The sequence below is a fragment of the Phyllobates terribilis genome, unplaced genomic scaffold (assembly GCF_046119375.1).
Source record: "Phyllobates terribilis strain yellow unplaced genomic scaffold, ASM4611937v1 Scaffold_44__1_contigs__length_10104851, whole genome shotgun sequence".
In the NCBI taxonomy this organism is placed as follows: Eukaryota; Metazoa; Chordata; class Amphibia; order Anura; family Dendrobatidae; genus Phyllobates; species Phyllobates terribilis.
In genome coordinates this window covers 7,227,120-7,299,208 of record NW_027362804.1, presented here as the reverse complement: position 1 = coordinate 7,299,208, position 72,089 = coordinate 7,227,120, and the positions used below count along the sequence as shown (strand labels likewise).

General features: G+C 46.7%; 2 long non-coding RNA genes across 2 annotated transcripts; one reads left to right on the top strand and one right to left on the bottom strand.

Annotated features, from left to right (window-relative positions):
* Window positions 1–32,242: 32,242 nt before the first annotated feature.
* Window positions 32,243–66,971, top strand: LOC141191450 (uncharacterized). Its single transcript, XR_012265426.1, has 3 exons — window positions 32,243–32,310; window positions 64,756–64,802; window positions 66,385–66,971. It is a non-coding gene; the product is annotated as an uncharacterized lncRNA (long non-coding RNA).
* LOC141191449 (uncharacterized) lies at window positions 45,309–57,852 on the bottom strand. Its single transcript, XR_012265425.1, has 3 exons — window positions 57,676–57,852; window positions 55,906–56,067; window positions 45,309–46,145 (listed from the first exon to the last, which is right to left on the bottom strand). It is a non-coding gene; the product is annotated as an uncharacterized lncRNA (long non-coding RNA).
* Window positions 66,972–72,089: the final 5,118 nt, after the last annotated feature.

Here is a 72,089-nt window from a genome sequence, read left to right as displayed (position 1 = left end):
CACACGGCGGAGTCCTTAACCTCCCCAGACCAAGTGGAGGATAATGACCCTACAACACAGGAGGGGGATTGGTGTCAACAGCTCCACGTTGGGACAGACACCACTCCTGCCCACCAGAAACAGGGAGTACACCGGGTGGTTCAGGAATATGAGCAGGTATTCAGCAAACACCCGCTTGACTTTGGGAGGATTAAGGGGGTACAACATCACATCCCCACAGGCAACCATCCCCCCATCAAGGAACGGTACAGGCCTATACCTCCAGCACACTACCAGAAAGCCAAGGAGATGTTGCATGACATGAAGAAGGCAGGGGTAGTAAGGGATAGTTGTAGTCCCTGGGCAGCTCCCCTAGTTCTAGTCAGGAAGAAAGATGGAAGCATGAGAATGTGCGTAGATTACCGTCAAGTAAATCGCATTACACATAAAGATGCATACCCTTTACCATGTATTGAGGAATCCCTGGCTGCCTTGAAGTCTGCAAATTACTTTTCCACCCTTGACCTCACTAGTGGGTACTGGCAAGTAGTTGTGGCTGAGGAGGATCGGGAGAAGACAGCCTTCACCACCCCGATGGGACTCTGCGAGTTCAACAGTATGCCGTTTGGACTCTGCAATGCCCCCGGAACGTTCCAGAGATTGATGGAGTGCTGCCTGGGACACTGCAACTTCGAGACTGTGTTATTATACCTGGATGACGTGATTGTGTACTCCAAGACGTATGAGGACCACTTGAAGCACCTGGCGGAGGTATTTGAGTCACTGTCCCAGTATGGGATGAAGTTGAAGCCCTCCAAGTGCCACCTGCTCAAGAAGAAGGTACAGTACCTGGGACACATTGTCAGTCCAGAAGGGGTAGCACCAGACCCGGAGAAGGTCACTGCCATCCAGAAATGGCCGGCGCCGAAGAACCTCAAGGAGGTGCGTCAGTTCCTGGGACTGATAGGATACTACCGGAGGTTTGTAAAAGATTACACCAAGAGAACAGCACCTCTGCAAGACCTCCTGGTAGGACAGTCCCCCAAGGGCAGAAATCCCCCGTTCCACTGGGGTAAAGAACAGGCTGAATCATTTCAAGAAATGAAGAAGATCCTGACAGATGATGAGATCCTAGCCTACCCTGACTACAGCCAACCGTTCCTGCTGTATACTGATGCCAGCAATGAAGGATTGGGAGCTGTCCTAAGTCAGAAGCAGAATGGCCAGGAGAAAGTCATCGCGTATGCAAGCAGAAAGCTCCGCCCGACCGAGAGGAACCCAGAGAACTATAGCAGCTTCAAGTTGGAGTTTCTGGCCTTGGTCTGGGCCATTACAGAAAGGTTCAAGCACTACCTAGCCTCCAGCAAGTTCACTGCCTACACTGACAATAACCCCTTAACTCATCTTGAAACAGCCAAGCTGGGAGCCATGGAACAACGATGGATGGCTCGGCTGTCAAACTACCAATTCACCATAAAGTACCGGGCGGGCCGCAAGAACGCCAACGCCGATGCCCTGTCCAGGATGCCTCACCAGTCAGACACAGAAGAAGAAGTGGATGACCTGGAAGAGGTTGAACTACCTGACTTCCACCGGAATGGGATAACCCACGAGCTACGAGCCTCCAGGAGGCAACGCGGTAAGACGTTAAACCCCTTGCCTCACCACAGCTGGAAAGAGACCCAGGACAGCGACCCGGTTGTCAGCCGTATCAAGGAACTGATAACCCAAGAAGGTTCCTCCCTGGAGAAGGATGCGTCTCTCCAAGCAAAGCAGCTGTGGAATGAGAGAAGCCGGCTGTTTATCTACCGTGAGAAGTTGTGCCGGAGGTACGTCAATCCCAAAACCCACAAGATGGTGTGGCAGATAGTGGTCCCCAAGACGGACATCCAGATGGTGTTGGAGGCCTACTACGATCAAGCGGAGCACTTTGGCTGGAAAAAGCTAGAGACCCTGTTGAAGTGCCGATTCTACTGGGTGGGGATGCGCAGCTCCATTGAGAGGTGGTGCAGAGACTGTGGACCCTGTGACCTCAGAAGAAGAGACTACAGCAGCCAGAAGGCACCTCTGCAACCCATCAAGATGACTCGCCCTTTGGAGATCGTGGCCCTGGACCATGTCTGTTGTCACCTAGTCGGTCAGGATACTCCTATGCCCTGACCATGGTGGATCACTACTCCAGGTTCCTGGTGGTCGCCCCTGTCAAAGACCTGACAGCAGAGACAGCAGCGAAGACGTTTCAAGCATACTTCTGCAGACCCCATGGATACCCTGAGCAGGTACTGACTGACCAAGGCCCGGCCTTTGAGGCTGAATTGTTCAAAGAGTTCTGCCATCTGTACGAGTGTAAAAAGATCAGGACTACACCGTACCACCCCCAAACTAACGGTCTCTGTGAAAAGATGAACAACATCATCATCGATCTACTGAAGACCATACCACTAGAAGAGAGAAACCAGTGGCCAGACCTACTACCTGACTTAGTGGATCTGTATAATCACATACCAGTAAGCTCCACCAATTGCACTCCGGCATATCTAATGCGGGCAAGACCTGGGAAGTTGCCCATGGACCTGGAGCTTGGTGTGGTAGAACCTGAAGCTGATGCGACCACTGAGGACTAGGACACAGCCAGACAGGAGCAGTACAGAAGAGTACAAGCCTGTGTCGAAGACAGTCTCACTCGGGTGAGGGATAAACAAGAGGCGCAATACAACAGAAGTGCACCAGCAGAACCCTTCACACCAGGAGAAGTGGTATTGAAAAGGAAGCGGAGGAACCACAAGCTTGATGACCAGTGGGAGAGAGAACCCTACACTGTGTTGAATTCAAGGTTTGACAACAGGAAGACGTGTTTGATCAGCAAAGATCGAGGGAGAACCACTGCAACAGTATCTCGGGACCATCTAAAGTTGTGTCCGGATCTGCTAAAACCCCAAGAAGAAGTGCCCCTCATCATCCAGGAGGAACCTGAAGAAGCAGTAATCCATACTGACTTAGGTGACTTCCCGGCAGATTGGCCTCAAATAGGAGGAGCGGTGATCGTCCCAGTACTCCACTTCTTCCAGCAACCAGAAAACTCTTTACAGCAAGTTGGACCTGTAAGTGCTGCTGAAGAGCCAGCTCAAGAAGTATCTCCGGCTGGAGCAGAGCAAGAAGGCCCAGCCAATGGTACACTTGCAAGTCCCATAGAGAGGTTATGGCAATTTTACAACTTACCCACACGAAGGGCAGACAGGGTAACTGATGATACAGACATTGATACCCCACAGACCACTGCATTACGCAGATCAGTACGCAGCACGAGAGGTAAACCCCCTGCTAGGTACATTGAATAAAATAGTACAATTTCTGAGAATGTAGATAGTTACCCCTGAGGTATTATGTATTATACTACGTATTGTATTAATGTGTGTAACTTATATTTCTTCCCTTTGAATGGACAATTCAAGTGATATGGACACTTTAACCCTAACCTGTTTATTCCTTATATATGAACTCTGAGGCTGAGGACTTTGTGCAGCCCAAAGATTTTCTTTGTAAATATTTGCACTCCCTGGAGTGCCCCTTTGAGCAACCTCTCCGGAAGAGACTTGGACTTTCTGGTTGCTCACTGCCTACTGCTTTTGCAATGTATATATATATTTTTATTCATGTTTTGTTATGCAACGTTCAAGTGTTCTAACCTCCCATAAAGGGAAGCTTGTTATTTCTATTGTTTACAAAATGTGCTTCAGCCCGGGAGTGCTGACTTTAACTAGGGGGGAATGTGACGCCCTGCTGTGCATGGAGTCACAGACCAAAGGGGGGTGCATTTCAGGTTTTCTCCACAAGAGGCCCTCAGAGCATACACACACCACCACCCTACCTCAGAACCACCAGAGGGAGCCCTTTAGGGAATATATAAAGGAGGGTGGGGTGGAGGCAGGAAGAGAGTTCAGTCAGTTGTCTAAGGAGTGAGTCCAGTCAGGAGTCTCTGCTGAGAAACAGAAGGTTAGTGACTCAGCAGGTTTCTGCTGAGAGGAGTTGTTTGGAGTCTGCTGCAAGCAGCTCAGAGAGAGACAGCTAGGAGCGTTGCCGACGCTCTAAAGAGCGGCAGAAGGGGCAGCCAGCTTACTGCCAGTGTGTATAGCCTAGTGAGGGCCCAGAGTAGGCCAAAGGCTAGTGGAACAGTAGCATCGGGGACCGAGGAGCTTCATAAGCTCACCCCAGAAATATACCGGACACCGGCTCCGAGTCTGCAGAGCAGTATACCCTCTGTGGAAAACAACCGGATCTTTCCTGGAAGACTTCAGGTCTCAGGATAGCCCAGGAGCTGACACGTAACAGGACCAGGAGGCACGGAGGCTCCGCCATACCAGGAGCGTGCTCTTCAGCAAAAGGCCCTAACACCAGGTCAGCCAGCGCAACACAAGGACTAAGTTAGGCCTAGTTTCAGACAGGCCATAAACTACACAAACGGCAAGGATACAGGAGGCCCTATACCTGCTCACTGGGGAGAGACCTGCAGTGCACCCCTCATCTTACAGTGCTCCGGGTGGTAACGCAACTCCACCAGTAAAAAGGTACTGAAGCCAAACGTGAGTGTGTCTCCCATTTTTCCTTGGAACCGGCTGGGTCACCGCCATATAGTGCACCTTACCGAACACCGCTGCCCTGAGGCCTAGCTCCACCTGTGGGGAGCTACCCCATCATAGCTGCCGTAACACCGGCCTCAGTGGACTGCCGCAGCGCTGGTGGTCCTCACCAGACACCACAGGTGGCGACACGAACTATCATTTTCCATTTAACCCCTTTTTTTTAAGAGAGACCCCAGGGTACGGGCCCGGGAGCCGACCACCGCGACATCCCCCAAGTCCAAGCATTAAGGCCCGGGCGCCAAGTAGTCCCCATCCCCTGGGTGCCACATCTGTGTTATTCACTATGTAATATGTTGTTTTTTATTGTATACTAATGTATAGTGACTAGTGATGATCGAGCGTGTTCTATGAACCCATTCAGCGAGCACGCTGTCTAACAGCCGTGGCACTTGCAGGCACGGCGACCTTAAAAGAAATGCCAAGCATGCCAAAATACTCGGCGAGCACCCGAGCATGCTCGCCGAAGGGGTTGATAGAACACGCTCGATCATCACTAATAGTGACCAGATGCCTCTAAGGAATCTTTTTTGGCCTCTGTTTTACTGGTGCTTGAAGTGCAAATTTTTGTAGCTCTAATGATTAAGTAATATGCAACTATGAGAACTGTAATTGCCAATTAACAATTTAAGGGAATCCATCAGATATACCTCTCCCTCCAATTCCCATTCATGACCATGCAGGATTTGGAAAGCTAAATCCATAAACACCTCTATATCTTTTATCTGTTGCTGCATTTCTGAGTGCTCTGGGTGTAACGGAGCACTAACCAAGCCTCAGCCTTCCAAGGTTGCTTCCCTGCCCAGAACCAGCCTCTTTATCTTGATTGATAGCTCACTGTCAGTTTTTTGGGACATCAGGCACCAAGCAAGGAAAATCAGTGAGCTAGACACTAGCACTGGGAACTTTTCCTCCGTACACGCAAAACATAAACCAAGAAAAAAGCAATTTGGCACGTTACTTAATTTATGTAGATTTATAGAATGAAATGTTGGATTTCGTACGAGCTCGATCCATGTTTTTCACAGAACTCATATCTATTATAGTCTAGATCTGTTCACATATTTCTGCGGACCGCGTATTTTTCACTGAAACACGTTGACCTGTTGGATTTTGATCCAAATCAAAGTTTAGAACTTCTCGGATGCAAAACAAAGCTGATGAAAGTCTGAATGAGGCCTTACTCTATAATTTATTTTTTAAGCAGCGTTCATTCCAGGCTGCTGTACACATGAAGAGGGTTTACACACCTAAAATACATATATAAAACACAGAAACAAGCTACCATTGACAGACTAGTATGGAGGGAGACACTGCCACTACGAGCTAACAGTGTGGATTCTGGTGTCTCGCTCCTTCCCTCAGGGTGTATTCCAAAAGCCTCCTCCAATAAGCAAGTTCTGGACAAGCTGCAGGTGGAGAGGGAGCGCGGGATTACGGTGAAGGCCCAGACTGCGTCTCTGTTTTACACTTAGGAGGGAAAGAAGTATCTCCTGAACCTGATCAACACTCCGGTGAGTGTGACGTTTCTTCTTGATTTGTTTCTCTGTGGTCTTGTTGCGGATGTTCAACAGGTCACGGTGGTCGCGTGACCTGTCACATGACTAAATGACGTCATGGAAGGTCCTTTCACACCACCGCGAGCCGTACAAGAGACCAGACGCAGTGGAGAAAAGACCGGGGGCCATCAGAAGGTAAGTATAATGTTATTTTCTCCAATCCCCTCCATGACAGCACACCTGGAGGTAGCCTCCCCATCCTAATTTGGGACAGGAAAACAAGAGGTTAAATAGCCCCTTCCCGCAACAATCCCCAGTGTTTTCCTGTCCCTATGGGATGAAGAGGTAAACTGGGGTGCCTGCGGCCAGCAAGCAGGGCCCTATTAAATTTACCTGCTGGGCTGCAGGGAGCGATCGCCTCCGACCTTCCTTCCTTTGCAGCTCCCGTGTCTCTTTGAGAGCGGGACCCCCCACACACACACTCGCCTGCGTGTAAAGCCGAGTAGGGTTTTGGGGGCTGGGGGCCTCCTGTAGCTCCCCGGCCGGAGTCTCCTCTGTCTTCCATGGCGGCGTGCCGGCAGTCAGGCTTTTGGCCTGCGGGACGTCACTTCTGGTGCGTTCCACCGTGGAACGCATGGGGCCGCGGCAAGAAATTCAAAAGGAGAAGCCGCGGTTTGCCCTGAAAATGAGGATCCTTCACCGGATAGGTGAAAATTTGGCACTGGATCTCGGTCTCCCCTATAAAAGACCCAGATGAGAAGACTCCATTAAGGTAGGACAGAATATTCTGCTACTATGGAGGGTGCTGTTCCACAGCCTGCGTCTGCAGAGCCCAGCGCTAACCCGGACCCAGTAAGTACTAGGTCCTAGGTTATTCCCCACTCTCTTTTGAGCAGGATCCTAAATATATTTTAAATCTCCCCTTTTTTTATTTTTAATTTAGGGAGACAAGGATCCTGCACCGACAGTGGGAGAAAGCTCTACAGTTCGCAAATGTGCCATCTGTATAAAAAAGCTGGCTTCAGGGCATAAGAAACCCCTATGCTGGAAATGCACTGACAACATTGTGAAGGAAGAACAGCCTTCCCTTATGGAAGAAGTCAGGGGAATGGTTCGGCAGGAAATACAATCTTCCCTAGCCTCCTTCTCACAAGCCAGAGCTGAAGGTCCATCTCCCCCCAAAAGGAGAAAATATACGGTTAGAGAGACCTCTGATTCAGAATTAGGGTCTATGGAGGAACCGGAAGAAGGGGTCCTAAGTGAAGATCATGAGGAAGATAGGAAATATTACTTTTCATCTGAGAATATGGAGGAATTGTTGTCGCAGGTGAGAGACACGATGCAGGTGGAAGAGGAGAAGGAAACTCGTACAGTTCAGGATGAAATGTTTGGCGGTCTGAAATCCAAGAAGGTAGTGTTCCCTGTGCATGACAACATTCGGAGTCTTATTTTGGATGAATGGGAGTCACCTGAGAAAAGGCTTAGTATGGCAGGAGAAATGAAGGATAGATTTCCTCTAGATGAAAAGGTGGCTAAGCTATGGATGGAAGTCCCGAAGGTTGATGTACAGGTGGCAAGGGTTGCGAAGAAAACAACCCTTCCCTTTGAAGACTCGTCACAGCTCAAAGATCCTATGGATAGGAAGATGGACAGCCTTCTAAGGAAGGCATGGGAAACATCGGTGGCTTCACTGAAGACTAATATCGCTTCAACTTGTGTAGCTCGTTCCATGTTTCTCTAGCTACAACATCTAGAGGAATATCTCTGGAAAGGTACCACTCAAGAGGACCTCCTATCATCTCTTCCTTTTCTGCAGAAGGCCACTGGATTCCTAGCGGATGCCTTGGCGGAGTCGGTCAAGATTGCGGCAAGATCGGCAGCATTATCAAATTCTACGAGAAGAGCTCTGTGGTTGAAGATGTGGAGTGGGGACAACGCATCAAAATCTAAGCTTTGTTCCATTCCATTTAAAGGAGAGTATATGTTTGGGGCGGTCCTAGACGAGTTGTTGGAGAAAGCATCCGACAAGAAGAAGTCTCTGCCAGAGCCAAAGAATCCAAAAAGTTTCAGAAAGAGACCATTTCTTCCCCCTCAACAACAACAGCAGCAAGCATTTCAGTACAGAGGCAAGGGTAAAACTGGTCGCTGGAGTTACACAAAAGGGGGAAGAGGTAGGAATATCTTTCAAGGTTCTAGGCAGGACAGACAATGACGCCAAGAGGGTAGGAGGCAGAATTGCGAGCTTCCTTCCTCAATGGCAGCTTATATCTTCAGACAGGAAGATACTGGACATGGTGACGGTTGGAGCAGAAACAGACTTTACCATCTACCCTCCAAGAGGGATAGAAGTAATATCTTTACCATCAACAAGATTACACAGGCTCCTAATGTTAGGTCTTCAGAAGCTTCAAAACGCAGGAGTCATTTCACCAGTGCCTCGCATGGAACAAGGAGAAGGACACTATTCTCGGGTGTTTCTGCTAAGGAAGGTCTCAGGTTCTTACATGATAATCCTCAATCTGAAACATCTCAACCAATATGTGAAATACAGAAGGTTTAAGATGGAGTCAATAAAGTCCACGATTCCGTTGATTGGAGAAGGATTTGTCGTGGCAACAGTAGACCAGCCAGAGGCTTACCACCACGTGCCAATTCATCCGGATTACAGAAAATTTCTCAGATTTGCTGTAACTCAGAACCGAGAGTACTTCATTTTCAATTCAATGTACTCCCCTTCGGCATTTCTTCAGCACCCCGCCTGTTTACAAAGTTCATGGCAGAGGTAGTAGGTTTATCTAAGGAAACTGAATATCTGCATCGTCCCATATTTAGACAATTTTTTGGTGATGGTTCCCTCGGTTTCAAGTTTGGAAAGAGACCTCCAGATGACCCTCCAGATCCTGGAATCCTTGGGATGGTTGATAAACTACCAAAAGTCAGATCTGATTCCCTCCACCAGGAAGACCTTCTTGGGAATTCTCCTGGATTCTCAGCAACAAGCCTCTTTTCTGCCAAAAGAGAAGCAGATTCAGTTGAGGTCGAAAGTTTATGCACTAAAGAACCAGAGCGGAGTGTCATTAAGATTCGCCATGTCCGTCCTCGGGTCCATGACCTCATCTATTCAGGCGGTACCTTGGGCTCAAGTGCATTCAAGGATCCTTCAAAACTACATCCTTTCCTGTTGGGACAGATTTCCAAGTTCCCTCTCCAACAGAATTCATCTGCCAGAGAAGGTGAAAGCATCTTTAAATTGGTGGCTTTGTCCAGGAAATCTGGAGAAAGGTTCAGCATGGATTCAACTTCCCTTGTTATCCGTCAAAACAAACGCAAGCAAAAGGGGATGGGGAGCAGTAGTCTCCCACGTGGCCTTCCAAGGGGTCTGGTCGCAAGAAATAGCAGAGCAGTACTCAAACTTAAGAGAAATGAAAGTGGTGGAAGAAACCCTATGGGCAGCCAATACTGTGCTTCAGAGGCCACATGTCAGAGTCTACTCAGACAATATGACAACTGTAGCCCACTTGAGACATCAGGGAAGTACAAGAAACAGGAGGTTACAGATGATCTCCGAAAGGATCTTCCACTGGGCGGAGCATCATCTACTATCCTTATCGGCTCTGCATCTGAGGGGCTCCGACAGCTATCATGCAGATCTTCTGAGCAGAAAAGACATTCATCCAGGGGAGTGGAGCATGAACTCGAAGATATTTCAGATGATTGTTCAAAAGTGGGAATACCCAGATGTGGACCTGTTTCCGAACCAGGAAAACGCAAAAGTAAGAGCTTTTTTCTCTTTGAACCCCGAGGATTCAGCAACAGGGATAGATGCATTCGCTCACCCTTGGAAAGTTGGGCTCGCTAATGCTTTTCCCCTGATTCTGTTAATACCAAGGACTTTACAAAAAATCAGGTCGGAAGGGGTCAAGACTATCCTAATAGCTCCAATGTGGCCAAAAAGAGCATGGTTCGGAACATTGAGCAGTCTAAGAATGGAGGATCCATTGATTCTTCCTCGAATCCACGATCTGCTGCATTAGGGCCAGATTTTGCATCCGGCCCCTCAGAATTTGGCTCTAGCAGCTTGGCTTCTGAGACCGCCTTCTGAAAAGTCAGAGGCTTCTCAGTACAGGTGATCCAAATGTGGCGCCCTGCTGTGCATTGGTGCCACAGAACCCAGAAGGGTGCATGGATGGATTTCTCCGCAAGAGGCCCTCACTACATACAAACACCTCTACCTTCCACCTCATACCAGCAGAGGGAGCCCGGATAGGGATATATATAGGGAAGGTGGAGCCAGGCAGCTCAGTGGATTAGTGAGTGCTCAGAGTCAGAGCAGAGCAGGTAGGCTGAGAGAGAGCCTGAGAGCGTACCGACGCTCAGATAGCGGTGAAGACGCAGCACGTCAGCTGCCTAGTAGTGAGGGCCCCGAGTGTGACTGACGGCGAGGAGAAAAAGGGGGGTGAAACCAAGGGGGCAGAGGAGCACAGTAAGCTCACCCCATTATATCTACCGGACACTGGGTCCGCGCCTACAGGGACCCTTTACACCCAGTGGAGATAACCGGAATCCCAGGAGGACTACAAGTCCCTGGCAAACCTGAAGGCTAGACACACACAGGATCAGGAACCACGAAGGCCCCGACGTCCAGGGAAAGTGGTTACCAACCAGAGGTCCTATTTCTGAGCATCAGGTGAAGTAAAAGCAGGACACATAAGCTAGGCCCAGTTGCAGGCTGACCAGGAGCATAGATAGGGACAGACACGGAGCAGGAGGCCCTATACCCGCTCCCTGGGGAGAAGTCCAAAAGTGCGCCCTTCATCTGGAGTACCCTGGACCGTACCTAACAGCTGTACCAGTAAAGGTAATGAAGCAAATCCCCTGTCTCTGTCCGTTACTCCTGCTGTGCCATCGCTTTCCCTGCACCACAATGCTCAGCGCAACCTGCATCATTTATACTGCCCTGAGGCCTGCTCCACCTGTGGGGAGCCGTTCCATCTCAAGCTGTCCTGACATCTGCCTCAGAGGACTGTTGCAGCGCTGGTGATCCTCACCAGACACCACAGGTGGCGTCACGACAAATTCCCTACAAATAATTCCTTTTGGCACTGACCGCCCTGGGCCAGCCACCGCGATAATCCCCGCAGGCAGTCTTAGGCCCAGCTGCCGGGTGCCCCACGACACCCCTGGGGGTGAGTCACATACACTGCAGAAAAGCAGAAAACCAGTCACAAATTCCATCTATGGAAAAATCTAGAAAGCTTTCAAGCTGTGGTATGAGCCTCGTCCATTAGATCCCTTTCGGCCTGACGTGGCCAGAATCTTGGATTTCCTACAGAACGGTCTGTCTAAAGGATTAAGACCAAGCACGCTGAAGGTCCAAGTCTCGCCTTTAAGTTCCTATTTTGATGCTGATTTGGCCCAAAACAGATGGATTAAGAGGTTCATGATAGCTGCTTCTCGGATTAATCCAACAAGAGCTAAAATAGTTCCACCTTGGGATCTCAACGTAGTTCTTAGAGGCCTAACTATGCATCCTTTTGAGCCAATAGCGGAGGCACACATAGACAAATTGTCTTGGAAAGCGGCATTGCTTATAGCTCTGACTACAGCCAGAAGAGTGAGTGAAATCCAAGCCCTGTCTATCAGAGAGACTTATTGTCGTATTTTGGAGGACAGGATCATCCTCCAGTTGGATCCTTCTTTTCTACCTAAAGTGTCGTCTAATTTTCATATGTCTCAGCCCATAATTCTTCCGTCATTCTGTCTAAATCCGTCAAATAGCAAGGAAGAAGAATTCCACGCGTTGGATGTAAGGAGGACTATAATCCGCTATTTGAGGCAGACTGAAACCTGGAGGAAGGATCAGAACCTATTTGTCCAATATGGAGGCCCCAATAAAAGAAAGAAAATTGCAAAAATACGCTAGCAAATTGGATTAAGAAAGCAATTTGTGAAACATACATAGTTCAAGATTTGCCTCCTCTGGAATCCTTGAAAGCTCATTCTACTAGAGCTATGTCGGTCTCCTGGGCGGAAAAAGCTAGTGCATCCATTGAGCAGATTTGCAAGGCAGCTACATGGTCGTCTGTCCATACCTTTGCTAAACATTATAGACTAGATGTAATATCTAATAGAGACTTAGCATTTGGAAGGAAAGTCCTTCAGGCTGTTGTCGCTCCCTAAAATTCATTCTTTGGTATTACTCCAGGTGTGCTGTCATGGAGGGGATTGGAGAAAATAGAATTAGACTTACCGGTAATTCGGTTTCTAAGACCCTCCACAACCTCACGGGTAGTTCCCTCCATTTCTTTATTGATTGGAAAAATCCTTAGTGTTAATAAATATTTAGAGCATTCATACTGTGTGGTCCTTTGAAAACACTGGGGATTGTAGCAGGGAGGGGCTATTTAACCTCTTGTTTTCCTGTCCCTAATTAGGATGGGGAGGCTACCTCCAGGTGTGCTGTCATGGAGGGTCTTAGAAACAGAATTACCGGTAAGTCTAATTCTATTTTTTTTTTTTACCATTTTTATTCTTTTTTTCAACTATTAACTTGGTCACACTATATAAATCCATGCCGGTTGCATGGATTTATATAGTGTGACCAAGTTGTCAAGCACTTTCCAAGTGATGCTAAAATTGCTTGGAAAGCGGTTGGCAACCCGCATGCGGACATGCATGTGAAAAACGCTTCACTTACGCTTGTGCCTGGCAGGAAAAATGCATGGAAAATCTGCATGGGTTTTTTCTGCCAGGGAGATGCAGAAACACTCAAGATTAATCCGGAGCATTTCTGCATCGTGGGCATGTGGCATCCCTGAGGGATCAGTCGCCACAGAGGTACTGCACCTCATCCAGAGATGTGGTGTCTCCCTTCACTCAGGTAAGATGGGAGTGCTGCAGAGAACCCCCTAAAACACCTGCATCCAACATTACACTGCTCCAGGCCGGCTGGAAGGGCAACATGCAGAGCGCAGCTGCTGAGCCCTGTCCCTGGCTGGAGTGGGGGAAACCCAAAGGTAAGGGGAACCAGTAGTGGGTGTGGGTGGAGGAAGCAGTTAGAAGGAGCACACAGTAGGTATATAATGGGAAGCAATCTTAGGGTGGCAGTTCAGAACAGAATGGTCAGTCAGTACAGTACAGACGGTCAGTGAGGACTGTCTGAGAGCAGAGGCTCAGCAGGAGCTCTGCTCCACAAGTAGGGTCCAGGATGGAGGCCCCGGAGGGGAGCAGGGAGTAGGCTCCATTCTAAGAATGGATCCCAGGGGTACGGCGCGTGCAGGACAGCACCCGTACGCCCCGCATCGGCCAGAAGACAGAGGGATCGGTTGCCGCATTCTAATCTAATCTCCAGGGGGTCAGGTTGGTCCCGGATCCGACGTACAGGAAGGACTTCAGCATACCCGAGCGGGATTGAGAGTGGGCAGCACAGGGCAGCAGGGAGAAGAACCTACTGTGAAGACGGTCAAAGTAGGAACACGAGAAAGTGGGGTTCTGCCAAGCATTCCTAAACTTCCTGAGGAAGGATTGAACCCCTGCCAGGGAGAACACGGCGCGACGTGGGAGGCCTTCACCTGTAACGTGCACTTGTGCGTTGCCTGCAGAACTGTGAATAAAATCTTGGACGACTGCACTGAGTTGCCTCCGTCTATTCCTTCACTGGTGCCATTTCCCTCCTTGCACTACAACGCCCAGCGCACCCTCCATCTATTTACACTGCCCTGAGGCCCGCTCCACCTGTGGGGAGCCGTTCCATCTCTAGCTGCCCTAACATCTGCCTCAGAGGACTGTTGCAGCGCTGGTGATACTCACCAGACACCACAGGTGGCGTCACGACAAATCCTATAAATAATCCTTTTTGCACTGACCGCCCCGGGCCAGCCACCGTGATATTCCCCAAAAGCCGCCATAAGACCCGGCTGCGGTGTGCCCCACGGCCCTGTGGGGCGAGTCAGGCAATTAGCCGTAGACTGGCAGACTCGGGAGGTGGTAAAATGGAGCGAGTATTGTCAAGAACACTGCTTGGTCACTCGGATAGCTATGGTGGATCTGATTTCAGGAATGTGTTTTCTGAACAGGGGTGTCAAGAGCTTCCTCCCCATCATCCTTATGATTGCGTCATTAATATTATTCCTGGGGCCAAGCTGCCAAAAAAGCAGGTTATATAATATCTCTGGTTCAGAGAGGCAGGCCATGAAAAACTAGATCACTGAAAGTCTACCATTGGGCCATATAAGACGTTCTTCATCTCCCGTTGCAGTGGGGTTTTTATTTGTCAAAAAAAAAGACTGGGGGTTGCGCCCCCGCCTTGATTTTCGCGAGTTTAATCGGATCACGGTCTGGGATGCATATCCTCTCCCTCTCATCCCGGACCTCTTTAGAAAACCATTTGGCTCCTACGATTTGATTAAACTAGACCTCAGGGGGGCTTATAATCTCATTCACATTGAGGAGATGAGTGGAAGATGGCCTTCAATACTCCTGAGGGGCACTATGAAAAGCTTCTGATGGCATTTGGGTTGACTAATGCTCCCGCTTTCTTTCAACACTGTTAGTGACATTTTTAGTCATCTAGCAGGTAGATCACAACAAACCAATCTTGATGACATATTAATTTATTTACCTCTAGTCACATCAGGTACATGTCAGGCAGGTCTTACAGATACTCAAAGATAATAAAATATTTGTCAAACCAGAGAAATGTATGTTCTCCATTCAGGGTTATTTCTTATCATACACCGTTTTTGCATGGATCTGGCCAAAGTCCGGACGGTACTGGATTGGTATTATATTCAGGACTTAAAGGCATTACAAAGCTTTTGGGTTTCGCCAGCTACTACTGTAAGTTCATCAAAAACTTTTCGGTAGTGGCCAAACCTCTGATGGACATTTTTGCCAAATAGAAAAAAAAAATTAAGATTTTATTATTTTACTTTCCATTCTTGTAGCTAAACACAATCCAGCTAAGCTTAAAATTGAAATGAAGCCCCTGTACCCCCCTCTCTAGGTGCTTCTGTACCAACTCCTCCCTGGTCCAGGACGGTCTCTATATCACGGCCTCCAGCAATAACCTATTGACACATGATTGTGGCAGCCCTCACGTGCTAATATATCACACTGCCAATAGAAGTGGGAAGCGGCACAGAAATCACAAAATAAAGGCAGTGTTTGTGGTAATGCAAGAATCCAACAAGCAGAGTAATCCACACGTCGTACAACAGCCCAACATGGATGATGAAAAGCTGAGTCTTCAGGCGTCTGTGTAAGAACATCACATTTTTGTTTTCCTCCCAGAATAAGCACCAAATGGAATAGCTGAATGCCAGGATACAGAGACCGGCGGGGTGGCAGGGAAGCGCTGTCCGCTGGATTTTGTGCTGATTTCACAAGCGGTCACCCTGCAGTTTTCTCTGGATAATGCTGTGGATACTTTTCACAACACATCTAATAATTGTGAACCTTCCGCTCACATGTTTATTATCTTGTCTGCTGGTCAGACTGGGGGGGATGAAAGCTGGACAAGGGATGAAGAATGATCCTTATTACATATAATGGGTGCACTGAGCGATTGTGAAAAGTCGCAGAGGACTGAGAGCAGAAGAGCAGAGGGTTTCCTCTTCCTCACAGGGACCAGCACAGAAGCTGGAGCAGAAGGGCAGAGGGTTTCCTCTTCCTCACAAGGACCAGCACAGAAGCCGGAGCAGAAGGGGAGACAAGGGCTGAGCCACTTACACAGACAGAAAGCTGAGGAGAGGAGGACATGCTATTGCTCCAGGATCCGCTCCATTCATTCCCTATGTGGCATTCAAGCGCTGAGCTCGGCTTTTCCGGAGCCCCATAGAAAATGAATGGAGCTGCAGTTGATCCCTGACTTTCCACTCCTTCCCGATCAGACGATGGCTCGCAGCGGTCAGACCCCACGATTAGTAAGTGATCACCGAGCCTGTGGATAAGTGATAACTTGTTTTCTTCAGACATCCCCTTTAAGTAATGGAGCATGCCAGCAGAGAAGGTGGGAGGAGGCGCTGGTTACAGGGGAGACTTTACCTCTGGAGGCCGCATATAGGGCATGTGAGGGGCGGACACTTCCCATATTCATCATTACTGAGCCCCCGCTCTGTGCAGCTCTTATCTGAGCTGCAGGAGACACAGCAGTTACTAATCAGCCGCTCTCTGTTCACTTGCAGCCGTCCGAGCTCTGCTGTGCCTGTTAGGGGTGAAGTTCGGGTCCTTGGAGGCATCTACTATGCAGCCTGCACAGCAGATCACAGCCCGAGCACAGCGTCTCCGGGTAAATCTCCACCTTGTAAGTTGCTTCTTGTGCAGCAGCCCTATGCAAGTTGCTCCGCTCTCCTCGGCCAGCTCCTGCTGAATACTGAGCTCCTCTGCCCAATCTAGGAGCTCAATAGCCCTGATCACGTCAGTGGTAGCCCAGCGCTGCTGGATCAGATTTACAAATGGCAAACTAATCAGCCCTAGGTATTTCTAATATGTGCAGAGCAGGCGACATAAGTCTGACCGGTGTCCTCATAGACCTTTCCTCAGCCGGGGTCTAATAGGAGCAGTAAGATGGCCGTCATGGGATCCATTGTTAGATCTCAGCTGCCATAGAAACTCATTGGCACCATGATCATGCCTCCCTCTCCTGTCTAAAGTGCCTAAATGCTGTGGAAGCCCCCTACTGTGTCATACAATGGATTAAGCTGCCAGGATCAGGGTTGGCTCCACTGTGGGCCGCTGAGGCCGGAACAGGACTGTGTTATACAGCCACACTTCTGCTGCTGATCTTGTAAGAGCCCTGACAGGTCCTGCCTGATGATAATGTGTCCTATAGAGCAGGTCTTGGTACCGGACTGCCCTGTACATATTTACCACTAGCTGGGAACCAGTTATTTACAAGGTCTAGTTTCGGATGTGTTTGCAGGATCTGTAGTTATCAGCATTTTATCCTTAAGGCCGAGTTATAATATCACTGTAACACTCTCGCCCTGTGCCTGTATACCTGCCCTGTGTGCTGCACAAAAGTATATAACAAAATGTGTGTACACAGATATCTATCTCCTGAATGGTATTACTGCTAGATCTCCTGTACATAGAAATATGAGGTTCTTAGCGCACATTTTGAGCAAATTGTGCGAGCCCATCTGCCAACGTCAAGGCGACCTCTTCAGATGGGTCCCTACACTAACATTACACTAACTTACTAACTGGGACTAGTTTTTTGTATTATTATTATTACCACCATTTTTACTATTTATTATTATTGCATTAATGCAATTAATTGTAACTGCTATAAAACTAATTAAAAAAATGTAATTCTATTTTTTTTTTATTATTCTTGTGATTCTAATAATGGTATTACTAAAATCCCTATGCCTAAAGCTGTTGATCCAGAAGAAGGCAAAAACCCCAGGACACCTTCAGCCAATTTGTGTCACAGGGGAAAAATTCCTTCTTGACCCCCGGAAAAGGCGATCAGTCCTAGGACCCTGGATCAAACCTAATAATGTTATTACAAGTTATATAATATTACACTAATTATTGTACTACTGGAGTTATTTTAATTTGTTTTTATAAATCTATTTGATATGGTTATTATTACATTGTGCTATCTTATTACAGTATTATTCTTCTTTTCTCTCACTACTAATACTGCCCTATACCTACAGTGTTGATCCAGAAGAAGGCAAAAACCCCAGGACACCTTCAGCCAATTTTTGTCACAGGGGAAAAATTCCTTCTTGACCCCGGGAAAAGGCGATCAGTCCTAGGACCCTGGATCAAACCTAATAATGTTATTACAAGTTATATAATATTACACTAATTATTGTACTACTGGAGTTATTTTAATTTGTTTTTATAAATCTATTTGATATGTTTATTATTACATTGTGCTATCTTATTACAGTATTCTTCTTCTTTCCTATCACTACTAATACTGCCCTATACCTACAGTGTTGATCCAGAAGAAGGCAAAAACCCCAGGACACCTTCAGCCAATTTGTGTCACAGGGGAAAAATTCCTTCTTGACCCCGAGAAAAGGCGATCAGTCCTAGGACCCTGGATCACACTGCTATTCTACCTACTACTATTACTACTGTTATTTTATTACATTCTTACTATTATCACTAGTATTATTACTCATATTACACTAATATGGATATACTACACTATATTACTACCATCCCTTTCCCCCTAGGGATCTTAAGATGCAGTTCGGTCCTCCTCCTCCTATTCTGTCCTCCTCCTCTTCCATCCTCCTCCACTTCTGTCCTCCTCCTCTTCCGTCCTCTTCCTCTTCCATCCTCCTCCTCTTCCGTCCTCCTCCTCTTCCGTCCTCCTCCTCTTCCATCCTCCTTCTCTTCCATCCTCCTCCTCTTCCGTCCTACGCCTCTTCCGTCCTCCGCCTCTTCCATCCTCCGCCTTTTCTGTACTCCGCCTCTTCCGTCCTCCTCCTCTTCCGTCCTCTTCCTCTTACATCCTCCTCCTCTTCCGTCCTCCTCCTCTTCCGTCCTTCTCCTCTTCCGTCCTCCTTCTCTTCCGTCCTCCGCCTCTTCCGTCCTCTGCCTCTTCTGTCCTCCGCCTCTTCCATCCTCCGCCTCCTCCGTCCTCCGCCTCTTCCGTCCTCCTCCTTTTCCGTCCTCCTCCTCTTCTGTCCTCCTTCTCTTCCGTCCTCCGCCTCTTCCGTCCTCCGTCTCTTCCGTCCTCCGCCTCTTCCGTCCTCTTCCTCTTCCGTCCTCCTCCTGAGACGTAATAAATAGCATTAAAGCTGCAGTAATTGTTTATAATATATATATACACTGCTCAAAAAAATAAAGGGAACACTTAAATAACACATCCTAGATCTGAATGAATGAAATATTATCATTGAATACTTTGTTCTGTACAAAGTTGAATGTGTTGACAACAAAATCACACAAAAATCATCAATGGAAATCAAATTTATTAACCAATGGAGGCCTGGATTCGGAGTCACCCCCAAAATTAAAGTGGAAAAACACACTACAGGCTGTTCCAACTTTGATGTAATGTCCTTAAAACAAGTCAAAATGAGTCTCAGTATTGTGTGTGGCCTCCACGTGCCTGTATGACCTCCCTACAACGCCTGGACATGCTCCTGATGAGGTTGCGGATGTTCTCCTGTGGGATCTCCTCCCAGACCTGGACTAAAGCATCAGCCAACTCCTGGACAGTCTGTGGTGCAACGTGACGTTGGTGGATGGAGTGAGACATGATGTCCCAGATGTGCTCAATGGGATTCAGGTCTGGGGAATGGGCGGGCCAATCCATAGCTTCAATGCCTTCATCTTGCAGGAACTGCTGACACACTCCAGCCACATGAGGTCTGGCATTGGGCACAACCCCCAACTGTGGACATCTGGCCCTCATCCCACTCTCATGGAGTCGGTTTCTAACCGTTTGTGCAGACACATGCACATTTGTGGCTCTACTGGAGGTCATTTTGCATGGCTCTGGAACTGCTCCTCCTGTTCCTCCTTGCACAAAGGCGGAGGTAGCGGTCCTGCTGCTGGGTTGTTGCCCTCCTATGGCCCCCTCCACGTCTCCTGGTGTACTGGCATGTCTCCTGGTAGCGCCTCCAGCCTCTGTACACTACACTGACAGACACAGCAAACCTTCTTGCCACAGCCCGCATTTATGTGCCATCCTGGATGAGCTGCACTAAATGAGCAACTTCTGTGGGTTGTTGAGTCCGTCTCATGCTACCACGAGTGTGAAAGCACAACCAACATTCAAAAGTGACCAAAACATCAGCCAGAAAGCATTGGTACTGAGATGTGGTCTGTGGTCCCCACCTGCAGAACCACTCCTTTATTGAGGGTGTCTTGATAATTGCCAATAATTTCCATCTATTGTCTATTCCATTTGCACAACAGCATGTGAAATTGATTGTCAATCAGTGTTGCTTCCTAAGTGGACAGTTTGATTTCACAGAAGTTTGATTTACTTGGAGTTATATTCTGTTGTTTAAGTGTTCCCTTTATTTTTTTGAGCAGTGTATATTTTCTCATGTCCATGTATTTACTACTAAAAGTAATTTTTTACATTTAGGTTTCATTAAGTGTTTTTCACCGGCTATTACAGACTTATTGTTTCCCTGCACATTCAAGTTTTGTGTTTTCTTTGGGCATAGATCAGCTAAAAGGCACTCAGGAAAAAAAAACAGATGAAAGATCTACAAACTCTCCCTTAAGACTAAGGAGCTCACTGATAGATTCTCAGTTAGCTAATTTTGCAGCCAGCAATAGACAGTGCAGCACAGATGCTACAGAAGGCAACATTTTTAATGAAACTCAATTACAGAAATCAATTATCGCCCCAAATACTTGCATTAAAGTAAAAAAAAATGGCCCCAAAGCTGGTCAACCGCTTTAACTCCTTACCAACATCTGCCGTACATGTATGGTATAAGTCAGTAGTGGGTGTACGGAGTAGGGTCAGCTCACCCCTTACATGGCAGATAATGGCTGTGACAAACAACCAGGACCTGCCTCTAACAGCTGCGAGTGGAGCGAAGATCTGCCCACCACTGTTAACCTGTTCAGTGCTGCTGTCAATCTCTAACAGCAGCATTAACAGCGCGCCAGCATTGGGACGCGTCGTTCCATGCTCCCACCGGCGCTCCTGTGACGCGATCATAGGGCGCCGATGGACTGCTATGACATCCGGGGGTCTGCTGAAGCCTCCGTGCCTGTCATCATAAAGCTTCATTTGGGCTGTAAAGAAGACCGTGGTTTTGCTATATGGAGCATTACTGTGGTATCGCTGTATATAGCATAAGCAATCAGATGATGTATACAAATACAGTGAAAAAAAAAATATATATGTATATTTATTAAACCCCACACGTTCAACTCACCTCCCACTAAAAATAAGATAATAAAAATATACACATTTTGTGGTATGGTCTCTTTCAGAGAAATACAATCTATCAAAATATAAAAAAAAAAAAACGATCAGTGAACACAGAAAAAAATTCAAAAAGACAAAATTGCACTTTTTCGTTCGCCTCAATACTGCAGAAAATCCTGTAAGAAGCGATGACCATGACATATGTGTCCCAAAATGTTATCAATAAAGTCCTCTTGCCCTTCAAAAAATAAGCCCCCACACAGCTCCATCAACCAGAAAAATGAAAATGTTACGGGTCTCAGAAAAAACGGTGACAGCATCAAAAAAAAGTTTTTTTCTTTTGCCAAAACTATTGGAGAAGTTTGGTCTTGCTGTAATCACACTGAGGAGCAGGATCCTATTACCAGGTCATTTTTACCACACAATGTACGCCGTTAAAACCGTTCCCAGAAAAACAATGTCAGGCTTTTTTTTCGCACTTTTACTGCACTTGAAATGTTTTTCCCGTTTTCTAGTACTATGTGGTAAATGAATGGTGTCATTTATAAGTACCGCTCATCCTACAAAATAACAAGACCTCACACTATGTGGGCAGATATCAAAAAGTTATAGCCCTTGGAAAAAGCCGAGGAAAAAACAGAAAAAAATATAAATTGGTTATGTGGGGAAGGGGTAAAGCTGAAGAAACGCATGTAACAGCAGAATATGGAGGAAGGTCAGATATCACAGACTGGTGGATACTACCTGCTCCATCGCTGGCAGAATACTCCACCCCCATGGTGTCCGCTGATATCTTCTCTTGTAGCAACGTATCCAAAATCTATAAAACATCGGGAACAGTCAGCAGAGGGTTTGATGATTGGCTCATATTGGCGATATACTCAGGGGCATTACTGGGGCCAGGGAAGATTGGGAATGAGTAGCGTATTGACTGTTAGAGATGTGATCTCTTCCATTAAAGGGGATGTCTAGTTGGAACAAGTTATCACTGATCTCTGGATAGGTGATGACCTGTCCCAGTGGGAGCACCCCTTTATTATGTGGTATATATGGAGGATGTGATATCATGCAGAGTTCTAGCAGTATTACACTTCGGTCCGTTCTGCGTGCATCTGGGCCATTCCCTATGGAGGAGCGGAGCTGGGGGGAAATATCAGGATCTCGTCGCTGGATCCATCCAGATGGGAGATGTAACGAGTGCGACGCCCCCCACTGGTGTCTCAGCGTATCATGTGTTGGGGAATAATAACTTATTGTCTGGTAAATGTGCTGACTCCTGTCAGTTGTGGTTGCTGAGTGCATGTGATGGGATGTGGCTCCGTCCGTTATATTATATCACGTCTTATACCTATAATCTCTCGCTGATCGCAGGTGTCTGTCTTCACACTCAGATGAGATGGAACAAAATGACCATATAGGACTTTTTTTTTTTTTCCAAATTCAAACCGAGCAATCCTATTGGCTGAGTATGAATGCAGTTACCATGGTGACAGAAGTAGCAGCAGATTTAAAGGGACAAAACACTAATATTGTACCAAAGTGTATTTTATTATATATTTCACATAACTGACTGGGTACACCTTGGTGCGGGTGGGATTGCTTTTTTTAAATCAAAAACCATGTTTACTAAGTACCCTATATTATATATATTCACTATTGCTTTTTACTTACTTATAGCAGGGTATATGCTCATATTGTTTCTATCCTAAGTTTGTCTATTTTCTAATAGAGACATGACCAGTCCTCTTTAGAACTTTATAGTGACCCCATTGAGGTCATGGACTGATATTGGGGATTGCAGAGTTGGGGCAAGGTGACAGGTGACAGTAAGTGACATCAAATGAAGGCTATGGTGCATACACAGTAAATCAGTCGTGTTATTCCACAGAAATGCTGTTCTATAAAACACAAAATATCTTCATATGGTGAGGAGTTGTGTTGTGTTTTCATCATTTACATTCTAGCGTGGTGATCACATAAAATGTAAAAGTCCTATTAAATAATTACTGAATGACAGTAGCCTGTATCCCTGGAGGACAAGTCATTTACCGCTTCACCAGGTTTGATCTTCTAATGCATTTTGATGTTTCAGTATTTGTATATATGTATATATATTTTTTCCCCCCTTAAGGGTATTCAAGCGCAGACGGTGACAAACTTCTTCCTCGCCTTTGAAGCACAGCTTTCAATTATTCCTGTCGTAAACAAGGTAAAAAGCTTAGAGTCGAACACTATCAGACTCCTTCAGTCCCGCAGCAGGTAAATCTGTGAACATCGCCGGCACTCCTGCTGTTCCTAGTACCGATCCCTCTATGAGCGGCTATGCAGTAATGAAGGCAGGATTCACCCCAAACTTGCTCGTCTTTTTTTTCGATTTCCAGTTCTGGTAATTAGTTATACACATGTGTATATCCAGTGGTCAACTCAAAACCTGTGTATGGAAAATCAATTGTTTGCTGTATGTGACGCGCCCCTGGGCCTTCTGTGTCGTGCGGCATCGCGCGCACGGGGGCTTACCCGGAGCCGGATCAGATGGGAGTAGTAGTCTCGTGGCGGTGACCCGGTCCGTGCCCAGGGAGTCAAGCTGAGCGGCAGTGTCTTGAATAGTAGGTGTTGTACGACTACGCCACCCGTTGAATGCAGCTAATATGGTTGTGCAGCGTAGATGGTATAACCCCCAACGGGAGGGGTATGGCCTCAGGGCAGCAGACGTGAATGATGGTGGTAGTGATGGTGCGACAAGGAGACTCAGAAACGTATGATGCAGTTTCAGGGTTTTTACTAACAGATGTTGCTTCAGTCACTGCGGCCGGGAGTGACCACCCGAGCCGTACCGCGTTCACCAGGTGCGGGACTCGGCTAACCCCCAGGCAGTTCCGGAGCGTGGTCCTGAGCTCCCCTCTCTCTCTCTGCTGGCCGTCCCCACCAGGGATCCACCTTTGTCCGGCTCCCTCGGGCCTCTTGGTGGCAAAACCTTCTCTGGCTTTCCTGACCCTATTCGTGGTATGCCTTCCTGGTGGATATGGTGAGGGTTGTGGCAAAACTTGACCACGACCTCCGGTTCCTGGTTAAGGATATTTTGCCTCTGCCAGTTTGGGATCCGGTACCCTTTTCTGCCAACCCTTCACCCGGTGACTTGTGGGATCTCAGGGTTCCCTCTGGTCCTGCGTCTCTGGGCCTTTCTTCCTCCTCCTCTCCACTACAGGCCTGGCCCTGGAGCTGGGCCCAGCCGGAGCCACAGCTCCCTGTCAGCCCTCTTGGCTGAGCTCCTCTGCTCTGCTCCTCCTCTGAACTCGACTCTCCCTGTCTCTAGATGGTGCCCACCATATATACTCCCTCTATGTGTGAGCCCAGGTGACTAGCACCCAATGGGCTCCTACCTCTATGCCCAGAGTCCCTCCCCTATCTGCCCCTACACTACTGGGATGTTCCTCCCCCCTCCCCACTCCAGCCAGGGACAGACGCTATCGTACCTGCACATCTATTTGGTGGGAGTACCGTTGTTCTGTCCCCCGGAAATGGGGTGAATGTAGTGCACGCAGCTATCTGAGCTCAGTCCCACACTCCATCCTTACCCGGGAGTGGAATACCACACTTCTGGTTCGAGGTGCAATACCCCTGTAGCAGCCGAGTCCTCGGGGTGCTACATATGCATCGCATTTGTAGGATTCACACTATTCATTTCAATATGGAGCGGAGTAGGAGGAGACTTTCATTACTGTTCCCTTTACTTCCTCCCTGCTGATAGGAAATGCCATGCTGTTTGCTTGTGTCCTGTGATTACAGCAGCCTGCAACAGTTTTCAAGCGTGCACTTCCCGGCTCAGGCATCAAGCAGTAAATGATAAAATTAAAACGCTGCTATCCCTTTGTTAAATATGCAGACACATAGGATATAGCCACATGTATTGGAGTTTCATCAGAGACCAGTTTGGTCAATATAAAACATCCAGATAATGAAGGAATGTGTGCTATATGGACAACGAATGGCAGACCATTCGGCTAAACATGCAACAACCAAGAGAAATTGCCGAATGTTATGTCCAAAGAAATATATCATATGACACGTAAGATATAATAAAAAACCTTTATTCGACTATGGTTACAGTGGTAAGAAAAGCACAAGAGTGTCCGCATTCATAAAAAGATAGTAGTTATTCTTAGATTTTATATTTATGCAATGATCTATATTTGCTCCTAACCATTATTATGCATGGACATTTTATACTACCCTAAGTGCCTTATAGATATATGTAAATCAATTGCTGAGACTTCCATTTATTATATATGACTGATGTGTGCATATATGCCTATGTAGGTGAGATGCTTCTCATATATATATATATCTTTTTATGAATGCGGACACTCTTGTGCTTTTCTTACCACTGTAACCATAGTCGAATAAAGGTTTTTTATTACATCTTACGTGTCATTTGATATATTTCTTTGGACATAACATTCAGCAATTTCTCTTGGTTGTTATCCCTTTGTTAGTCACTTTTTTATCTTCTTCCCCCTTCTACGAATGCTGTAGTTCGTTATTCTAGAACTGCTCTGAGAATGGTTCTCTCTGGAGTGTTGGGATTTGGGTTTAGGGTGGGTTATGGGAACTGAAGTTCAGATACTTTGTGCATGTTTTATACTATGGAATTACTATGTCATGTATGTTATTTGAAAGATGGAAAATTTGTATTTGGAGCTTTTCAATAAAAATTATTTGATTAAACAAAAATTATGAAATTAAAATTCCTCCCGTTCTTGAGAAAGAATAGGATTTTTACTAAGAGGTAAACTGCAAGTTGCTTGTTTTACTGGCACTTTACATTTTTGCTAGTTTTGTACGATTACACAATCCCTTGTAAAGGCCAGTGCCAGTTGTACATCTCTCCCTAACTCTTGTTCAGCACTATATTTTATGCCCGTTTTATTATATGGTTTCTAGATTTTGTCCAGCTTTGATAAATAATTAGTATTTATACTTTTGCTTTTAGATAGACTTGAAGAATGCAGATCCGGAGAGGGTGGAGAAACAAATTGAGAAGATGTTTGACATTCCCGCTAGTGACTGTATCCGGGTACAATGCGCTCCAGATCAAAATCATTCCTGTAGGCAAATTTAACTTCGCTGTCTGTACCTTGTCTTTTATTTTTTTTTCTACAAAATTTGGCTGGAAAAGGGGCAATGTAGCGAGGAATTTACATCAATTTTTGGTGTTAAAAAAAAAACGAAACTATTTTGTGACGCATCATTTTTGCGCAAAAATGTGCAGCTTCCTATTTTACAGCACTCTTGCAACTTTTAGAAATTGTTCTTGGTAAGCTACACAGGTCTAAGAATGACTGGTGACGTTAAAAGTGGATAAAGATACACGGTGGCTCAGTGGATAAAGATACACGGTGGCTCAGTGGATAAAGATACACGGTGGCAAAGTGGATAATGATACACGGTGGCTCAGTGGATAAAGATACACGGTGGCTCAGTGGATAAAGATACACGGTGGCAAAGTGGATAAAGATACACGGTGGCTCAGTGGATAAAGATACACGGTGGCACAGTGGATAAAGATACACGGTGGCACAGTGGATAAAGATACACGGTGGCTCAGTGGATAAAGATACACGGTGGCTCAGTGGATAAAGATACACGGTGGCTCAGTGGATAAAGATACACGGTGGCACAGTGGATAAAGATACACGGTGGCACAGTGGATAAAGATACACGGTGGCTCAGTGGATAAAGATGCACGGTGGCACAGTGGATAAAGATACACGGTGGCAAAGTGGATAAAGATACACGGTGGCTCAGTGGATAAAGATACACGGTGGCACAGTGGATAAAGATACACGGTGGCACAGTGGATAAAGATACACGGTGGCTCAGTGGATAAAGATACACGGTGGCTCAGTGGATAAAGATACACGGTGGCTCAGTGGATAAAGATACACGGTGGCTCAGTGGTTAGCATTGTTGCTTTGCAGCACTGGGATCCTGGGTTCAAATCCCACCAAGGACGACATCTGCAAGAAGTTTGTATGTTCTCCCCGTGTTTGCGTGGGTTTCCTCCAGGTTCTCCAGTTTCCTCCCACACTCCAAAGACATACTGATAGGGAATGTAGATTGTGAGCCCCAATGGGGACAGTGATGATAATGTCTGTAAAGCGCAGCAGAATAGGATGGTGCTATATAAGTGAGTAAAATAAATAAAGATGGAAGTGCTACATAAACATTTATCAAACATCGTGCAACTCTTTGATACATTTGGCAGAAATAATGGTAACACAACCACAAGCAAAACTGACCTGAGGAAGTCCCTTTATGATACATTTTTCGGAAAGAATTTGAAAGATTTAAAGCGTTAGAAATGAAGAAGATTATCCAATATCACAGAAAAAGGAAAAGTCTCCAGATGTTTTTATGCCGGATGCCGGTATGTGTCCATACCTAAAGAAGAGCTGTCAAAAGAATTGGTAAGGAATCCTTTAGTAAACATAAATATCCATAGGGGTTTTGAGTGTTAAAGAAAAAAGATCATGTGAAAGATTTTGTGATCTGCGTTTACATGATTGTAATAACATTACAGCCCCATTCAGACTTACAGGTTTTACCCATGAGAAACTGAGCAGAACGATATATAGGTTTGTGGGAGAAGATTGAGTATAAATTGTAATTCATTCATTAGATTTGAGAGTCCTCAGTGGTTGATACCTTTAATGGCTAACTGAAAAGATGGTAACAAATTGCAAGCTTTCCAAACTGCTCAGGCCTTTTCATCAGGCAGACCTGAGACCTGAGTAGTCTGGAAAGTTTGCAATTTGTTACCATCTTTTCCGTTAGCCATTAAAAGGTATCAACCAATGAGGACTCTCAAATCTAAATACTCTTCTATCTACTGGCTAACACAGTACAAAGATAGATATTTTTCCTGTATCAATTTATTCAGTGGAATCCTGCTGTTTGTATAGATGAGTCCAGTGGGCGGTCATGCTAGTGATTGACAGCTATCTTTGCCTGCATGGTCATACAGGGAACTGTCAATCACTTAGGACCGCCCACTGGACTAGTGTACATACGGCAGGACTTTCTCTGCATAAAATGCAAGTCTTACTGACTCTCTTCCCACAGATATGTCTATCAGTCTGATCAACTTCTCTGCTCTACAACATCCCCCTACAGATCTTATACCATTTCAACATGACAGGTTCCTTTAATCACCTGCAGACGACATAAGTAGCCATGTTCTGTGTGGCTTACGGAGGGGCTTGATTGCTTGTCAGCTTCAAACAGGTTTCATTTCTTGTGATTCATTGGAGCCGAGTTCTAAACTGTATTAAGAAATTAATTTCTCTGTTTATTTCTATTAGATCTCGGCGAAGCTTGGAACAAATGTGGAAAGTGTTCTTCAAGAAGTTGTCAGGAGGCTTCCACCGTGAGTATGCACTAATGCGGCTCTATCCATCTTCTCTTTATTAAAGGGAACCTGTCACCTTGAAAAATGCTATGTACCTGCAGGTATAGGGTTAATCTGCAGATAAATATTGTTACAATGTTGCCCGGCCGCCTTATTGATAGTGCAGGTACCGGGAGAAAATTAACTTCTTTCCTCCCTGCAGCTGCCGGCCTTCACTCATCGTTGTGCACGGAGGGGCTACAGTCTTGGATCACAGCACCGCTCACTATATGGGAGGTGACGGCTGTAAACCTGGCCCGTATTTTGATTGACAGCTTGCTCTGCACAGATGCGCTGCAGAACCACTTAGAATCTGAGTGAAGGAGAGTAGTATGTTCACAGATAGAGAATATGGCTCATCCACGTGCAGATCTGCTCCACATCCGATTACATATTTGTGGGAGAAACCCTAGTGGCAGCCTCATATTTCTGACATGGATCCTCTAGCACTATTTGTGAAACTGCGGCTCCCAGAATAACTTGATGAGAGACCGTCAGCCTGCTGGGATCTGTAGTTTCACTACAGCAGGAGTGTCATAAGCTGCGGACCTCTGCTCACTCCAGCACTGGTCGGCATTTTCAGCACGTGAACGTACGCTATGCTTTCCGGAGACACAAGGGTGTAGGTAACTTTATCAAACCCTTGACTGTAAGTTTGCTGAACCCTAAGTGGATTCGATTGTTCCCACAGTTTCAGTTTCGGACCATTTAAGGGGAATTTACAGGGTTCTGGCCACTGACCAGGGGGATCAGTATCCCTGTATGTCTTTGTATATACTTGATAGAGACCTAGAACAGGTCGAAACGTTATGTGATGGCAGAATAAACTTTGTCTTTTGGAATTCATCACCCCGGACTGAATGCGGTTTACTTACCTTTATACCTCTTAACAGGATGTCTTATTTTTGTGTTTTAGTCCCAAGATTGAAAAGGGCAGCCCTCTTAAAGCCCTGCTGTTTGACTCAACGTTTGATCACTACAGAGGCGTCGTAGCCAGAATCGCCCTGTGTGGAGGTGACGTGTGTAAAGGCAATAAATCGTGTCTGCCCACTCTGGCAAGTGCTATGAAGTCAATGAGGTTGGTATACTGACCCCAGAGGAAGTACCAGCTGAAAAACTAAGGGTTTTTTTAATAATCTTATTAGCCTTTCCCTCTGTCTTCACCAATCAGCCCTCTGTATTGATGATCAGATCAAAGATCTAGACAGGGATTGTCTCACGCTGCATCTCCTTCCTGATTGTATCACTGAGAAGACAGAAGCTGCCCCATCCCATTCTCAAAGAAATGCAGAACCCAATGCATCTGCTGTCCGTGATCCGCTTATTGTCAGAGGACATCATTAGGGACTGCATTTTCTCATTTCTTAAGAAATTGTTGGGGGATCCTGCTAATCGCTGAATAATAAAACTGCAGCACCGCTCCATTTAAGGCAGTGCTTCCGAAACTCCAGTCCTCATGGCCCCCAACAGGTCAGGTTTTCCCCCCAACAGGTCATGTTTTCAGGATTTCCTCAGTATTACACATGTGATGAAAGTATCATCAAGGAATCAGGAATTCTCTCACCTGTGCAATACTATAGAAATCCTGAAGACATGACCTGTGGGGGGCCGTGGGGACTGGAGTTTGGGAAACACTGATTTTAAAGGGACTGTCAGCAAAGAATGACTGTTGAAACCAAATACAAGCGCTCCATGGATCACGGCGTGGGCCAATCATTTATATACACCTTCTCACCTGCTTGTTTTACCTCTGTCTCCTTCCTTCTATGGTTCTATGAAGCCAGAGCTGTCAATCAAGGAAGAGGAGGGTGTGGATAGAGGGAAAGCAAGCAGGTGGGAAGGTGTATATAAATGATTGACCCCGTCATTAAGCACCGAGAGTTGGGACTAAGTTTGAACAGTCATTCTGTGCTGACAGTCCCTTTAGGTGGACGAGATAAAGATGCAGCTCATTTCACCGCGTAAGGTTGTTTGCCCACTATGCGCTCTCCACGGCGTCTCCAGACTCTGTCACGTCTGTCGCATGAGCTCAGTTTGAACCTGCTTTCATCTATGAAGAGCACAGGGCGCCAGTGGCGACTTTGCCAATCCTGGTGTTCTGTGGAAAATGCCAAGTGTCCTGCACGGTGTTGGGCTGTGACCGCAACCCCCATCTGTGGACGTCGGGCCCTCATACCACCCTCATGGAGTCTCTTTCAAACATTTGTGGCCTGCTGGACGTCATTTTGAAGGGCTCTGGCAGTGCTCCTCCTGTTCCTCCTTGCACAAAGGCGGAGGTAGCGGTCCTGCTGCTGGGTTGTTGCCCTCCTACGGCCCCCTCCACGTCTCCTGGTGTACTGGCCTGTCTCCTGGTAGCGCCTCCAGCCTCTGGACTCTACGCTGACAGATGCAGCAAACCTTCTTGCCACTGCTTGCATTGATGTGCCATCCTGTATGAGCTGCACTACCTGAGCAACTTCTGTGGGTTGTAGAGTCCGTCTCATGCTACCACGAGTGTGAAAGCACAACCAACATTCAAAAGTGACCAAAACATCAGCCAGAAAGCATTGGTACTGAGATGTGGTCTGTGGTCCCCACCTGCAGAACCACTCCTTTATTGAGGGTGTCTTGATAATTACCAATAATTTCCATCTATTGTCTATTCCATTTGCACAACAGCATGTGAAATTGATTGTCAATCAGTGTTGCTTCCTAAGTGGACAGTTTGATTTCACAGAAGTTTGATTTACTTGGAGTAATATTCTGTTGGTTAAATGTTCCCTTTATTTTTTTTAGCAGTTTACTTTTTTCCCCACTGTATATAGACAAGATGCACAGCCCAAAAAGGGTGTTCTGTGTACCTATGTTCCCTGGAACTTGTAGGGTTTTATTTGTGGACCTAGGAAGGAGAAAATATTAAAAAATCCCCAAATCACCTCCAAATCACCTCCCAAACCAGTGCCCTCTTATACTCATTGTTGTGTATCCCGCCATTATTCTGACATCAACATCAGGCAGGGGTGTCATGTGAGCACTACTTCTTCTGGCTTAGATGAAATATGAATGCTGCAACCAAACAGAAGCTGCAACACTCTTGCGTTGCCCCCACCGGTTGTTAACCTCATGTAACCAGTGGGGTATGCAGCGCTGGTCTGGAGATATCAATTTCTTTTAGATTTCTCACCTCCCTTGGCCCATCAATAGTTGGTGTCTAGTAGTGGATAACCCAATTAAAGGGTTATTTCCCTCTCAGATATATCCACCGAATAAGCCATAAATGGCTAATAGATGTTGGCTCCACCTCTGTAGCCCCCCACAGCTATCGAGATAAGGCTGTATCTCTAGTTAATATGAACATAGAAGTGGCTGTGCATGATAGGCTTTCTCCATTCACTTCTATGGAGGTTCAGAATAATACAAAGGGTTGTAGATGTGTTAATAAAGACTACAATGGAAGTCTAATAACAATACATGGGCACTGATTCCCTGTGGGCACCTGAGATCAGCCACTGAAGCTGTAGGGGGGCAGTGTTAGCTTATATATGCACATTTATATGGAGGGTGTTTGTACATATCCCTATGGACCTGTCCCACATCTATGGATTATTTTACATAAATGAACACTGTCCCATTGTGCAGCAAAGGTCTATACAATAAACTGTGTACACCACTGTCTAATGAGGATAATAGAACTGTACTGGTTATTGTATCATTATGGGATGTAATTGATGGCTGTCGTAGCGCAGTGTTTTAATAATTAATTTACTACATCTTTTTACAGAAAACCACATTGGCAGCACGGCATATACAGTAAAATGTTACATGCATATCACATCAAGTGAAAAATCCCCATGGAAATGCCTCTACTAAAGCACGCTGCTATAAAAAACACTCTGTAAAGTAAGTCCACACTGCAGCATGAATATAACGTGCAAGCTAGAAAACAGGTTTGGCCAAAAAATGTATCCATCAGATAGATGTCAACTGTATACTTTTATAATATAGATCTGGACAAGGGTATATATAGCATAGACAGGATTGGGTTTATTAAGGATTGCATTCATACGACAACCCTACAAGGGAACCTGTCACGTGAAAGAATGGCTATTGACCTGCAGATATGCAGTTAATCTGCAGGTTATTTGTCAAATTTATATAGAGGTCTCAAAAAGTCAGAAATCATAAAGGGATCTAATAATAAAATGTAACCTTTATTTATACAATGCTAAAAAGTCATAAATATGATCTAGGACATAAACAAAAACTGCACCCAAAACGTGAAAATATATGAAAGAAAAATATTATTTCTAAAACCAATTCAAATTGCTGTATGTGAACCTCTCTGATGACCCTCAAATGCTCCCATGAAGGGAGGAAAAAAAGCCCCATGTTTAGGAAGTTGGTGAAATGACGTTGAAGGGAAAGGATCTAGGCTGAGATCCTGGATCCATGGATGAATGGCCTATGGAGTTTGAAGATCGGTTGATCACTGGGCTGGATAAATGTGCTACAGTTGTGGAATCTGTCGTCTGGATTTGATGAACTTTCTTAAGGACTGTTGCTACTGGATACCTGTGTTTCTATCGTTTTATCTTGTCGTCTGGAGGAGCGAGGAATGTGAATACAAACTATACTGGTTGACGATACGAAATCTGTGAGCCAACCAAAAGTTGGGAAACAGTGAGTATCGCCTGGTACAAAGGCAGTTGAACTACCGCCCCAGGAAGGGTATCTTGTGCACTGGGGACAATGTATTTTGGCCATTTACCTAGAGTCGTAGTAAAACCTTTGATGTAAGTGTAGCACCCCGAGGGTTCGGCCGCTACAGGGGTATTGCACCTCAAACCAGAGGTGTGATATTCCACTCCCGGGTAAGGATGGAGTGTGGACCAGGACTCAGTAAGCTGCATGCACCACACACACCCCATTTCCGAGGGACAGCTCAACGGTGCTCCCACTAGACAGAAGTGCAGGCACGACAGCATCTGTCCCTGGCTGGAGTGGGGAGGGGGAGGAAAACCCAGTGGTGTAGGAGCAGATAGGGGTGGGTCTCTGGGCATAGGAAGGAGCCCATTGGTTGCTGGTCACCTGGGCTCATGGTCAGAGGGAGGTATAAAAGGTGGGCACCATCTTAGGTCTTGGTTCAGTTCAGTCTGTGAGGAGAGGTTGAGAGGAGAGCTGACAGGGAGCAGCAGCTCAGGCTGAGTGCTGCTCCAGAGGCAGGCCTAGAGAAAAGGCCAGGGCCTGAGAGGAGAAGGAGAAGTGGGCCTGGAGAAGAGGCCAAGGGAAGGAGGAGAAGACAGAACAGGAAGGAACAGAAAGGGAGAAGAAGAGACAGAGAAACAGAAGGGCTCAGGAACAAGAAGGTGGAAGGGACCCTAAGAACCCACGAGAATACAGGGTGAAGGGTCAGGCAGATTAAGGGTACCGGATCCCAAGTTGGTGGAGGAGAAACTACCCTCAGCCAAAGACCGGTCGTCGTGATGATTTATTGGTGCAACACCTCATCAAACCTGCTAGGAAGGCACCATATAGGACAGCGGAGGACGGGGCCCACGTTTAACCGCACAGGTCCGCGGCAGCTGGACAAAAGTGGGTCACTGGTGAGGCAGGCCAGAGAAAGGACAAAAGGGGGTCCTGAGCCATACTTCTGAACTGCCTGGGAGTTGACCGAGCCCCACACCTGGTGGACGCAGCACGGCTCGGGCGGTCACTACTGGTGCCGAAGTGACCCGGAGCACATGAACTGTGAGTAAAGACCCTGGACAGTAACTTGTTGTCTGTGTGCTCCTTTGCGCCTCCAGCACTACCGGTACTGGGACTCTCACCACCATCACTCCCACCATTCACTACACTGCCCTGGGGTCGCACTCTTCCCATGGGGAGTCACACCATCCCAGCTGCATATATCATCAGCCCCAGCGGACTGCCTTGCAGCGGCGGTTCCTAATAACCGCAATCCACGGGTGGCGTAGTCGGACATTATCTAAAGTACGGTAGAAGACTACCATTGGTCTGACCACCCTGAGCCGCGGGACCAGGCCGCCATTACTACTCCCAGCGTCTCCCTATTGCCCGGTTCCGCGTGCCCCACGGCCCAGGGGGCGAGTCATAAGAGATGAACTATTGTTGCATCGTTAACTTGTCTTAGTGATTATTGCAACCCACAACCTCAGATCTTCACATACAGGATTAGAAAAACATTATTGTTTTCTTTCAAAAGCAATATCACATCTGTCCATAGATTGTGACTGGCATTGGACTTCAGCTCTACTGAAATAAATGGAGCTGAGCTGCAATACCACACAGAACCTGTAGACAGGTTGTGGTGCTGTTTTTAGACAAAAAACACAAGTTTCAGATCATGGACAACACCTTTGAAGAGTTAGGCTGCGTGCTCACTATGTGTTTTTCAAGCGTTTTTGCCGCCAAATTTCCGCAGCGAAAACGCTTAAAAAAACGCTTGGTAATACCTGCCCCATGGTCCCCAATGATAATCCGCATGTGCTGTGCACATGCTGCGGAAATTTCCGCTGCGGATTATCATTGCGGAAAAATACGCAGCATGTCCATTAATTTTGCGGACACGCAGAGTAATTGCCGCCATTGACTTGCATTGAATCGCTTAATATCCGCATGACTACATGTGCACATGCGGATATTAAGCGATTCAATGTGCGGATGTTACCCGGGTCTGGAGAAGAGGGGACTCGGGTACCATAGAACGTCGCGTGACCTGTCACATGACTAAATGACGTCCTGAAAGGTCCTTTCACACCACCGCGAGCCGTACAAGAGACAGGACGCAGCGGAGAAATGACCGGGGGCCATCAGAAGGTGAGTATAATGTTTTTTTTATTTTTTACCATTGTTATTCTTTTTTTTAACTATTAACTTGGCCACACTATATAAATTCATGCCGGTTGCATGGATTTACATAGTGTGACCAAATTGTCAAGCACTTTTATAAGCAATGCTAATATCGCTTGGAAAAGCGCTTGATAACCCGCATGCAGAAATGCATGCAAAAACGCTTGACAAACGCTTCTACCTGGCAAGAAAAACGCATGTAAAATCCGCATCCTTTCTTCCTGCCAGGTAGATGCAGCATTTCTGTAGCATGGGCACTTAGCCTTATGCAGTACTTCTCTCTTTTGTCAGATATTCAGGTGTAAAGAAACACTGCTGTACTCCCAGGAATAGGATTCACATTTTTACAATAAGTTCCCAGGGTCCGCCCGTGGTGTAGAGCTCCAGAGACATTTTTTTCTCCATATTATTAATTAACGCTTACAATATTCTAAATCCAGATGTAGCAGCCACTAATAAGACAGCTGTAGTCCACTACTAGCGCACAGTGATGTGGTGCGCGCCACTATTAACATAGCACAGCATATGGCGGCTGCTATATCAGTACTCTAGAATATAAAAAATAATTTCCATATTCTAAATATACATGAGTGCAAATAATAATTATTTTATAGCACCAACATATTCCGCAGCAATTTACAATACTTGTAAAAACAATATCAGACATTACATCGTAACACATAATTCAACAAAAACTAAAAGGAGTGAGGGCCCTGCTCGCAAGAGCTTACAATCTATTAGAAAATAGCAGGATGAGCAAAAGGGGCTTGTATTGTATAGTCCAGTCGTCATTCTAATAAATAGGGGTATTCACATAACGCTTCATGAACCAGTCATCAGTCAGTACCTGTATAAGGACAGATACAAAGTGCTACTGAGTGCACGGATTGTTGAGAATAGATGACAGAAGGTACAAGATTCTAAGAATTTAAGAAGAGAGAACGGGCAATGATTAGATTAGTGAGGTACTGTGATAGGCTAGTCTAAAGAAATGTGGTTTTGGAGCACATTTAAAACTGTGGATACTGGGAATTAACCAGATTGTTTGGGGTAATGCATTTCAGAGAACTGGAGCAGCATGAGAGAAGATTTTGAGTGGGAGGTTTGGATTATAGAGCATGTCAGGATACAGTCATTAGCATAACAGAAAACGGAGATAGGGTGGTAGACAGAGGTGAGGGAGGAGATGCAGGGTGGTACAGAACTGTGGAGAGTGTTGTGGGTGATATTGATAAGTTTATATTGTACTCTTTAGCAGATGCAACCAGTGCAATGACTGAAACAGGGTGGAAGCATCGGTGTAACAGCTGGACAGAAATATGAGCCCCGCTGACGCATTTAGGATGGATTTGAGAGGAGAGTTTAGTAAAAGGGAGAATATTTAGTAGAGTTGCAGTAGTCCAGATGAGAATGAATCAGAGCAAGGGTTTGAGCATACGACCTATTATATCGGACGAGTGTTATCCTTGGTTTTCACGGATAGCCCTCGTATCCATGTTATTATATTGGGCTGTGCACTTGACCCAGTCATCCGAGGGAGAAAAAAAAATAAATTGGTGACATGTCATATTTTCATCCGAGTGTTGGATCAAAATTGGCAATGCAAGTCTATGGGTCCGTGGAAAACATCTAATCTCACTCGGTAGACATCCGAGTTCAGTCCGATGTCCACGGACTGCCATAAATCGAGAAGGGTGAACAATATATTTTTTCCCACCTCTTAATGTGACTGGAAAGCCTAAATGGCAGTGGATCAGGCCTTCCCTTGGCCTCCGGCAGCTTATCGGTACCCCACAATCGCTTTAGCAGTAACTTCTCCATTTAAATGCCGCTGTCAGAAATTGACAGCATAATCTAAATGGTTAACAGCTGCATTTGATGCTTAGCGCCGGCAATTGCTGTTTGAGACAGATGCCAGCTGTGTGACAGTCAGCGTTTACTGTGTGTGAACCAGGTACAGCTCCTGATCCCACTTCACACACTCGGTCCCATTCTAAGGCAGAATTTTTAGGCGGGCATCTCACAGGGCAATATTTTGCCACCCATTGAGATAAACTTCTGACCGTCACCTGAAACGAGATGCTAATCTGCAGTATATATATAGGACCAGCGACGGACAAATGATTGGTGCAACCTGTGCAGCTGCACAGGAGCCCAAATGATAAGGGGGCCATTACAACCTCCAAAGCAGCTTCTGTCAGGCACATTGAGCCATATACTTTTTTTGTGTTTGTGTGACAGTAATGGGGCATTGCCTCGCACCACTATCAGAGGAGAGATGGTCGCACATGTGCAACTCACTCTCTTGTCTGCTATGACCTATGGAATCTGATTGGGCAACTGCTAAACTTTTCCATGGCACTGGGTGTGACGAGTCACCCTAAGGGTGTGTGCACACATCATCATTTTCGGGTGGAAACTAGAATGTATTGGCTCCTTCCAGGTCCTGACTGCAGGACCTGGAAGGAGCCCATGCATTCTAGCGTCTTTACTAGTGAGCCAGCCAGAATGTATGGGCTGTAGTCAGGACCTGGAAGGAGCCCATACATTCTGGAAGATAGCAGAATCTATGGGGTCCTGTCAGATTTATATTATTGGAGGCAGCAGAATCTATGGGGTCCTGTCAGGTTTATATTATTGGAGGCAGTAGAATGCATGAGCTCCTGTCGGGTATATATTATTGGAGGCAGCAGAATGTATGGGCTCCTGTCAGGTATATATTATTGGAGGCAGCAGAATGTATGGGCTCCTGTCAGGTATATATTATTGGAGGCAGCAGAATGTATGGGCTCCTGTCAGGTATATATTATTGGAGACAGCAGGATGTATGGGCTCCTGTCGGGTATATATTATTGGAGGCAGCAGAATGTATGGGCTCCTGTTGGGTATATATTATTGGAGGCAGCAGAATGTATGGGCTTCTGTCAGGTATATATTATTGGAGGCCGCAGAATGTATGAGCTCCTGTCGGGTATATATTATTGGAGGCAGCAGAATGTATGGGCTCCTGTCACGTATATATTATTGGAGGCAGGAGAATGTATGGGCTCCTGTCAGGTATATATTATTGGAGGCAGCAGAATGTATGGGCTCCTGTCTGGTTTATATTATTGGAGGCAGCAGAATGTATGGGCTCCTGTTGGGTATATATTATTGGAGGCAGCAGAATGTATGGGCTTCTGTCAGGTATATATTATTGGAGGCAGCAGAATGTATGAGCTCCTGTCGGGTATATATCATTGGAGGCAGCAGAATGTATGGGCTCCTGTCAGGTATATATTATTGAAGGCAGCAGAATGTATGGGCTCCTGTCGGGTATGTATTATTGGAGGCAGCAGAATGAATGGGCTCCTGTTAGGTATATATTATTGGAGGCTGCAGAATGTATGGGCTCCTGTCGGGTATATATTATTGGAGGCAGCAGAATGTATGGGCTCCTGTCAGGTATATATTATTGGAGGCAGGAGAATCTGTAGGCTCCTACCAAGTATATATTCTTGGAGGCAGCAGAATGTATGGGCTCCTACCATGTCCTGACTACAGCCCATATGTGGCGTCCTGCTACGCCTAGGTGCCACACAACCCAGTTGGGTGCATGGATTGACTTCTCCACAAGAGGCCCTCACTACATTCATACACTTCCACCCTTCCACCTCACACCAGCTGAGGGAGCCCATTAGGGACATATACATAGGGAAGGTGAAGCCAGGAGCTGAGTTCGGAGTTGTGAGAGAGTGTGCTGGCACTTAGACCAGTGAAGAGGCAGCACGCTGGCTGCTGTGCTTAGGCGAGCCAAGGCCTACGGCACGAATGAGGAGTTAGGGCCCCGAGTGTGGCTGACGGCAAAGAGAAAAGTAGAGAGGAGTTGAGGGGGCAGAGGAGCGTACCAGGCTCACCCCGAAATATATACCGGACATCGGGTCCGCGCCTTCCGGGTTCCTTCATACCCAGTAGGGATCACCGGACACCTGGAGGACTACAAGTCCCAGGTCGATCAACGCTGACTACAGCACCAGGGCTAGGAGTCACGGAGGCCCCAGTGTCCAGGGAGAGTGATCTCCAAGAGAAGGCCCTACCACCAGGTCAGCAGGTGCAAGAGAGAGAGACAGTAATTAAGCCATGCCCTGCTCCAGGCAGGTCAGAAGCTTAGCAAGTGGAAGCGACGGATCAGGAGGCCCTATACCCGCTCACTGGGGAGAGTCCAGAAATGCACCCTGCCTACCGAGTACCCTGGACCATACCACACCGACACCAGTAAAGGTACCGAAGCGCACCCCCGTGTGAGTGTCTGTCATTTCTTCCTGAACCGCCCTGGCTGTCTCTCCCCTGCACTGCTAAACATTACCCCCCACGCTGCCCTGAGGCCCGCACCACCTGTGGGGAGCCGTTCCATCATAAGCTGCCCTAACATCTGCCTCAGAGGACTTCTCCGCAGCGGCGGCTCCCTTTAGCCGCAATCCACAGGTGGCGTCACAAACTCTTATAATCCCCTGTAAATATTTCCCCTTTTGTTGACCTCCCTGGGCCACGGACCGGGACAGCCACCATAATATCCCCCGCAAGCATCCATAGGCCCGGCTGCTGAGTACTCCACGGCTCTGGGGCCCTGAAACAGGTTAGTCCAGCCAGCATGCAAGATAAAAATAAAATGCTGACGGAACAGTTCATCCGGGGGTTGAGGTCCCAGGAGGAGAGCAGAACTGTACGGTGGTGGGCCTTAGATCATCCAGATGCCAACTTTGACACCCTTAAGGACATGGCTATAAAGGGTCTGCAGTCCGTGGAAACAACAGATACTGCTATCCAGCGCTACCAGGGTGGGGCCACCCCAGTGCCCACAGCGCCCACTGCTCCTTCATTAACGGCTGAAACAAAAATGCAAACAGTGCCTCGTAGCGAGCTGGACAGACTACGCTCTGAAGTGCGCCAGTTAAGTAAAACCCTGGCCACTGTCCTGAGCACCCTGCAGCTACAGACGGAGCCTGAGCCGGAAGGAAGGATCCTACTGGCCGACAGCCCTGAAGATGTCCCCTGGATGAGGAGAAGAAGGAGGACAAAGCCACCCCGTAGGAGAACAACGTCACCCCGGAGGAGGACAACACCACCCCGTGGGAGGACCAACGACCAACGTCGCCCTACAGGAGACTTCATCTGCTACCGCTGCCACAAGGCAGGTCGCAGAGCGCAGAACTGTCCTTTAAACGAGCAAACCCTGGGGCCGAGGGCCGACACCCAGGAGTAAATCAACCAGGCCTATGAAACTGGTACCATCGGTTCGTGTGAGGAAGACCTTTCCTGTCCATTGTGCTGGATGGCATTGCGACACCTGCCCTGCTGGACACCGGCTCGCAGGTAACCATCATACCTGATGTCCTCTACAAAAGGTACTGGTCTGTAGATGAACTCCAGCCACCAGCCCGAACCTCTCTGTGTATCCCTCTAACGGCCTTTCTCTTAACCTAGTAGGGTTTAAGGATGTGACAGTGAAGGTGGGGAGAGCGGAACTAAAAGACCAAGGACTGATTGTAGTGGAGTCTAATCCTGGTGATACAGACTTGTATATGATACTTGGTACAAATATTGTTGGTAACTGGGAGAAGTGTTGTTTTTGCTCCAACAGATTGCTGACACTGCCAAACCAGGGCAGAGGAAGGTGCTCCAGAGAGAGATACGAGCCCTCCTGTACCAGCAACAGGTAAAGCTAACAGGTGGTGAGATCGGTAATGTACGGGTGACAGACCCGATACCCATTGTGATTCCCCCGATGAGTGAAATGCTGATTTGGTGTAGGGCAGCAATAGGTCTCAAGGACAGAACTACCAGGCGGTAGTGGAGCCCATTGGCTCAGAGCACAAACCTACACTCTTAACTGCCAGAGGGGTGGTTGATGCACGCAATGGGAGGGTACCCGTACGTCTCCTAAATTGTGGGGAGGACGAAGTTAAATTACCAAGATACGCCACTGTTGCCCGGTTGTATACTGTGAATGATGATGCCATACACACAGTATAGTTCTTGACCTCATCAGACACTGTGGAGGACAATGACTCCGAAACCCAGGTGGAGGATTGGTGTCAACAGCTCCATATTGGGACTGACGCCACTCCTGTCCATCAAAAACAAGGTGTACACAGGGTGGTCCAGGAATACGAACAGGTATTCAGCAAACACCCACTTGATTTTGGGAGGATTAAAGGGGTACAACACCATATACCCACAGGTGACCATCCACCCATCAAAGAACGTTACAGACCCATACCACCAGCACACTACCAAAAAGAGAAGGAAATGTTGCATGATATGAAGAGAGCAGGGGTAATAAGAGATAGTTGTAGCCCTTGGGCAGCTCCCCTGGTCCTGGTCAGGAAAAAGGATGGAAGCATGAGGATGTGTGTAGATTACAGACAGGTAAATCGCATAACACATAAAGATGCATACCCTTTACCCCATATAGAGGAATCCCTGGCTGCACTAAAGTCTGCAAATTACTTTTCTACCCTTGACCTCACTAGTGGGTACTGGCAAGTAGCAGTTGCTGAGGAGGACCGGGAGAAGACGGCCTTCACTACCCCGATGGGACTCTGCGAGTTCAACAGCATGCCGTTCGGACTCTGCAATGCCCCTGGAACGTTCCAGAGATTGATGGAGTGCTGTTTGGGACACCGTAACTTCGAGACCGTGCTGCTATACCTGGATGACGTAATAGTTTACTCCAAGACTTATGAGGACCATTTGAAGCACCTGGCGGAGGTATTTGAAGCATTGTCCGGTATGGGATGAAATTGAAACCTTCCAAGTGCCACCTGCTTAAACAGAAGGTTCAGTAGCTGGGGCACATCGTCAGTCCAGAAGGCGTAGCACCAGACCCGGATAAGGTCACAGCCATCCAGAAATGGCCAGAACCGAAGAATCTCAAGGAGGTACATCAGTTACTGGGACTGGTCGGGTACTACCGGAGATTTGTAAAGGACTACACCAAGAAGGCAGTGCCTTTGCAAGATTTCCTGGTAGGACAGTCCAACAGAGGCAAAATCCCCCTTCCAGTGGGGTAAAGAACAGGCTGAGTCCTTTGCAGTGATGAAAGAGATCCTGACTGGCAAACAAATCCTGGCCTACCCTGACTACAGCCAACCTTTCCTGCTGTACACTGATGCCAGCAACGAGAGACTAGGAGCTGTGTTAAGCCAGAAGCAGTATGGCAAAAGGAAGGTGATAGCCTATGCCAGCAGGAAGCTTCGTCCTACCGAGAGGAATCCAGAAAACTATAGCTCCTTCAAGTTGGAGCTCCTGGCCTTGGTCTGGGCCATCACTGAACGATTCAAGCACTACCTGGCCTCCACTAAGTTCACGGCCTATACTGACAACAACCCCTTGACGCATCTAGAGACAGCCAATTTGGGAGCAATGGAACAGCGTTGGATGGCCAGACTGTCAAACTATCAGTTCACCATCAAATACCGGACAGGCCACAAGAACGCCAACGACAATGCCCTGTCCAGAATGCCTCACCAGTCGGACAATGAAGAAGAAGTGGATGACCTGGAGGAGATTGAGCTACCTGCCTTCCACAGAAATGGGATGGTACACGAGCAGCGCACCTCCAGGAGGTATCGCGGTAAGACACTAAACCCGTTACCTCATTACAGTTGGAAGGAGACCCAGGACAGCGACCCGGTTGTCAGCCGTATCAAAGAACTGATAACCCAGGAAGGTTACTCCCTGGAGAAGGACGCTCCTCCACAAGCCAAGCAACTGTGGAATGAGAGAAGCCGGCTGTTCATCTATAGAGAGAAGCTGTGCCGGAGGTATGTCAACCTTAGGACCCATGAGATGGTATGGCAGATCGTAGTGCCCAGGACAGACATCCAGATGGTGTTGGAGGCCTACCACGATCGAGCAGGGCACTTTGGCTGGAAGAAACTGGAAACCCTCCTGAAGAGTCGGTTTTATTGGGTTGGTATGCGGAGCTCCATAGAGAGATGGTGCCGGGATTGTGGACCTTGTAGCCTCAGAAGAAAAGACTACAGCAGCCAGAAAGCACCCTTGCAGTCCATCAAGACCACCCAGCCCCTGGAGATCTTTGCCCTGGATCATGTCAAGCTGTCACCCAGCAGGTCAGGATACTCCTATGCCCTGACCATGGTGGATCACTACTCCCGGTTCCTGGTGGTAGCCCCCATCAAGGATCTGATGGCAGAAACTGCAGCAAGGACGTTTCAAGCATACTTCTGCAGGCCCCATGGATACCCAGATAAGATGCTGACGGATCAAGGCCCTGCTTTTGAAGCCGAGCTGTTCAAAGAGTTTTACCATCTGTACGGGTGTAAGAAGATTCGGACTACGCCGTAACATCCTCAAACCAATGGTCTATGTGAAAAGATGAACAATATCGTCATAGACCGGCTGAAGACTTTACCTCTAGAAGAAAGGAATCAGTGGCCAGACAAACTACCTGACCGGGTAGATTTGTACAATCACATACCTGTGATTTCCACCAATTGTGCTCCAGCGTACCTCATGAGAGCAAGACGGGAAAGTTGCCCATGTGTATTGCCAAGTTTTTAGCAATAAGGTTCGGATATGGCTTTAAAGAAGGCAACCATTTGTAATATAACGCAATTTTATTTATAATAGATCATTTGAAAGATTAAATACAGAATCAAAGGAATAGTATGATATTATGATATTGCGTACACTTTTGTAGATTAAAGGTTACTAAGGTTAAATACTTATAAAGGTTACATACTTACTATTGGATAGAAGAAGAAAAAGATTTCCCTAGTACCATATACATCATCTGTCCGGAAACTTCAGCTGGAGAAGTGCTCAGCGATGGGCAGAGAATGCGTCCTAGGTCCTACACTTTGAAGAGCGTCTTCTTCAAAGGCCCACAATGCTTCTGCCATAACTGAATTCTTCAACAGCTTTATACTTTAGAAAAATGCTTACCCAACCTAATATTACGTGAAAGTTCATAGGTTGTTGTCCAACATTCAAATCCCTCGACAGTGGCCAGCTATCACAGATGAGCAATACTGGACAAGACCTGTTCACGGACCATTCTACTTCTGTCATAATGTTTACATATGATAAGAGTAAATCCTACAGCGGGTTATAAATCAGAACAAGGTTTTCTTTCCAGACAGTATATTGTGCTAAGAAGCTATGTATCAGTGAGATACATTCACAGATAAAGTATACCTTAACACAGAATATATAATTAGAATATTGATTAAAGGTTGGATACATCATAATGGGTTTCAGATAGCCACTTATATTTTTGGTACTACAATAAGCTTCTCCATCTTAAGCCATATGTCTGTAGTTTTATTTACAATTTTGTGCAATCGTCTGTCTCTGGTTCTAGCAAACACAGCGTATACAAAGAGCTAATTCCCTTCAGTAATAAAGATTAAACCTCAAACTTAACCTAATGCTTTAGTATGTCTGGACTAATGACCCCTACTCTACTGAGGTAAGACACCTACAAATGCTGAGATGTCTGGTTTATATTTCAATATGGATTTGAAATATAAAATAGCCATTTTTCATGTTCATACTACAATCCACCCTCAGTTATCGGAAACCATATATTATTTATATCCAACGCCATATCCCAAAGGAATAACTTCAACAGATGAGCGACATAGAGATAACAAAGAAGGAATACATTGTATACAGCAACATAAAGCAATACATGCACAAATTATTGCAAAAATTACTCCTAAAATATAGCGTAAGTACCCAAAATCAGGCAGCTAGGAAAATAACCAGTCCCACCATTTACCATCACTTCGTGTGATGTGATTAACATCATCCTGTAACTGATCTATTTGAGACTGCAAATCTTGGCTGTGATCAGACAGATTAAAACAACACATCCCACCAAACTCTTGACATCCATGATTATGAATTAACAACAAATAATCTATGGTTGCCCTATTTTGTAAAATTGCTTTTTGGTAACTTTGTATATCCAATAATATATTCTCTAAAGCTCTACTAGTAATATTTATTGATCTAGCCACAAGAAAAGATAATCTACCTACAGTATGGGCAGCATATACCGCTATGACAGGGGATCCTACCATTGTCAAATATATTCCTAGAATTTCTGATTCAATTAGTAAGTTTACGTTATAATTACAATTTTCTGATAAGCGAAAAAAATCCCCTTTTTGAAGGCTTAATTTTACGAGATGGGAAAGTTATATTCCCACAAGAAAACATCCACCCCTTGGGCAATTTTGCATGTTGTATGTATGAGGGGGAAGTTACTGTATTATTACACTTCATATTTTCCCCGACATTATTTTCTTACAATCTTTACCTGTACGGGAACTACAAATAATATCAATCTCATTATTCCCTGTTTTTCTTTCTATTTTCATTTGCTGGCATTTACCTATTTTATTTTGGTCGCAAGTCATTTGATAACATAGCTCAGCAGATGCAATCTTTTGAGTCTTTATAGTGATCATATCTTCAGTAATAAAATCTTCTCCAGTACAGTTTATACAAGCGTAATACGGGTTGTATGTATAATTCTGAAGCACATCTCCTTCTTCTACCTTCTCAACTTGGATAAATCCCCCTATCAATTTGGTCCACAGTCGTAAGGGGGTTGGTATAGCTACCATACAAGTTTCCAACACATTTGTAGCTGTAGCAGTCTTTGCCATACAAAAATGGCTCATGTTTGTCAGTTGCGCCAAGTAACTCCATAAATTCTGCTTAATTTTCCATAAAACCTCATTCTCCTTCTCCGGCGTTTCTCTTTCCCTTCTGTATAACGGTTGGGTAGTGACAGAGACCAAAAGGACCGTGCCTGTAACACCGATCATCCACCATCTCCAATTTTGAGTCTAAAATGGAAATATATATACATTAGTCTCTGAGATAACACCTGTCTGCAGGAACATGTTCCCACTTCTCTTGTCCTGGCTTCTTCACTTTTAACACATTGTCTGCCCCTAGGGCGATCACCTCTGCAGGTTCTGGAGGACCTTAATCTCCAGGTTGCTTCACCAAGATTTTTGCACCATCATTCAGAAAATGAGTGGAGCCAAAACCTCTGTCTCCTCCAACTGTTATTATTGTAGGAGCTGTTCCCTTGATTATTTTCATTTTCTGAATAGACAAAATTAATAATTGAGCTATTCTGTCTCCTTTTTGGATCAACAAGTCACTATCCCCACTATTCAACAGGAGTACCTTGATTTCACCTTGATCATCCTGATCTATCACTCCTCCCATCACTTGAATTCCTCTCAGGGCCAAACCTGATCTTGGAGCTATAAGACCAAAATGCTCAGGAGGCATTTGTAATCCTATAGCAGTTGTGAAGGAGACCCAGGACAGCGACCCGGTTGTCAGCCGTATCAAAGAACTGATAACCCAGGAAGGTTACTCCCTGGAGAAGGACTCTCCTCCACAAGCCAAGCAACTGTGGAATGAGAGAAGCCGGCTGTTCATCTATAGAGAGAAGCTGTGCCGGAGGTATGTCAACCTTAGGACCCATGAGATGGTATGGCAGATCGTAGTGCCCAGGACAGACATCCAGATGGTGTTGGAGGCCTACCACGATCGAGCAGGGCACTTTGGCTGGAAGAAACTGGAAACCCTCCTGAAGAGTCGGTTTTATTGGGTTGGTATGCGGAGCTCCATAGAGAGATGGTGCCGGGATTGTGGACCCTGTAGCCTCAGAAGAAAAGACTACAGCAGCCAGAAAGCACCCTTGCAGTCCATCAAGACCACCCAGCCCCTGGAGATCTTTGCCCTGGATCATGTCAAGCTGTCACCCAGCAGGTCAGGATACTCCTATGCCCTGACCATGGTGGATCACTACTCCCGGTTCCTGGTGGTAGCCCCCATCAAGGATCTGATGGCAGAAACTGCAGCAAGGACGTTTCAAGCATACTTCTGCAGGCCCCATGGATACCCAGATAAGATGCTGACGGATCAAGGCCCTGCTTTTGAAGCCGAGCTGTTCAAAGAGTTTTACCATCTGTACGGGTGTAAGGGTGTAAAATTAATAATTGAGCTATTGACGCGCCCCTGGGCCTGTGTCGCGCTGCGTTGCGCACGCGGGAGCTTACCCGGAGCCGGATCTGTTTAGGGTTGTAGTCTCGTGGCGGTGACCCGGTCCGTGCCCAGGGAGTCAAACTGGACGGCAGTCTGTTAGCGGTAGAAAATGGTTGATGACTACGCCACCCGTTGAATGCAGCCAGGGGCTGCTGCTGCAGGGCAGACCGCTGAGGCCGGTGGAAGGATGGTGCAGCGTGATAGTATAACCCCCAACGGGAGGGGTATGGCCTCAGGGCAGCCGACGTGGATGATGGGGGTAGCAGGAACCACTCAGAGACGGTATGGTAGCGTTCAGGGTCTTTACTGGTAACAACGATAGACCCTCCCGGAGTACTTGCTAGCGAACGGGGCCTGGTCAGTCCTTGAGCAGATGGGATCTCCCCTGGCCAGGCGTAGTTGTAGGCCTCCCAAGCTGACTGTACTCTTCTGGCTACCTTGCTAGAAGCTGATGTAAGTAGCCCACGTCCCTGAGTGTACCGTGTGGTGCTCACCCGTATGGCCGGTGACTCGGGGCCTTCTAATGGCTTCCGCTCCACGATGGCGGTGCTGGTCCCACGCGTGTGACCGGGCCTTCGGGCTTCTGGGCCAGGGGACCTGAAATCCCCTGCCTGACGGATTCTGCTGCTGGGTAGAAGTTAGTCCCCACAGCCTCGGACTCCGGGTCCGGTAAAGAATCTTCTTAGTCAGGGCGAGCTCTTTAGCTGCCAGCCCCTGACTCCTTGTGACTCTGCTGCTTCCTATGCTGCTCTTGTCTCTACTCTTCCTGGACTCACTAACCCTGCCTCAGCCCCGGGTTTATACAGGGGAAGTTCTTCCCCTCCCAAGGCTGGGCAGGAGGTGTGGCATGCACAGGATCCCTGACCAAAGGACCTCCCACCTGCTCTCAGACGTAATATCTCTATCACTGTGACAACCAGACCCCTGGGGTGTCACACTCCCCCCTAGTGAAATTTAGTACTCCGGGACTAAACACTTTTTAGAAAAATATAACAAGGTATATCAAAGAACAATAAAATACAATAAGGAAACACAATAAGATGGTCACGGATGTCCGCAACCGGGTGCAGTCTTTGAAGAAAAGCAAAGGTGTCCATTTCACCAACACAGGGAGACGTAACCAGGTAGGGGTCTGTCCTACCCCGAGTCCTTAACAGTCTCTAGTCCATCCTGGGTTACGCTCCAACTATATACAAAGGATTCCCGGTAAATCCACCGAAGACTCCTAAAAACAACTAGAAACACAAAATTACACACAAGCAACAATAAACAGGTAAACATTGTAAAACAACTTAAACATTTAGATCCTCCAACGTGCGGGTAACTGGCCTCTAGTGGCCCTAGTGGACCTACGGAGCTGACTGTCTGGCCCTGAACTACAGGGTGTAGGAGCTGTCAAGGGTAAACTGGGCAGCTGTCTACCGGCTCTTTGTCTCACTAGGGGTACGGCAGGCTCACTATAAGCAGAGGGTGGATTCTCCTGTTCCGCTTGGGTGGAGTCTTCTGCCTCCTGGACCGGCTGCTCTTCCAGCTCTACCCGTTGCTCCGTAGGTTCTTGGGATGATGGTTGGAGGAAGGTGAGTACGGGTACCACAACTGCACCATTGACTTGAGTCCAAGACCGAGGGAAGTCCCCGAGCACGGTACTAACCATATCTTCCCTTTCTTCCACGGGTCGATGGTCTTCCTGTTCCTCCTCAGGGTTCCTCAGTTGTTCGGGGCACTTCTTCAGGTGGTCCCGGGATACAATGGCTGTGGTTTCCCCTCCGTCTTTACTGATGGTACAGACCTTCGGGTTCTCGTGGCTTGAGGGCAGTACGGTGTACGGGTCCTTCTCCCACTGGTCGTCCAACTTGTGGAGCCGTCTCTTCCTCTTCAAGACCTGCTCTCCGGGTACCAGGGGAACAGCGGGAGCATACTGGTTGTAAGTCTTCTCTTGTCTTTCCCTAGCCTGACAGAGACTTCGCTCCACGCTCTCCTGTACTTTCCGGTACTGCTGCTGCCTCTCTGTGTCCCAGTCCGCTTCTGGTGAAGTGTCCTCGGGCGTCAGGACTCCCATTTCCAGGTCAACAGGTAACTTACCAGGTCTTGCCCTCATTAGGTAAGCCGGGGTACAGTTGGTGGAACCTACCGGGATGTGGTTGAATAGGTCCACCAGATCGGGCAACTTCTCAGGCCACAGACTGCGTTCTTCCAGGGGCAACGTTTTTAGAAGATCCATTACCACCTGGTTCATTTTCTCACAAAGTCCATTAGTTTGCGGATGGTAGGGTGTCGTCCTTATCTTCCGGCAGCCATACAGATTGCAGAATTCCAGGAAGACCTCCGCTTCAAAGGCAGGTCCCTGGTCCGTCAGCACTTGGTCCGGGTACCCGTGTGGACGGCAAAAGTGCTGCTGGAAGGCTCTAGCTGCTGTTCGAGCCGTTAAGTCCTTGACGGGGACGACAACCAGAAACCGGGAGTAATGATCCACGATGGTTAACGCGTAGACGTAGCCACTTCTGCTGGGGGTCAGTTTTACATGATCCAAGGCTACCAGTTCCAACGGTTGCCGGGTGACGATGGACTGCAGGGGAGTCTTCTGGCTGGCCCGGTCCTTCCTTCTCAGATTGCACGGGCCACAGTCTCTGCACCACTTCTCGATGGTTCCCCTCATGCCTACCCAGTGGAACCGCTCGCGCAGCAGGAACTCCAGCTTTTTCCACCCGAAGTGTCCAGCTCCGTCATGGTATGCCTCCATCACCATGGCTGCGTCTCTTCGTGGCACCACTACTTGCCAGAGTAGTTCATGCGTCCTGGAGTTAACCATTCTGCGGCACAACTTCCCCTTGTAAAGGAACAGTCGACTCTTCTCTGCCCATAGTTGTTTGGCTTCCTCTGGAGCGTCTGATTCCAGGCTAGCCTCCGGGCGAGTCAGCATCTCCTTCACCAGTCGGACGGCAGGGTCGCTGTCTTGCGTTTCCGCCCAGTTGTAGTGAGGTAAGGGGTTCAACGTAGCAGCCTGCTTACTCCTTACCCGGTGGGAATACTGGATAGTCCCATGACGGTGGAACGCAGGGAGTTCAACTTCTTCCAGTCCCTCCGGATCTTCTCCTCCGTCCGGCAGGTTGGGCATCCTGGACAGGGCGTCCGCGTTGGTATTGGAGCGCCCTGCCCGGTATTTAATTGTGAACTCGTAGTTGGACAGACGGGCCATCCACCTCTGCTCCAGGGCACCGAGTCTTGCCGTGTCCAGGTGTGTCAGCGGGTTGTTATCCGTGTATACGGTGAACCGGGAAGAAGCGAGGTAATGCCTAAAGCGCTCGGTGACTGCCCATACCACGGCCAGGAACTCTAGCTTAAATGAGCTGTAATTTTCGGGGTTCCTTTCGGTGGGTCGCAGTTTTCGGCTGGCATAGGAGATTACTCGTTCTCTCCCCTGCTGAATCTGGGACAGTACGGCTCCTAGCCCGATGTTACTGGCGTCGGTGTAGAGGATGAAGGGCTGGCTATAGTCCGGGTACGCCAAGATTTCATCCCCCGTGAGGGCCATCTTCAGCTGGCGGAAGGACTCTTCTTCTAGCTTTTCCCATTTGAAGGGCGGCTTCTGGTTCTTGGCCTTCCGGGACTGGCCTATCAGGAGGTCCTGCATAGGTGCTGCCTTTTTGGTGAAACCGGGAATAAACCTTCGGTAGTAGCCTACCAACCCTAGGAACTGCCGCACTTCTTTTACGCTGGAGGGGCTTGGCCATCCCTTAATTGCGGTGATCTTATCGGGGTCGGGAGCCACTCCGTCAGCGCTCACCACGTGTCCCAGGTATTGCACCTTTGGTTTCAGGAGGTGACACTTGGAGGGTTTCACCTTTAGGCCGTAACTCGCCAGAGCTTCGAACACCTCCGCCAGGTGTTTCAGGTGGTCCTCATAAGTTTTGGAGTATACGATGACATCGTCCAGGTACAACAGGACCGTCTCGAAGTTTCTGTGGCCCAGACAGCACTCCATTAATCGTTGGAAGGTTCCTGGGGCGTTGCAGAGTCCGAACGGCATGCAGGTGAACTCGCTAAGTCCCATCGGGGTGGTGAATGCGGTCTTCTCCCGGTCCGCCTCTGCTACAGGAACCTGCCAGTACCCGCTAGTGAGATCCAAGGTAGAGAAGAAGTTAGCAGATCTTAAAGCAGCCAATGACTCCTCTATCCTTGGTAAGGGGTACGCATCCTTGTGTGTGATACGGTTGATTTTCCGGTAATCTACACACATCCTCATGGTGTTGTCTTTCTTTTTGACTAAAACTAGTGGGGCTGCACAGGGGCTACAGCTATCCCGGATTACCCCAGCCTCCTTCATGTCTCTAAGCATCCCCTTGGCGTGTTGGTAATGTGCAGGGGGTACGGGTCGATACCTCTCTTTTATGGGAGGATGATCTCCCGTGGGGATGCGGTGTTCTACCCCCTTGACTCGCCCGAAGTCTAACGGGTGTTTACTAAACACTCTCTCATACTCTTGAACCACCCGATAGACTCCTTGTTTCTGGTGTGAGGGAGTGGAGTCAGTACCCAGATGTAGTTGCTGACACCAGTCCTCCATGTCTTTCTTAGAGCCGTTACCTTCCTCCGGGTGAGATGGAGGCAAGGGTTCCACAGATTGTATAGAATTTTGATTAGTGGTATATAATTTGGCTAGCGTGGCATACCGGGGCAGGTACACTTCCCTCTCCCCGATATTTATTATGCGAACGGGCACCCTCCCATGGCGTACATTGACCACCCCCCGTGCTGTCAAAATGGTGGGCCTACTGTCTGAGTAAACTGGTTCTACCATTGCCTGGTAATCTCTACCTCTCAGACCAATAGCTGCCCGGCACCAAATCATCATTTCACTTTTTGGGGGCATGGCAATAGGAAAAGGGTCACACATTCTTACGCTACCAATCTCACCGCCGGAGAGTTCCACTTGTTGCCGTTGCATCAGTGCCCGGATCTCTTTCTGGAGCACCCGCTGCTCGCCGGAGCTGGCATTCTTGGCAACCTGCTGTAAAAGGAAAATCACCTCTGCAAGACAATTTTCAATTACATTAGTTCCTAGAGTTATTTTTGGGTGACTCTCATGTTTGTCAATATCTACAATGATCAGTCCCTGTGCGGCCAGTTCGACTCTACCAATTTTGATGGTCACCTCTTTAAATCCGATCTGTGGCACGGGCTGACCATTGCTGGCGATGATACTCAAGTCGTCGTCAGGGTAGCGGGTAATATCCGAGTCATTCCAGTACTGCTTGAAGAGCACGTACGGGATGGTGGTGACCTGTGACCCGGTGTCCAGTAGGGCACTCATGGGAATGCCATCCAGTACCACAGGCAAGACTGGACGTCCTCCCACATATCTGTCGCGCCAGTTCGATGGGCCTGGTGATCTTTTTCCTGGGGGTTGGCCCTCTACCCCAGGTTGTGCCCGTTTAAAGAACAGTACCTTTCCATATGTCCGGGTTGATTGCAGCGGCGGCAGATGGGTCGTCCGTCCTCGCTGTATCGGTCACTGGGTCTTCCTCTGGCCGGTGGGGTCCTCCTTGGTCGACGCCACGGGATGTCCTCCGGTCCGGATGCCAGCTGGATCTTCCCTGGAGTGGAAACCTGTAAAGACTGCACAGTTCGGGTTAGCGCAGCAACGCTTTTAGCTAGCTCTTGGACCTGATGGTGTAGGTCTGGAGCCGGGTCATTGTCCAAAGCCTGCGCATCAGCTCCCACAGGCCCTGCTGACAAGGGCGCCGCCTCCTGGTAGTAAGTGGTAGTGGGGCGTCTGTGGGTCACAACGCCACCTGGTGCCGGTTCTCGGAGCACCCGGATGGCTCTGTCCTTGAACTGTGCAAATTCTAGATGAGGGTCCTGTAAGGCCATTGCCCGCAACTGGGTGCGGTGGGCATTGCAATATAAACCCTCTATAAATTGTTCGGTCAACAGCCTGTCCTCGTTTCCCACTCCATTAGGGTCGGTCTGCTTAATGGCCCTCAGGGCCTCTTGTAGGTTGAGTGCATAGTCCCTTATACTCTCATGCGCTCGCTGCTTGCACCCGTAGAATCTAAGTTTAATCTCGGCTGAGGTGCGGGTATCAAAGGTGTCCTTCAGCCGGGTTAGTATCCCTGCGACAGTCTTCCTCCCAGGTGGCCAGGATTTTACTTCCCTTTTGGCTGCCCCAGTTAGTTGGGCCACCAGGATGCTCACTTTTTGCTCTTCTGTGAGGGGGTACACCTGGAAGAGGCTATCCAGCTTTTCTCTAAAGTCATGCAGGGTATGTGACTCCCCTGAGTACTGGGGTAGCCAAGCTGCTCCCGGGATATAGGGCATGGTGAAGGGCATAACTGCAACAGCGGTAGCGCTGGCGGGGGTTGAGGCAGTGGAGCTCTCCTCCGTATCCGACATCTTCCTCCCCCCTAGTGGACCGTGGCCTACCTTGCGATGATCCTGTTCCGTAGGCCGCGGCTCCGCAGTGGATCGTCAGGGTTGAGGACCTTCCGTCGCGCTCCTGTGACGTCGGCGTCTGCTGGGCTCCTTCCAGGACCTTACGCAACGTCCGGACGTGAGGCGGGGCTTCAGTTCTCGCGCGCTTTCGGAGTCCACGCCCCTCTTCTTCCCGCGCGGCGTCCTCAAGATGGCGTCCAATGGCGGGAAAACTCCACGGATGGCGGGAAGAAGGCTGAAGATGGCGCCGGATGGCGGGAAACTTCACCGATGGCGGGAAGAAGGCTGAAGATGGCGCCGGATGGCGGGAATCTTCACCGATGGCGGGAATCTTCACCACTGGTAAGTTTGAACAGTCTTTGCTTTTCAGGCACGCAGTACCCGGTGGTTGCGGGCACGTGATCCTGCCGACTACGCCAAAGTTGACGCGCCCCTGGGCCTGTGTCGCGCTGCGTTGCGCACGCGGGAGCTTACCCGGAGCCGGATCTGTTTAGGGTTGTAGTCTCGTGGCGGTGACCCGGTCCGTGCCCAGGGAGTCAAACTGGACGGCAGTCTGTTAGCGGTAGAAAATGGTTGATGACTACGCCACCCGTTGAATGCAGCCAGGGGCTGCTGCTGCAGGGCAGACCGCTGAGGCCGGTGGAAGGATGGTGCAGCGTGATAGTATAACCCCCAACGGGAGGGGTATGGCCTCAGGGCAGCCGACGTGGATGATGGGGGTAGCAGGAACCACTCAGAGATGGTATGGTAGCGTTCAGGGTCTTTACTGGTAACAACGATAGACCCTCCCGGAGTACTTGCTAGCGAACGGGGCCTGGTCAGTGCTTGAGCAGATGGGATCTCCCCTGGCCAGGCGTAGTTGTAGGCCTCCCAAGCTGACTGTACTCTTCTGGCTACCTTGCTAGAAGCTGATGTAAGTAGCCCACGTCCCTGAGTGTACCGTGTGGTGCTCACCCGTATGGCCGGTGACTCGGGGCCTTCTAATGGCTTCCGCTCCACGATGGCGGTGCTGGTCCCACGCGTGTGACCGGGCCTTCGGGCTTCTGGGCCAGGGGACCTGAAATCCCCTGCCTGACGGATTCTGCTGCTGGGTAGAAGTTAGTCCCCACAGCCTCGGACTCCGGGTCCGGTAAAGAATCTTCTTAGTCAGGGCGAGCTCTTTAGCTGCCAGCCCCTGACTCCTTGTGACTCTGCTGCTTCCTATGCTGCTCTTGTCTCTACTCTTCCTGGACTCACTAACCCTGCCTCAGCCCCGGGTTTATACAGGGGAAGTTCTTCCCCTCCCAAGGCTGGGCAGGAGGTGTGGCATGCACAGGATCCCTGACCAAAGGACCTCCCACCTGCTCTCAGACGTAATATCTCTATCACTGTGACAACCAGACCCCTGGGGTGTCACACTATCCTGTCTCCTTTTTGGATCAACAAGTCACTATCCCCACTATTCAACAGGAGTACCTTGATTTCACCTTGATAATCCTGATCTATCACTCCAGCCATCACTTGAATTCCTCTCAGGGCCAAACCTGATCTTGGAGCTATAAGACCAAAATGCTCAGGAGGCATTTGTAATCCTATAGCAGTTGTGATTGCCTTTACCACCCCTATTTCTAATCTAATTTCCTCATGAGAGTGTAAATCTAGTCCTGCTGCCTGTGGGGTGGCTCTATAAGATCCCAGAGCCCCTGGCTCTAGTTCCCAATAGAGAACTGTCTGTCCTGTGGTAGTAGCTTTTAAAGGCATGATCTGTAAATTGGGGGTAATCATTCTTATTAACGGTGTTTCCTGTTCTTGAAGTGACTACCATTGTCACTCTGAATTTGCAATGGAATACCGTAATATAATATTATGGTTTCCATGGTTTTAATGGTACTGTTAGCATTGGCCGTTTTACACGGACAAGCCATCATATACACTGAGTATGTATCCACAGCCGTGCATACATATACACACCCTCCATCTTGTGGAAGGGGGCCGATGTAATCTACCTGCCAAATTTGTCCAGGTAGTTTACCTCGGGCTATTTGACCCCTAACAACATGGGGGACAGGTCTTTGTTGTGAATGTTGGCATACTGGACATTTCATAATTGTTTCCTTGATTACATCTAACCTGATGGGCACCCTCTGGTCTGTGCCCATTGAGTCAGTCCGAGCAGCTCCTCAGTGGTGTCAGTCCGAGCAGCTCCTCAGTGGTGTCAGTCTTTACTGCATTCAGTGACTGATATTTTGGACTGTTCGTCTGCTACTGAGTTGAAGAATCTTTCCACGGGATCTGAAGCACAAATAGCATCAACATGAAACACAGTCACTTTAATTATTTGTACAATTGCCCAGATATCTTGCCACAACTCTTTTCCTCATACTTCTTTGTTATGTATACTTGTAGTCTGATAGCCCACTGCGTTCCACACACGGTTGTTACCTTGGTACCTAGCTGACCCTTCTGTAAACCACGCTTGTTTCCTCTGCTCAGGAATCAATTGTTCAAAGGGCATCTCCTGCTGCTGAAGTCCCATAGCGACTTTGCTTACCTTCTCATACAATGTGGAGATTCCACTAACTCCTGGTTTTGCTCTGTCCTGAATTGCCTCAATTTGCTTTCCTCCTAATTCTGTAGTTATAATCTTGCACTCACTGAATTGTTTTGGAGTTCCATTAATCAAATTGGCCTCCGCCCCTGTATCTACCAATATTTGTGGGGCGTGGCCAGCATGTCAATCACTTTTATCTGTCTCCCTCCATCGATCCCCCATTTCAGATGAAGACATCATATTAGAAGAAAATGATGCCCCCTTCTGTTGGGCTTTGAATTCCTGTATCAAGGATTTAACTTCAGCATAAAGATCCTCAAACCCCAGTGCTGTGGGCTTTGCTGGCGACGAGGAGGAAGTGGGCCCTTTCTCTCCCCGTGTCCCACCCGCCCCCTGCTGTGGGGATTCAGAATCTTTTACTGTAACCTTTCTATTATGTGAAACCTCTGACTTTTTATTAAGTCCTCTATTTTGATACAACTTCCACATCTCGTCAGTACCAATCCCATCTATTTTATCCCTGTGGACACCATCCCATTGATCAGGGCTACACTCTATTCCTGATTTGGCTATGGCCAAAGCAACTTTCTTTTTATTAACCTTCCCTCGTCTCCTTCTGTATTTATACTGCGCTACACATACCGCTGCCTTTTTTGCTAAATGCTGATATCCATCACATCTGTCCATTAATAACTTATTCTGACACTGTGCTATAACCAATGCATTCTGGGCCTCACACAACTGTCTTTCCAATTCCTGAACTTTTGTTAATATACATATTCTTTCCTCAAGCTGTTTTCTACATGCATGTAACAAAATCCATCCTCTCCTGCTCACAGCACCCAATTCCTGCTTTTTTTCCACTCTCACTTTTTGCAAGCATTCAATGACATCATCAGGTTCAGCATCATTCAAACATTTGTCCCATGATTCACTTAATCCAACACATTGCGACCACTCTTTGGCCAAAATATGGTAAGGAGCCTGCTCCCACCCTGGAATTTCTACAGAAACACTTACAATCTCTTTTTTCTTAAAGAGAGGCATGTTTTACGCAATATCACACTATCACACAGAGTCCCTTCTACTTTCCAATAAAAAGAACTTCTGTGCCTTCTGCGTATCCTGCTGACTACGCCAAATTATGTATTGCCAAGTTTTTAGCAATAAGGTTTGGATACGGCTTTAAAGAAGGCAACCACTTGCAATATAACGCAATTTTATTTATAATAGATAATTTGAAAGATAAAATACAGAATCAAAGGAATAGTATGATATTATGATATTGCGTACACTTTTGTAGATTAAAGGTTACTAATATTAAATACTTATAAAGGTTACATACTTACTATTGAATAGAAGAAGAAAAAGATTTCCCTAGTACCATATACATCATCTGTCCGGAAACTTCAGCTGGAGAAGCACTCAGCGATGGACAGAGAATGCGTCCTAGGTCCTACACTTTGAAGAGCGTCCTCTTCAAAGGTCCACAATGCTTCTGCCATAACTGAATTCTTCAACAGCTTTATACTTTAGAAAAACGCTTACCCAACTTAATATTATGTAAGCATGAAAGTTCATAGGTTGTTGTCCAACATTCCAATCTTGTGACAGTGGCCAGCTATCACAGATGAGCAATACTGAACAAGACCTGTTCACGGACAATTCTACTTCTGTCATAATGTTTACATAATAAGAGTAAGATAAGAGTAAATCCTACACTGGGTTATAAACCAGAACAAGGTTTTCTTCCCAGAGAGTATATTGTGTTAAGAAGCTATGTATCAGTGAGATACATTCACAGATAAAGTATACCTTAACACAGAATATATAATTAGAATATTAATTAAAGGTGGGATACATCATAATGGGTTTCAGATAGCCACTTATATTTTTAGTACTACAATAAGCTTCTCCATCTTAAATCATATGTCTGTAGTTTTATTTACAATTTTGTGCAATCGTCTGTCTCTGGTTCTACATCGGATGACAAACACAGAGTATACAAAAGGCTAATTCCCTTCAGTAATAAAGATTAAACCTCAGACTTCGCAAACTTAACCTAATGCTTTAGTATGTCTGGACTAATGACCCCTAGAGTCTACTGAGGTAAGACACCTACAAATGCTGAGATGTCTGGTTTATATTTCAATATGGATTTGAAATATAAAATAGCCATTTTTCATGTTCATGCTACACCGCCCCAGGAAAGGAAGACCAAGAGTCACCTCTGCTTCTGAGGATAAGTTTATCCGAGTCACCAGCCTCAGAAATCGCAGGTTAACAGCAGCTCAGATTAGAGACCAGGTCAATGCCACACAGAGTTCTAGCAGCAGACACATCTCTACAACAACTGTTAAGAGGAGACTTTGTGCAGCAGGTCTTCATGGTAAAATAGCTGCTAGGAAACTACTGCTAAGGACAGTCAACAAGCAGAAGAGACTTGTTTGGGCTAAAGAACACAAGGAATGGACATTAGACCAGTGTAAATCTGTGCTTTGGTCTGATGAGTCCATATTTGAGATCTTTGGTTCCAACCACCGTGTCTTTGTGCGACGCAGAAAAGGTGAACGGATGGACTCTACATGCCTGGTTCCCACCGTGAAGCATGGAGGAGGAGGTGTGATGGTGTGGGGGTGCTTTGCTGGTGACACTGTTAGGGATTTATTCAAAATTGAAGGCATACTGAACCAGCATGGCTACCACAGCATCTTGCAGCGGCATGCTATTCCATCTGGTTTGCGTTCAGTTGGACCATCATTTATTTTTCAACAGGACAATGACCCCAAACACGCCTCCAGGATGTGTAAGGGCTATTTGACCAAGAAGGAGAGTGATGGGGTGCTACGCCAGATGACCTGGCCTCCACAGTCACCAGACCTGAACCCAATTGAGATGGTTTGGGGTGAGCTGGACCGCAGAGTGAAGGCAAAAGGGCCAACAAGTGCTAAGCATCTCTGGGAACTCCTTCAAGATTGTTGGAAGACCATTTCCGGTGACTACCTCTTGACGCTCATCAAGATAATGCCAAGACCGTGCAAAGCAGTTATCAAAGCAAAAGGTGGCTACGTTGAAGAACCTGGAATATAAGACATATTTTCAGTTGTTTCACACTTTTTTGTTAAGTATATAATTCCACATGTGTTAATTCATAGTTTTGATGCCTTCAGTGTGAATGTACAATTTTCATAGTCATGAAAATACAGAAAAATCTTTAAATGAGAAGGTGTATCCAAACTTTTGGCCTGTACTGTATATATATATATATATATATATATATATATATATATTTTTTTTTTTTTTTTTTTTATTTAGAATCATTTATTTTTACTTCAGACATGTAGTTCATACACAATCTAAAATATGTAGATCTATATTCTTTCCATTTGAACAAAGGAAATGTTTGACGCCTAAAAGGAATTTTCATAAGTGATCTCTTGAGCAGCTCAGAGCTGTGCAGTCTCCCTACTTCCTGATTTCTGGCAGGACGGGCTCTTCTCCCTGAGTGATAGCTCTGATGAGCAGCAGAGCTGTAGTATTATTAGAACTATAAAGCTCAGCACAAGAGCCAAAAGGGAGAAGGCAGGGAGCAGCTAACTGGCGTATAGAAATGAATGGGCTGGACAGAGATAACGCTATGTTAGGAGTTAACTTTTCTCCTGGAATGTGACTACTGCACACTCTCTACCAAGGTCTACTAGTGGCTGAACTCCATGGAAATGAGCTTTACACTATGTAAGATAAAAGCTCTCATTGAAGGAGAATGACAGCAGATAGAAAAAGCTAGTCAGTGGCAAACTTGCGTATGTTCATGCTGTTTAACTAATTAAAGCAACTTAGTAATTTGAGAATACCTGTTTATTGACGAAGGTGTTATGAGACTTAATGAGGTTGTCTGGTTTAGAAACCACTTGCACATACTTGGGGCACTATACAGGTTAATAGTGGGGATTCTCCGTTGTAAACCTGAACCCATTTTATGCAGACTAGAGAGCAGTTACATGGAGTAAGTCCCACTTTAAAGGTCCCAGTACTTCATTCATTACATACTCAGCTTATTGATTTCAATGGAAACTGTGCAGTACCTCCTGTTTCTTTTGGTGGCAGTGCAGGAGAATTAAATGCTTGTTGCCAGATTTTTCAACAAATTGCTTATCGCTGAGATTGCCAGCAACAGATCATACTTTAGTCAGCATATTGGGGCCCTTCTAACAAAAAGACATTAACTAATGCAGAGATTCCCTTTAAGTACAAAGCATATGTCAGTATACTATCTGCAAAGTAAAAAATAAATAAATTCTTAAGTGCTTAAAAGGAACGTGTCATCTGTTGTTTAACCCCTATCTGCCCTACATGTATAGTGCATGTTGGGTGCAAGTGTGTGGAGTGGACTCTGCAACTCAACCCGCAATATACCTGCAGATTCCAGCTGTGTTATACTGCCGGTATTTGTCTGTAAAAGCCGCTATTAGAGCAGCTCTGGTTGCTGCTGTTAAACACTTAGATGCTGCAGTAAATCCCAGACCGTGGTAGTTAAGGTGCGATGTCCCAGAGGTTCACCATTTTGGATGCCCATGGGATGTTGCCTTCCACTCCCCTTCACTAAGTGAAAGTGCTGCTTATGGATTTCAGTGGCAACCATGAGCCTGCTGACCGCCCCCATGGCTGCCATGTTGGTACATGAAAAAGTGGGATTGAAACATCGTATAGATCCCAAAAAATGTTATTAATGAAAACCTCAGCAAATAACAAGCCCTCATAAAGCTCTATCGACCGAATCGCTGAAATATTTTCACCATCAAAATAAAACTATACAAGTTTGATATCTGTTTTTTCAAGTTTGCTCGACGTGAAGAATCATGTTCACAGGTCATTTTCACTGCACAATGAAACCTTAGAAACAAAACCCAAATACGGCAGCAAAAACAATGAAAAACGCAATCCCATTTAACTTCACTTGGAATTTTTGTTCCAGTTTTCCAGTATATTGTAGGGTAAAATGAATGGTGTCATTCAAAACTACAGCTCTCCTCTAAAAAAACTCCCCCAGCCCTCATACAGCTATGTCACACGAAAAGGGAGAAAGAAGGAGAGGAAAAAAGAAAAATGATAATAAAACTGCTGAAAAATCTTCTGTATACAACAGGAAATATGAAACTAATTTTGGCCGGGGTGATAATTGCAAGATCTGTGGGTGTGTTTTTTTAGTTTAGATGGTTACTATAGTAAAAAAAAGTAAAAAGAAAAAAATAAATTTTATGTAAAAACGTAATTTAAACAATTGGTTATTTTTTGATAACACATTCTCTTTAACTGCTCTTCTCTAATAAGATGGCAATATTGCAGCGCTGCAAAAATAGGAAGAAGTAGTTTATCAATTTTAAAGCAGCTTCTTGGAAACTAATGACTTAGTCATTGATATAACATCCTGACAAAATGACTGTTCACTGTCTGTTTCTGAGAAATTAATTCAAAGGTCACAACCGATATGGCTGCACTTCCTTTTGTCACTTTTGGAAAGACAGACAATGGATAATGTCACATGACTACATGACGTCATGGAAGGTCCTTTTACACCACCACGAGCCGCCGAAGACACCGGACGCACCATACAGGACACTGGGGGCCATCAGAAGGTGAGTATAATGTTGTTTTTTATTTTATTCTTTTTTAACTACAGGTACTATGGTACCCGGGTCTGGAGGAGAGTCTCCTCTTCTCCAGACCCGGGTACCATCCACACATTGAATCACTTAATATCCACATGTGTACATGTAGTCATTAAGATATTATGCAATTCAACGCAAGTCAATGGCGGCAATTACGCTGCGTTTCCGCAAAATTAATGGATATGCTTCAGATTTTTCCGCAATGCTAATCCGCAGCATAAATTTCCGCAGCATGTGCACAGTGTTGCACAGCTTCTGGATACCCACAGTTGCAGTATAAAACTTCACAGAGCAGATTACATGGGATAACAAGCTTTTACTTCTCAGAACATGAGGTAAAGGAAAAAACGCACAGTCACACAGTACTGCACCAGGAAGTAAGAACAAAATAGAAAATACAAGAGAGACTTTTTTTCTTTTACAATACAGTAAACAAGGAAACTTTACACAACGTCGCCATCTACTGTCAGATGAGCATAAAGTCCTCCTTCACGCAAACAAAGAAGTCCACAACTGTTGCATATACCAACACACAGCACATGCGGGTTATCATTGAGGACCATGGGGCACGCATTACCAAGCATTTAAGCGTTTTCGCTTTGAAAATTCCGCAGCAAAAACGCTTGAAAAATGCATAGTGGGCACGTAGCCTCAAAGTCACTTCAAAACTGAACAGGTCCCTATAAAAATAAGTTTTGTAAATTTCCTTGAAAAAAATGAAAAATAACTACTACAGTTTTAAATCTTCTAAAATGCTAACAAAATAAACAACATTTTACAAATGGTGCTGATGTAAAGCAGACATGAGGGAAATGTTATTTATTACTGTTTTTGTGTGGTATGACTATTGGGATCAAAGGCATAATCATTCAAAGTTTGAAAAGTGCAATTTTTAAAACTTTTTTGCCAAGTTTCTGATATTTTTATAAATAAACGCAAACCATATCAGCCTAAATTTATGATTATTATAAAGTATCATGTGTCACAAAAAACAGTCTCAAAAGCTATGGGATATGTTGAAGCATTCCAGAGTTATTACTACATAAAGTGACACTGGTCAGATTTAAAAAAATTGGTTTGGTCACGAACGTGTTAAGCCACTTTGTTACCATTTTGGCAGTTTGCTTCGGGTCATTGACCATTTGGAGGACCCATTTCTGCTCAAGCTTTAACTTCCTGGCTGATGTCTTGAGATGTTGCTTCAGTATTGCCACATAATCTTCTTTTCTCATGAAGCCATCTATTTTGTGATGTGCACCAAGTCCCTCTTGCAGCAAAGCAACCTCACAACATGATGCTGCCACCCCCTTGTTTCACAGTTGGGATGGTGTTCTTAGGCTTCTAATCTTCTCCCTTTTTCCTCCAAACTTAACTATGGTCATTATGCACAAAAAGTTCAATTCTAGTTTTATAAGACCACAGGACATGTCTCCAAAAATTAAGGTCTTTGCTCCTGTGTGCATTTGCAAACATTAATCTGGCTTTTTTATCTTTCTTTTGGAGTAATGGCTTCTTCCTGGCAGAGTGGTCTTTCAGCCCATGTTGATACAGTACTCGTTTCACTGAATTGTCACTCTGACAATCTTACTAGCTTCTGCCATCCTCTTCACAAGGTCTTTTGCTTTTGTCCTGCGGTTGATATGCACATTTCGGACCAAAGCACGTTCATCTCTGGGACACAGAACCCGTCTCCTCCCTGAGTGGTATGATGGCTGGACATTCCAATCTTGTTTGTACTTGCATATAATTGTTTGTACAGATGAACGAGGCACCTTCAGATATCTTGAAATTGTACCCAAGGATGAGCCAGACTTGTGCAAGTCTACAATTCTCTTCCTGATATCTTGGCTGATTTATTTACACTTTCCCATGATGCTACACAAAGAAGCAGTGTGTTTCAGGTGTGCATTAAAATACATCCACATGTGTGTCTCTAATTAACTCAGATGTTGCCCAAAAAACTATTAGAAGCTTCCAAACACATGGCATCATCATATGGGCAGTCGAGAATTGTTTAAATACATAGTAATCTTAGTATATGTAAACTTTTGACTTTGCAGTAAGTAATAAAAATGCCTTAAAACATTCTCTCTCTCATTATTCTGGCATTTGGCAAATATTAAAAATTATGGTAATCCTAATTGACCTACAACAGGAAAGGTTTATTCTTATTTCATGTCAGATATTGAGAAAAACATGCATATGTGTCTTTTTATATAGTGTATGTAAACTTATGGTTTCAACTGTATATATGTATATATGTGCACATCTCATTGCTATAGCAAATCAGTGGGAGTCATCAACAGTGATAAAGTAATAGAAAAAAAGGAAGAAAATTGAATCCTTAGAGGAAAAGTAAGATGATTTGTCTAAAAAATGCCAGTGTAAGGAGGCTCGTAAGCTCCCCGGGGAGCCATTGCATGGTTTATAAGCCTCCTTACTCTGGCATTTCACTCTCCTCACTGGGATCTAAGGGGTAAAGATTTTCCTTCTGAAGTCTCTCACACAGCCAAATCAGATCTCATGCTTTGCACTGCCGAGGGGCAACACCCCGGAACACCATGGCTGCAAATTGAGATTCTAGTTTGCCATTTATCCTAAATCATGTGGCAAGGCTTGTTAAAAGGTTGATATTGAGTTTTAGGATTGCTACTTCTAATAGGTGGCACTGGAAGAGGCAGTTTGCAAGTTTTGGGTGGAATTTCTCTTCAATAAAAATACTTTTTGATTACACCAGTGATTTTTTTCCTTTCTCTACAGACTGGACCAGTCATTGGGGAAGCCCTCACTGTTTCTTTCTGGATCAGGTAACTGATTTCCCTATGTAACATAGATTCCACTGCGTGTGTCATGGGTGTGTCAGAAGTGACAGACAGTCATCCTGCAGTTGGTTGCAGGAGATCTCTTCGTTTGGCCTTACAGACAACTTCTTAGAATATGTATCTCTAGGACCCAGTGGCTAGCTTCCTCTGGCTAATTAACACTCTGGCCTGGATGTATAAATACCTGTTGTGAGACAGAGGGAGGTGCCGGCGATATTCATTACCCCTTGTGAAGGCTTGAGCAAGAGCAGTGCTTCTTCTCTGGTGCTAGAGAACGTGTGCGGATTTGTCTGGAGTCGACTAAAGCTAAGCGATTTTCCCTTGTTTGTCCCCCCTTGTTGTCTTTAGTGTTTAGTGGGGATCAACTAGTGCTCATCCTTTCTGTTCCCTAGCCTGAGCCTAATGCCAGGGAAAGACAGGCCGAGGTACACGTGCGGCGATTGGTGAAGAACCAATAAAGGGACATTAGTGGAGTCAGGGTGACACTAGATCAGCCTAGGAGTTCTCCACTCCCCACTTTCCCTAGTCTGGGTTCCCTTTCCCTTTTCCCTTTGTGTTGCACTTAGTCTTTCCCACACCTTGCGTGACAGCATGACATTATGTCTCATGATTCCTTAGGGCAATCAGCGCTGACTTTACTCTCTCCACCTTTGGCCAACTTGCATGCATCCAGAGAAAGTGAGAGCTGTTGCTGCTCTTACTTCCTCCGGATGTACAGGTATGTGATATAACTGGAGGCAAGGAGAGTGAAGCCAGCGCTGATTGGCAGCAGGGATCACTTGACATAACAATGTCACGTGATCCCAAGGAGAGCCAATGCCGAAACGGCTGAAACACTGGAGGGGAGTATAGGTGTTATTATTTTACTGAGGGCAAAAATATATATATGGAGAAGGAGATGTCCGAGTAGTAGAAAACCCCTTTAAGTGTTGGCTACTACTTTCATGGATGTGGACAGAAAGCTCTTTCTGAGTTCACTAAGTAGTTCAATCTGACAAAGGTTTCCAATAGGGTTGGTGCGAGTCAATTTGCAGGACCCAGTCCATCAGTCACATCCATAATCTGTGACCGCTGCATCGGAGCCCTGAGAACCACCTCCTACATGCCGGCATCCACAGCTGTTCTACTGATTAGCCGGCCTGATGCAATGTCACATATGCATCATTCTGTAACTATAAAGATGCATCTAATCAAAAGAGAAGCAGGGAATATTGGAAGGTAGAAGGCAGGTCTTGAGACTCCTGTCCAGCATCCAAAGATTACTGACGTGGCCGATGGACCGAGTGCTGCAAAACGAATCGCACCAACTCTAGTTTTCAATTAAAACAACAATGTCTAAATGGCTAACCAATATTGCATTAAGGGATCTATCTACTTTATTTCTCCCCAAAACTGTGCCTCTCTTGTCCATGTGGTGAGTCTGGTATTGCAACTCAGTGCCCCATTGATTTGGTTATGGATAAGCTACAATATCAGGCAGCGCTCACGGGTAGTGTGAAATGTGTATGGAGTGTGGTCTGTATCTATGCTATTCTCTTTGTTAGAATTTTTTTTTATACATTTGTAGGTAACTCAAATGGATCATAAACTCAATCTCATAACCGATATGATTCACCACCTGATAGCAAACCAACAAAGCGGTCAGTCTACAAACAGAACACCGCACCGGAGCAACTCTCTGAACGACGGGAGCAACCTCTCCAGTACTCTGCCTACAAGACGAAACCAAGATAATGCATCTTGATGAACAAACACAAACTAGTTCTTCTACTGTCCTCAATGCAGATATTCATTATTTTAATGAATGCATTTATAAGCAGAAAGTAAAATGAATGATGAAATTAGACTGAGTATCGAGTAAGTGTGTAACACTGTAAAGGACGTCTTGTCTATTCTCTGTAGATCCTATCAGGGTTCATTGAAGGTTTCTTAGAGGAAGGGACATGGAACATATGTGTATTGCTCCATGTAGAAACATGCAAGAAAGCATCTGATACATTGATGAATCCTTTCTCAGGAAGATTGTAGCTCATCGGCCTGTGGGATCGTAAATCGCTACGGGTCGTGCTATAAAACTGGCAATACAACTGAACAATTACCCTGATTTTTTTTATTCTAGTAAAATACACTTTTTACATTGATTTTCAATTTTTGGGGGGCCTAAAATGAAAATTCTTTTGAGAAAAATAGAAATAAATATTGTACTGTAGAAAATTACACTTCTTTTTTTTTACAATGTATTTTTGGTAAAAATGGTATTATAGAGATAATTTTTCTTTATGATTTCTGATCACAATTTATTTTTTATGGAATATTTTTTGACATCTGATCAAATGTATTGTATTTTCTCAAAAATGTTGATATTTGCACATTGATTGGTTTAAAGCAGTGATGGCGAATCTTTTAGAGACCGAGTGCCCAAACTACAATTCAAAACCCACTTATTTATCACCAAGTGTCAACACGGCAATTTAACCTAAAGATTGAGGTTTTACTGATACAAACAACTGATACAAAGAGCAGGCGAGGGCAGCATAGAGCAGCCACAGAGAGGAGCAGGGGTAAGAGACTGCAGAAATAAAGAATGTGCTCACCCACATCCTGGTATATATGCTGGCCCTCCCCTCAATCCTGGTATATATGCTGGCCCTTCCCTCAATCCTGGTATATATGCTGGCCCTCCCCTCAATCCTGGTATATATGCTGGCCCTCCCCTCAGTCCTGGTATATATGCTGGCCCTCCCCTCAATCCTGGTATATATGCTGGCCCTCCCCTCAATCCTGGAATATATGCTGGCCCTCCCTTCAATCCTGGTATATATGCTGGCCCTCCCCTCAATCCTGGTATATATGCTGGCCCTCCCTTCAATCCTGGTATATATGCTGGCCCTCCCCTCAATCCTGGTATATACGCTAGCCCTCCCTTCAATCCTGGTATATATGCTGGCCCTCCCCTCAATCCTGGTATATATGCTGGCCCTCCCCTCAATCCTGGTATATATGCTGGCCCTCCCCTCAATCCTGGTATATATGCTGGCCCTCCCTTCAATCCTGGTATATATGCTGGCCCTTCACTCAATCCTGGTATATATGCTGGCCCTCTCCTCAATCCTGGTATATATGCTGGCCCTTCCCTCAATACTGGTATATATGCTGGCCCTCCCCTCAATCCTGGTATATATGCTGGCCCTCCCCTCAGTCCTGGTATATATGCTGGCCCTCCCCTCAATCCTGGTATATATGCTGGCCATCTCCTCAATCCTGGAATATATGCTGGCCCTCCCTTCAATCCTGGTATATATGCTGGCCTTCCCCTCAATCCTGGTATATATGCTGGCCCTCCCTTCAATCCTGGTATATATGCTGGCCCTCCCCTCAATCCTGGTATATATGCTGGCCCTCTCCTCAATCCTGGAATATATGCTGGCCCTCCCTTCAATCCTGGTATATATGCTGGCCCTCCCCTCAATCCTGGTATATACGCTAGCCCTCCCTTCAATCCTGGTATATATGCTGGCCCTCCCCTCAATCCTGGTATATATGCTGGCCCTCCCCTCAATTCTGGTATATATGCTGGCCCTCCCCTCAATCCTGGTATATATGCTGGCCTTCCCTTCAATCCTGGTATATATGCTGGCCCTCCCCTCAATCCTGGTATATATGCTGGCCCTCCCCTCAATCCTGGTATATATGCTGGCCCTTCCCCTCAATCCTGGTATATATGCTGGCCCTCCCTTCAATCCTGGTATATATGCTGGCCCTCCCCTCAATCCTGGTATATATGCTGGCCCTTCCCTCAATCCTGGTATATATGCTGGCCCTCCCCTCAATCCTGGTATATATGCTGGCCCTCCCCTCAATCCTGGTATATATGCTGGCCCTCCCCTCAATCCTGGTATATATGCTGACCCTCCCCTCAATCCTGGAATATATGCTGGCCCTCCCTTCAATCCTGGTATATATGCTGGCCCTCCCCTCAATCCTGGTATATATGCTGGCCCTCCCTTCAATCCTGGTATATATGCTGGCCCTCCCCTCAATCCTGGTATATATGCTGGCCCTCTCCTCAATCCTGGAATATATGCTGGCCCTCCCTTCAATCCTGGTATATATGCTGGCCTCCCCTCAATCCTGGTATATATGCTGGCCCTCCCTTCAATCCTGGTATATATGCTGGCCCTCCCCTCAATCCAGGTATATATGCTGGCCCTTCCCCTCAATCCTGGTATATATGCTGGCCCTCCCTTCAATCCTGGTATATATGCTGGCATCCCCTCAATCCTGGTATATATGCTGGCCCTCCCTTCAATCCTGGTATATATGCTGGCTCTCCCCTCAATCCAGGTATATATGCTGGCCCTCCCCTCAATCCTGGTATATATGCTGGCCCTCCCATCAATCATGGTATGTATGCTGGCCCTCCCCTCAATCCTGGTATATATGCTGGCCCTCTCCTCAATCCTGGTATATATGCTGGCCCTCCCCTCAATCCTGGTATATTTGCTGGCCCTCCCCTCAATCCTGGTATATATGCTGGCCCTCCCCTCAATCCTGGTATATATGCTGGCCCTCCCCTCAATCCTGGTTTATATGCTGGCCCTACCCTCAATCCTGGTATATATGCTGGCCCTCCCCTCAATCCTGGTATATATGCTGGCCCTCCCCTTAATCATGGTATATTTGTTGGCCCTCCCTTCAATCTTGGTATATATGCTGGCCCTCCCCTCAATCCTGATATATATGCTGGCCCTCCCCTCAATCCTGGTATATATGCTACCCCCCCTCAATCCTGGTATATATGCTGCCCCCCCCTCAATCCTGGTATATATGCTGGCCCTCCCCTCAATCCTGGTATATATGCTGGCCCTCCCCTCAATTCTGGTATATATGCTGGCCCTCCCCTCAATCCTGGTATATATGCTGGCCCTCCCCTCAATCCTGGTATATATGCTGGCCCTCCCCTCAATCCTGGTATATATACTGACCCTCCCCTCAATCCTGTTATATATGCTGGCCCTCCCCTCAATCCTGGTATATATGCTGACCCTCCCCTCAATCCTGGTATATATGCTGGCCCTCCCCTCAATCTTGGTATATATGCTGGCCCTCCCCTCAATCCTGGTATATATGCTGGCCCTCCCCTCAATCCTTGTATATATGCTGGCCCTCCCCTCAATCCTGGTATATATGCTGGCCCTCCCCTCAATCCTGGTATATTTGCTGGCCCTCCCCTCAATCCTGGTATATATGCTGGCCCTCCGCTCAATCCTGGTATATATGCTGTCCCTCCCCTCAATCCTGGTATATATGCTGGCCCTCCCCTCAATCCTGGTATATATGCTGGCCCTCCCCTCAATTCTGGTATATATGCTGGCCCTTCCCTCAATCCTGGCATATATGCTGGCCCTTCCCTCAATCCTTGCATATATGACCCCCCCCTCAGTCCATGTATATATGCTGGCCCTCCCCCAGTCCATGCATGCATGCTCCCTCTCCCCCCCAGCCTGCTGGCGCCACTGTGCATCGCATATTAAAAAAAAAGAAAAAAACACATAATAAACACTTCTACTCACCTCCCTTCTTCTCCCCCGCAGCGTCCTCTCCTGTAGTCGGCACATCTAGCTGAAGTGTATTGTAGCGCACGTACTAGCCAGGCCCTTGCGCTGCAATACACGCTGCCGGCCAGTCAGAGGCCAGTGGCCGCTGGCCTCTGATTGGCCGGCCGACGTCATGCTGGCCTCTGATTGGCCGGCAGCCGCTGGCCTCTGATTGGCCGTCCGACGTCATGCTGGCCTCTGATTGGCCGCAAGCCGCTAGACTCTGATTGGCCGGCCAACGTCATGCTGGTCTCTGATTGGCCAGAAGTCGCAGGCCTCTGATTGGCCGGCCAACGTCATGCTGGCCTTTGATTGACCGGCAGCGTGTATTGCCACGCACGGGCCTGGCAAGTTCGTGCGTTGCAATACACTTCAGCTAGATGTGCGTCCCAGAGAGAACGCACATCTAGTTGCAGTAGCGAAGCTGGTGTCGGCACTCGGCGGGCTCAGAGTTCTCACCCGCCGGGCCCGATCCAGTAGCGCTGCGGCAATGGCGCGCGTGCCCACCAGGAGGGCTCTGCGTGCCCCCTCTGGCACGCGTGCCATAGGTTCGCCAGCACTGGTTTAAAGCATTTCTTCTGGTACAGCTGACGACCCAAAATTGGTGATATTCTGAAAAAAAAAAAAAAATGGCCAGTATGCATTATATATGGTGGAACTGAAAATCTATCATCTGGATAAGGGGGTGGTCTTCACAGAGGCGGTCTATGGAGAGATTTCACTTTATAAGAAGCACATAGCATGGAATACCGGTGTGAATCCTTTTGGCTCCTTATGTTGCACCAATCCGGAATGATCCACTATAGTCTATCCTTCTATAGTTCTTCTTTTACAATTTCTGCTGGTCGGTATATGGACATATTAGTAGAGATGAGCGTTGTTCTACTCGAACTGTTCGCCAATCTCAAATTCGAGCTGTTTTGGGCGGTGTTCGAGCCGTTCGGCGAACACGAACAATTTGAGAAAAATTCGGCTGTTCGAGGTTATGTTCGATAACTGTTCGTGCACCAAAATCATAACTGGATTTTTTCTCAGTAATGATGAAAATTAATGTTAATACGCAGTTTCAGTGTACAGCGGGGTGGGGGGAGGGGCAGGGGATGGATCTCTGCAGGAACAATGAAGATCTCCATTTTTTTTTCTCTTTCCCACATTTGCAGTGGGGAGGTGCAATCTGTCAGCCTATCAGCAGCGCACACACGGAGCGAAGTGCTTTTTTTCAAACAAGCAAGGGCATGTGTCATTGGCAGTGTATGTCACATGTCCTTGCCCTATAAGACCAAGCCATTTTCCCCGTCGCCACCATTTTCTCACTGCTGCAGCTGCGTGTTAGACGGCACCGCTGTTGCTGTGTGCGCTATACCTTGTTAATTTCAAGCCAATTTTCGCACAAATATACAGATAGCTTGGGAGTAGGGAATAGTTGTGATTGCAGTCCTTTTAAGGACTAGGTTACAGCATTTCCTACGACTTTTATCAGGGAGGTCTGTGCTCTTAAATAGATAGATTGTGGGAGTAAAGACTAATTGTAATTGGAGTCCTTTTCAGGACTAGGTTACATCAGTTCCTATCAGTTTTTGCCAGGCAGGTCTGTGCCAGTGCTGTGCAAGTTTTTTTCACAGCATTTGGCTGAATCTAGCAAAGCTAATCCTTTTTGGCCTATTGCAGAGTGTGT